This window comes from Pungitius pungitius, chromosome 6, assembly GCF_949316345.1.
Source record: "Pungitius pungitius chromosome 6, fPunPun2.1, whole genome shotgun sequence".
In the NCBI taxonomy this organism is placed as follows: Eukaryota; Metazoa; Chordata; class Actinopteri; order Perciformes; family Gasterosteidae; genus Pungitius; species Pungitius pungitius.
The window spans coordinates 19215803-19284330 of NC_084905.1; the positions used below are offsets into that span (position 1 = coordinate 19215803).

The 68528-nt window shown below is 44.5% G+C and overlaps 9 protein-coding genes and 1 long non-coding RNA gene across 15 annotated transcripts in view; all 10 read right to left on the reverse strand.

Annotated features, from left to right (window-relative positions):
• Positions 1–3166: 3166 nt before the first annotated feature.
• Positions 3167–9394, reverse strand: LOC119196567 (uncharacterized oxidoreductase YjmC-like). Its single transcript, XM_037452362.2, has 11 exons — positions 9255–9394; positions 6049–6197; positions 5746–5934; positions 5605–5666; positions 5421–5474; positions 5238–5336; positions 4926–5061; positions 4681–4799; positions 4079–4174; positions 3880–3990; positions 3167–3700 (listed from the first exon to the last, which is right to left on the reverse strand). Exons 1-11 carry the CDS (start codon positions 9260–9262, stop codon positions 3635–3637), a joined length of 1089 nt encoding a protein of 362 aa, XP_037308259.1. The 5' UTR covers positions 9263–9394; the 3' UTR covers positions 3167–3634.
• Positions 9395–12943: 3549 nt separating this feature from the next.
• On the reverse strand, positions 12944–14307 carry LOC119196572 (interferon-induced transmembrane protein 5-like). Its single transcript, XM_037452367.2, has 2 exons — positions 14104–14307; positions 12944–13165 (listed from the first exon to the last, which is right to left on the reverse strand). Exons 1-2 carry the CDS (start codon positions 14305–14307, stop codon positions 12944–12946), a joined length of 426 nt encoding a protein of 141 aa, XP_037308264.1.
• A 2343-nt stretch (positions 14308–16650) lies between these two features.
• LOC119195982 (interferon-induced transmembrane protein 1-like) lies at positions 16651–18349 on the reverse strand. Its single transcript, XM_037451340.2, has 2 exons — positions 18062–18349; positions 16651–17692 (listed from the first exon to the last, which is right to left on the reverse strand). Exons 1-2 carry the CDS (start codon positions 18281–18283, stop codon positions 17474–17476), a joined length of 441 nt encoding a protein of 146 aa, XP_037307237.2. The 5' UTR covers positions 18284–18349; the 3' UTR covers positions 16651–17473.
• A 2920-nt stretch (positions 18350–21269) lies between these two features.
• On the reverse strand, positions 21270–22818 carry LOC119196571 (interferon-induced transmembrane protein 1-like). The gene is made up of 2 exons (XM_037452366.2): positions 22571–22818; positions 21270–22171 (listed from the first exon to the last, which is right to left on the reverse strand). The coding sequence occupies exons 1-2, from the start codon at positions 22790–22792 to the stop codon at positions 21971–21973; spliced, it is 423 nt and encodes a 140-aa protein (XP_037308263.2). The 5' UTR covers positions 22793–22818; the 3' UTR covers positions 21270–21970.
• Positions 22819–34102: 11284 nt separating this feature from the next.
• LOC119196574 (dispanin subfamily A member 2b-like) lies at positions 34103–35148 on the reverse strand. Its single transcript, XM_062563056.1, has 2 exons — positions 34908–35148; positions 34103–34500 (listed from the first exon to the last, which is right to left on the reverse strand). Exons 1-2 carry the CDS (start codon positions 35136–35138, stop codon positions 34351–34353), a joined length of 381 nt encoding a protein of 126 aa, XP_062419040.1. The 5' UTR covers positions 35139–35148; the 3' UTR covers positions 34103–34350.
• Positions 35149–36172: 1024 nt separating this feature from the next.
• On the reverse strand, positions 36173–38277 carry LOC134131252 (uncharacterized). The gene is made up of 2 exons (XR_009956650.1): positions 38136–38277; positions 36173–37113 (listed from the first exon to the last, which is right to left on the reverse strand). It is a non-coding gene; the product is annotated as an uncharacterized LOC134131252 (long non-coding RNA).
• Positions 38278–41570: 3293 nt separating this feature from the next.
• LOC119196573 (dispanin subfamily A member 2b-like) lies at positions 41571–42303 on the reverse strand. Its single transcript, XM_062563000.1, has 2 exons — positions 42061–42303; positions 41571–41756 (listed from the first exon to the last, which is right to left on the reverse strand). The coding sequence occupies exons 1-2, from the start codon at positions 42280–42282 to the stop codon at positions 41571–41573; spliced, it is 408 nt and encodes a 135-aa protein (XP_062418984.1). The 5' UTR covers positions 42283–42303.
• Positions 42304–43047: 744 nt separating this feature from the next.
• Positions 43048–51209, reverse strand: cat (catalase). The gene is made up of 13 exons (XM_062563054.1): positions 51023–51209; positions 49656–49827; positions 49003–49113; positions 48555–48685; positions 48202–48306; positions 47913–48038; positions 47597–47788; positions 47189–47341; positions 46854–46992; positions 46196–46326; positions 45244–45351; positions 44172–44255; positions 43048–44028 (listed from the first exon to the last, which is right to left on the reverse strand). Exons 1-13 carry the CDS (start codon positions 51086–51088, stop codon positions 43963–43965), a joined length of 1584 nt encoding a protein of 527 aa, XP_062419038.1. The 5' UTR covers positions 51089–51209; the 3' UTR covers positions 43048–43962.
• A 2555-nt stretch (positions 51210–53764) lies between these two features.
• syt12 (synaptotagmin XII) lies at positions 53765–64945 on the reverse strand. 4 transcript variants are annotated; one of them, XM_037452360.2, is made up of 8 exons: positions 64874–64945; positions 59316–59376; positions 58546–58739; positions 57701–58111; positions 55391–55606; positions 54504–54624; positions 54261–54394; positions 53765–53958 (listed from the first exon to the last, which is right to left on the reverse strand). In XM_037452360.2, exons 2-8 carry the CDS (start codon positions 59359–59361, stop codon positions 53785–53787), a joined length of 1296 nt encoding a protein of 431 aa, XP_037308257.2. In that variant the 5' UTR covers positions 59362–59376; positions 64874–64945; the 3' UTR covers positions 53765–53784. The 4 variants fall into 4 exon arrangements, with proteins under 4 accessions (XP_037308257.2, XP_037308256.2, XP_037308255.2 ...); XM_037452359.2 differs by having other exon boundaries at positions 64612–64927; XM_037452358.2 differs by lacking the exon at positions 64874–64945 and having other exon boundaries at positions 59316–60253.
• A 2139-nt stretch (positions 64946–67084) lies between these two features.
• Positions 67085–68528, reverse strand: part of peak1 (pseudopodium-enriched atypical kinase 1) — a 55652-nt gene continuing 54208 nt past the window's right edge. For all 3 annotated transcript variants that reach the window (XM_037452348.2, XM_062563053.1, XM_037452347.2), the window contains one exon: positions 67085–68528. This exon is cut by the window's right edge and continues 1332 nt beyond it. In XM_037452348.2, coding sequence (XP_037308245.2) covers positions 68478–68528 — 51 coding nt within the window. In that variant the 3' untranslated portion in view covers positions 67085–68477.

Here is a 68528-nt window from a genome sequence, read left to right on the forward strand (position 1 = left end):
CACCATTGAGCAACTTTCCATTGCTTTTATGTAGACAATAGGGCTTGAAGTGCTCCTGTCAATGGACAATGGTTCATTGTTTGACTTACAGGGGAGGTGATCATTTCTTTATTGCTTTTTAGGAAAACCTCTATCAAGACCCTTTAGGTCTTTGTCTTGTTTTTAGGTGTCATATTTCAATGGTTACCGTTAACGAGGGAAAGCTCGCTGGCTTTTTAAAAAAAATACTTAAATTATACTACTCAAATCACTGTTAAATACATTGAATCATCACACACCGACTCCCAGGGTTTTTTCTTAAATGGAATCCTTCTAATTGATTTGCATTATTTATTCTAAAACCAGCACAACATGGGATTGTTTTCTCTTTGTTTTGATCTCTGTCTTGTGTCTTTTGTCGGAGACACCAATGATTAAGCGGTACGTTTGTGTTGCTCTTTCTGCTTTCTTCGTCAAAAAGTATGGCGAAAACAAACTTGGTGTATGCATCGTGACGGGGGGGGGGGGAGGGTAAGAAGCAACGCAATATTCCAGCACTCACAATGTACGTGTCTGTGGTTCGGTACCAAAACACTTGGCATGGCATTCTGGTTTTGGGTCAGCGCGATAAACACAGATCCTGGACCCCGGCGAAGGACACGAGGCCTGCAGAGACGCCTGCAGAGACGCATGCAGAGACGCCTGCAGAGACGCATGCAGAGGCGCATGCAGAGACGCATGCAGAGACACATGCAGAGACGCATGCAGAGGCGCATGCAGAGACGCATGCAGAGACGCCTGCAGAGACGCATGCAGAGACGCATGCAGAGGCGCATGCAGAGACGCATGCAGAGACACATGCAGAGACGCATGCATTCCGGTGCAGCTGGAGAGAACGAGACAGCAGATGCTCTGCTTTTATTTGTGCGCGTTCGCTCGATCACTCGGAGGTATGGCAGCCCGAGCAGGACAAAGAGCCAAGGACAAATATCTTGGCTTTGTGGGGACAACAGCTGGGGGGGAGGGAGGGAGGGAGGGAGGGGGGAGGGGGGGCAAACCAGGAAGTCCCTCCACTTCATTAAAGACCCAGCAGGAGAGCAGCAGAGCTTTTTCTCGCTCTCCTCCCACTCTCTCCATCACCGCCCTCCTGCCTCCCAACGCACGCCTCCCTCCACCTGAGGGACTTCAGTCCATCCGCAGAACCATGTCACCCAAGTCTCACTGATGAGATGAATCCCCAAATGGTCTCTGTTTTCTCTGGTGTCACATCTTTCCACGTTGAAGTGCATTACAGCGCTGCGATGCGGACAAACAAGGTGGATAATGACAACGCATTTCTACAGGTGTGATGCAGCACTTTTTGCTATTTTAGACACATCAACCCGGGACCTTTGAACATTTAGAAGTGTGTGTCTGGGATTCTCGGCTGAAGAGGGTGGCGTGGAGCTCCGTGAGTTCTAAGCTCTTCTGAGCTGATCCCCACACGGCGTGAAAGTGTCCACCAGTGGCCTCCACCAGCAGCCGCGGCAGCACTAATCTTCTGCACCGGCGGATCCTCGCTGCACTGCAGCTTCACTGCAGCTTCACTGCAGCTTCACAGCCACAGTCACTGATCACTGATCAGCTTCAACAGTGCGTCACTGCTCGCAATCACTTCAGAACTTGGTTTCGGTGTCGCTCTCCCCTGCCTAATTTAGTCTAATCTAGTCTCCTGCACATGTGGCTCGTACGCTCATCCCGAAGCAGCTTCAGGTGTCCAGAACCAGCACGGATCCACACACACACACACACGTCCTGCCTTTCCGGTGTCTCCCCTCCGTCAGTAGTAGCCGCTCACTTCATGATTTGCCCGTTTGGTGAGTGATGGAGTGATGGAGTGATGGACTGACCCCCCCCCCTCAGCACCACAAAGGAAAACACCTGCTTAATCCTAGACAGCGGCCCTGCTCTCGGGGGCCACGTCTAATCCGCGCAAGGGCACCGAGCCAAGGCCAGGACAGATTAGACCCCCCCCAAAAAAATCCATCTATCCATCCATGCACACACCTCCGAGTCTGCCCCATAAAGAGTGATTGAATCGGCCCCTTAATCCTTGGACTCGGGCGGAGCCCTCCAACCAGCACCCCCCCCCCCCCCCCCCCCCTCCAAGATCAGACCTAATCTCCCGTCATAAGCACTCGCAGACCTGGCCCGGACCGGCACTCATTTAGCCATCCCACCTCCTTTCCCCCCCTCCCTCGGCGGGGCTGAAAGACCATTGATTTGTTGATTTCTCCTCTTTTGTTTGCGGCCGGCCGAGTGTTAACGGGACATCCAGGGTCCGGGGCCCGGTGCCAGGACTTTTGGCATGGGGGAGATTAGGGTTCTGATCTGGGCATCTGTTGCTGGGCAGTGGCCCCCGGTGCCTTGCGGCTCCAGAAGAGGCCTTTCCTTCGTTATCAAATGTGCTGCTTCGGCCTAATGTATTTCACTCAGAAGAACCTGATACTGAATATTTGTTTTGCTCTCTGTACACACTCATATGTATATAAAAATCAATATCTATAATAGGAATTATAATCCAGCATGTGCACTGGTCTTTAAGGTGTGATGGTGATACTTAATGCTATAAAATATATTCGGGCATTATTCAATTAGAATTTTTTTCATCAACATCGCAAAATCAACAGAATATATATATATATATGAATTTCTAAAATAAAAAAGTTGCTGCTTAAATAAAAAAAACCAACAACATGTGTATAGAAATTCATAAAAGCGTTTATGACAGAGTGACGCAGCCAAAACAGAAGATTATTAACACTGTGTCTCCATCTAGTGGTGAGAAGTCAGACCTGCAAGATAAAGTGAACTTTATGGAACTGTTGAATTCAATATGAAAGTGCAAACTGTTTCATTGCACGAATCTACAGAATTTACTTGAGCATCGACTAGAAACAGTTACAAAACAAACCCATTACCTGCAAGTTATTACCTGATGTTTTGGAAACTACGGCGTTAAAAGATTTTCTTCCTCAGCCATTAAAAGAATGAAAAGTGGTGAGCACATGTATGTTCACTTTTTCAATAAAACCCTAAATAATAAATAGATAAATAATATCTGGTGTTGTCAATCACCGACTCAATAATAAACGAAGCATCAAAAAACATCACTACATGATCCTCTGAATTCAGACGACACGAGGCGTTTAAGATTAAAAACATTTTGGTTTATTAGGCTTTTATTGAATAAGGCACATTGGAATAGTGTTTCAAACATGAACTTTATAAACCAAATGTCTCATTTTAAAATGGTTAAAAAACATATTTGTGTGCATTACAACTGTAATAACAACAAGTCAAGTGTTAATAACAACTCAAAACCACTTTAGCTTAGCACCTCTCTTTGTTTACCCGCTCCCAGCTGGTCACACAACGAGTAAACACATTTTGCTATAAGAAATCCAGGATATTTGAAGTCATATCAACATAAACATTGGGTTCCAGTATCTTCAGACTGAAAAAAAGTAAGTCCCTTAAGAAAAGAAAACTTTAACAATGAATGAAATTAGATTGTCAACACATGCAATGTGTGCAAGGGCGCATTTGGAATTAGCTCCATGAGAACTTGAAGCCTTTAGTTGATGGCCGTAGAAGAGGATCCCGGCTGGACGCACTAGTTGGAGATGACCTTGTCACACGGCAGCAGAGGGGTCACGCCGACTCTCTTGGCACATTCGTTCTGCAGAAGTAGAATGCCATAATTATTCAACCCCCATTGGTTATTAGGTGTATTTGCAAAATGTGTTTAAATGAGCAATACATCCTCTTTGTAAAGAAAAAGTTATTTTTAAAAAGTTTCCTATGACAAGCTTGACACACATGGAAATGAATCTGTCCGGTGGGCACATTCATTCTCACCATGTAGTTGATGACATTGATGTGGTAGGGGATCCCTCCCATCTCCTCACACTTCTTCATGTTAATCCTCTCTGGATCTCCGGCGGTCAGAACCGGAGAGCCGGAGTCCGCCTGAGACAAACGACATCACGTTCCGATTCTTTTATATGAAAACAATCACACCGGCCATCGTCACTCGGGTCTTTATTGATCTACTCACAGGCTCCATCCCCCTGTGGATGGACAGGAGGTCCGACATCCTATCGCTGAACCCGGGGGCAAAGTTCTCCGGGTTGATCGCCACGAAACACTGACCCTGAAAGTACAAAACCGGCAGTGACCAACACTGCGAGGTGAGCCGAGGCCAACGGGGCCCCCGTCAGACTCATTGATCGCAACCCTATCGCTCAGATAACGGCGTCCGTCAAAGACGCGACGGCTGTTTGTGACAGAGAGTTTAATCCTTTCACCGGCTCCATGCTATCTAGTCCAGCGTTTGATTTAATCAGCAGCGTGGGGCCTCGTCAGTCACAAGCTCCAACTGCAGGGGTGTTTAGACGGTTTGACCAGAAGGAACGGAGCGGGTTGCATTTTTTCATTTGAACTGGACACGCTGAGAAAGTCCACAGTGAGCTACAGACAACATATTCATGTGTGCAAGTAGCAATTATTTCCCCCTTTGTACATGCAGATGCAGCTGTGCAGCAGGAAATCCTCTTCACCCCTTTTCTCATTCCACAAGTAATAAGACCCGAGGACCTATTCGTTTTTTATGATTGGGTTAATATGCTCTCTAAAAAAACAAATAAATGAGCAACGTACCAGGTTGGCCACGCGATCGGTTACTTTCCACGTGCGGACGTGTTTGCTGTACTGGGCCCCGGCCAAGATGCCACAGAACACCTCCACCATCATCCCCAGACCGAAGCCTTTGTAGCCTCCTGAGGACACAGCGGCGCAGACGCACAAACCCGGTGAGGCACACGCGATGCGAGCCCTCCCCTCACAGCGCATCGCCCCCTAAAAACACGACCAGCCTCCCCCCCCCCACCAACCACGCGTGTTACCTGTGGCTTCACTCCCGCCGATGGGCACCAGTCCTCCTCCGCTCAGGACCTCCTTGGGGTCGGTGGTCAGCTTGCCCCCAGCGTCACAGCCCCAGCCCTCGGGGATGGTGTCTCCACGTCGCTCGTGGAGCTCCACCTGTGCACGGGAAAACATGCTCCGTCTTTCAGGGGTTTCCCAAGGATTGTGCTTCTGAAGGTTTTCAGGGGGGGGGGGGCACGATGCTTTTATGTCAGATTCACTGACATTCGGTCTCCGGATATTGAGTTACTTCCTGCACGAAAAGGCATCCCAGATGTGTCACATGTGCTCACCTTCCCAAGTGCTACAGCGGATGTGGCCATATCCAGAACAAAGCTGTCTCCGTCTTTGGCCGGCGCCGCCACGCTGATGGGGTTGGTGCCCAGGGTGCACTGCAAAGAGCACAGAGTGAGACCCAGAGGTTCCGTGCGGAATGATCTATTCTGTTTGGTCTGCGGGGCGGATCACATTTTCACCTCTTTGCCGCGCGTGGGGACCACCAGCGGGGACGTGTTGGTGAACGACATGCCCTGTAAAGGTCACACTGTTAGACGCTGCGATGAACACCGTTTGAGGGAAGCAATACAGCACCTTGATCACTTAACACGTGGCCTTTCACACGAATAAATGAACAAAAAAAAGCAGTCGACTTTCACTCACAATCATGTTTTCCTTCAGAGCTTGCATCGCGTAGTACCCGGCGATGCCGTAATGGTTGGAGCCTGAGATAGCAAACATTCACAGTTCACTCCACTTTCATCTGCAGTCACCTTTCATAAGCGACTGGGATTGCGCGCTCACCGTGTGCCACCACCCAGCCGATGCCGGCCTCTTTGGCCTTCTTAATGGCCAGGTTCATGCAGAAGTTTCCCACCACAGGACCCAGGAGGTTCCGCCCGTCCACCAATGCCGTGGCGGCGCTCTCCTTCTCCACCACCGGCTCGCCGTCCTTGGCGCAGATTCCGGTCTGGACGTCCTTCACGTACATGTCTGGCGAGGGGCACAAGGGAGCAAATGATCGCCCCATTTGAATCGATGTGATTGAAGGTCAAAAAACGAAAGGAGGTCTCAGGAGTGCAGACCGCCCCAAGCGGCCCCACTGACCCATCCGGTTGAGTCCGTGGCTGTAGTGGCCGCGGTGGTCTCCCTCCACCAGCACCTCTGCCAGGCTGCGGGCGTGGTGCGGCTTGGTGCCCACGCTGGTCATGCACCGCTCGACGAAGCCCTGCACCTCCGACTTGCTAATCAGGCATCTGCAGGGAGCGAGAAGGTACGGTCCATCGGATCAGAGGTGCATTTCCATCGGGCGATTAGTCAGATCGTGGTGGCGAGAAGTGATAATGTTAAAATAAAAAGAGTGCTTTTTAATGCTGGACTTTGCACACTCAAGTGTTGAGAAACACCAACTTGTTGTTGCAAATCAAAAACGACGTTCAGAGCCAGAAGAAACAACAACAACTACTAAACCAACAGCACGCTGTCACAATGCTGTCAAAGCCAGGGCCAAAGTCTCTTTTTTGCCCCACATTTCATCGGATAGCACGACATCATTCCAAAGTCCACGGTTGCAACAGCGATTTCACAATCTGAAAACAAATAGCTGTTGTCAGTCCCACTAAAGCTATGTAGTAATTACGTTATCTTGTCGCTGCACACAGAGGAGGCCCCCCCCCCCACACATGCCGCAAGCAAAGCCGTTGACTTTACGAGGACATTTTGAGCTGTTTGAAAATAAGAAACGGCAGGACTTCACGTGAGAGATGTTTTGCCACGTCATGCACATTAAAAGGCACGGTCACATGCTCAAAGGCCCCTCGGGGGCCACTGCGATAATCGCTGTGTGTCTGTCCGGGAGGGGGGCGCGGACTACGGCACGGTGAGATGTTTGATTTCATGCCTTTTAAATGTCACGGAGCGGTTCTGATGAGATTCGTTCAAATGGGTCGAAAGTGAATGTCGCATGCTTTTCACTTAAAGACATGACCGAATAAAAAGCACACGCTCCGTTATTCAGACGCCGGATTCAAAGAGTTGACTCCAGTGGCGCAGTGAGGTCGCAGTGAGCTGCAGACATTCGAACCGGGTGATGAAGGACTTGCATTTCTAAAGGTCATAGAACAGACACGGCCATTGTGTTGTTCATCTGAAGATTTTCTAAGTGTAAAGTTCAGATGTTTTTTTCTTCGAGGGGTTTGGAAGCATGCATGTGATTTTCTCTGTAAATTCACAACTAAAAAACAACTAAGGATGTCTTCCAAACAACTCAGTTATCTGCTAAACGGTCCTCAAAAGCACTTTTCCAGATGTTGAACAATAGAGATTACGACACACATGACCAATGAAGAAGAGATTTATCTTTAGAGTCTGCAAAACTGAAACGGTTATGTTGTCTTCCTTCCTTCATTCTCTTGAACTTCCCTAGTTTCCTTCATTGTGCTTTGTGGTATTCGGTTGTTGCAGACCCGGGAGGTTTAGGAATGCTTGGTAAGTGACTCCATATTTGGTCTGCAGGGTCACTTGGATGGGCCTCATGTTTATTGGATTCTCAGTTCCTCCCCAGAAGAACAGTGTGTCCTGCTCAACAACAAAAAAAACCAATAACTGACACAGGTCGGCTGTTCTTCTGCACCTCGGAGAGTTTTGGGGCGGGGTGTATCGAGTTGTTGCAGAACGGAAAGTTTTGGAATGCTCGGTAAGTGAGTCCAGACTTGGTCCGTGGGGAACCTGTGAGGGCCTCATTTCCTCTACAGGAGAACAGTATGTTCTGCACTAAAGGCTGCAAAACCAAAAACTGTACTTGACACGAAGTAGGGCGGACTGTCCAACCTTTTGGTATATTATATGTTATATATGACAGGAGACAAACGACACACATAGATGCACGCGTAGATTACACGTCCAATTTAATTCCAAAAATGTCCAACCATTCCAATGCTTAGTAGTTATGGTGTAAGGAGCTGCAAATGAACACAAACTAATGCGTCATGAAGGGATATCAACGCGATTTACCGGCTTTCTTTGTTTTCATGTCAACAAAGTTAGTGCAGAAACCTAAAACTCGATGTGCACGAGGGAATAGGAACTATTTAATGAACAGATCTCCACCTGTTGACCTTCTCCTGCAGGCCCTCTTCCTCGAGGGGACCAATGCGGACCGTTTAACGGGCGCCACGGTCACGTACAGACGATATAAACTCTGTACGTGACAGAGGGGGGGGCGGGGGGGGGTGGAAATTAGAGCCGCCCAATCAGAGGTTTGATCTAACCTGCATGCCGGGCGTGTCCTTGGGAAGGACACTTGTCCCCCAGCTCCTGCCACCGGTGTATGAATACAGGTGTGAATGGGTGAAGTACTAAACCCGTCATACATTTCCCGGAGGAGTGAGGCGTCGGGAATGAGAGGAAAACCTTCACATGGGGAGTTTGACTTCCTGCGATTCGTCACCGTCGGTCAGAATGTCTCAAGGTCACACGGAGGGGCCCCTAGTGTTTGTTCACAGTCAGGGACGTTACCCGTGGCATTCCAAGCATGCACTAAAGAGCTGCTGTGGTCTATGCATGTACATATTTTAACTTAGAACAAGCATCGCCGCTCATAATCTGGCTTGGACTGAATTATCTTTAGACCGTATGAAGGTGAAAGGGGGGCCGGTGCTTCTTACACATGGTCCATGTTACAAGTTCACTGGGACGTGCACGTGTCTCAGAGGCGTGAACGCTCTCCATTACATGAAGAAAACAATGGAAGAAGAACCACATAACTGTACATTTTGGTGCTTTCATCAACTGCACGCAGATGAAATGGAATTTGAGAATCCATTAAAATGCGTGGAACCGATGGTGAGTGTTTATCGGACACTTCTTGCTCTACAAGGGAGGCCACTTGAAATCTCCACGCAAGCGGACGTGGTAGCGAACATCTGCACGACGTGCACATGAACAAAAAAGGTAAGTAAAGTATCGGAAATGTATTTCACGGCTCTTTTAAAAGTCAAAATTATGCACAGGAAACGAAAAATGAAATGTTCCCCTTTCTTCAGATGAGGAAATAAACAAATAAACGTGCTTTTCTGGTAGTGCGCACAGGAGGCGTTAATCCACAGAAACGCCTCTGAAATACGGGGTCAAACAACGCACCTTATTCCCAGCACAGTGACTTTTTAAGTGAACTGTGCGCTGTCAACTTTTGCTTAACTTCGCAAAAGTCACGGGTGACGTTTCACTTCTGCAAAAAAAACAAAACACGCGTCTCAGCACCCCCCTTCCCGCCCGCCCCCCCCCGCGGGCCAAGGGCCCAGGGGAGCACTCACCTGGTCATGGTGGCGGTTCCGCTGCTTCTGCTCCTGCTGTCGGATCAAACCTCCTCTTCGGAACCTCGACGCGGTAAAGAAAGAAAGTCGCTCGATGCTGTATCCATCACAAGTGCGTGGGCGTGTTGCGGGAGGGGGGGGGGGGGGGGGGGGGGGTGGGAGTTTCTTCTTGCACACGGCGTGACGACGCACGTGCCGGCCTCCCGGAGCGCACGTGTTCGCCCGCTGACTGATAATAACACGGTTATTGATTGATTTACTACAAACAAGGAAAACGGCTTCCTCATTTACCCGCTGCGCATCGATTCATAATAAATATCATTATAATGTAATGATTTACCAAAATAAAAGCTGCTTATTTCCAGGTCTGTGGTGCGCGTCGGGACCAGTGGGAGCACAGCTTCAAACTAAGGTGTAGTCAGTTATGTAAGTGACACGCGGTACAGAGGGTTGATTCAGCACATGAACACACAGTCCTTTTCACAAAGATTTACCTTTCAGGTAATTATATGCTTTTGGTTTCTCAGGCTTCTAAAATTCTGCTGCTGGCTCAGTTGGAGAAAGATAATGACTGAGCAGCAGTGGAAGACATGAAGCAATATTATAGTAATTACATAGACTTACTGTAAGTTGCTTTCTATGGCAAACTTCAGAATAAGGCTGTTGTTATTTACAACAGTATTTGCTATATTCACAAATAACGCATTTTACAAATGTATAATGCAATGCATATCTCCCTTAAAGTACAGTGTGTTAGTTCAGCTGTGCCAGATGAACACATGGACCTTCTCTCCCTCGCATGGCAGGAACAAGACGGTACGAACACAATCTCTCAGATTTGAGTCATTTGGCACCAAAGCAGTAGCAGTTCAGCATGTAGGGTTTGTTTTTTTTTGGATCATGTTTTGCTCAAACTTGCCTTTGAAAGGACTTGGAACCCCAACTCGGCAAACCGGTTTAACTACTACGCAGCCAGCCATTATCAAAAGAAAACACATTTCACTCATGTGAGACGGCATCGAGCCGCGAAGCAAGGAACGTCTCACACCTCCACAATCTTTCTCAGTGTCTCCATTCAAAGAAATCATCTCATTTAAATGGGTAGCAGCACATACCTCACACAAATGATACCAAACTACGTGCATCATGATTCACTGCACTCTTGTAATTATCAGCATATCTAAACTACAACTGTTTAAAGAAAGGGCCTTCAAGCAACCTTAGATACTAGGGTGAGGAAAGATTAAAATGTCTGTGTTCATGTGTTTGTTTGTGCATTGAATGTTTCAGTGGAAAAAACCCTGAATACATGTGTTTAAGTGTGCAGCTGTGTATGTTTCCAACACGCTGTTCTGCCCAGGTTGACATGAAATATGCTTTAGATATTTCTGGAACCTTTGCAGTACAATTCATGTATTTTTGGGGGACTTTTGGGCCTTTTTTGGCCTTTGCATTAATGCCGCATTTAGGTCTCTGTTTACCTTTTTTATAGGAAAAATGTGAAAATTCTTAAAATGAGACGTCCTAACTGAGTGCAACAACAAACGCTCTGGGTGGTTTCCCCTCCTGCACCATTGCACCATCTTGTGTGCAGTGTTGGTGATGAAGCAAAGAGTCAGCAGTGTGTTCGGTTCTGCGTGCTAAATTAGATGATGATACATGACGTTCCTCTAATTACTAAATTAGAGGAACGTCATGTAGCATTTTGGAGGATCTTCTGGCAGATTGACTATAACATTATTTGTTGTGTATTGCATTGTGTACTGAAATTAAGAAGTACTGTGTTTTGTTCAACGTGGACTATTTGTTAAATACCAATTAGTTTATTTAGAAATATTTAGTAATTAGTTTTTTCTCGTTGACCACCATTGCAACCTCACCACCAGGGGGCGCTTCATCCTACACACTGCACCTCAAAGGATTCAGTTTGTACGTGCGTTTAAAGTGTTTAAAATTATACATTTACTACCCTGCTGCCCAGAAATGTTGATTGTTCATATGTCATTAAGCTAATACGCATTGTGTTCCATCAAAATGGAACAAACAAGCCCTATTATTCATTTTTGATAAAACTCCTTTTCCTCTTTGACTTTACTTTTGGGTGAAACACGTTTTAAAGACGGTTGAAAAGGTTTGATGAACCTGATTCACGTCGTGTCAAGTGTGCGTGTTCCTCCTGCCTGTCTTCCCCTTGCCTCCGCTGTAGCGAGAAGCTCCTACAAAAAGAGCAGCGAGGAGTTGGCGCCTTCCTCCCTTCTGCTGCGCCAGCTCCAAAGCTCAAACATCTGGGAGCCTTTAAGCTCGGACCGCAGGAGGAAAAATAGCAAGTTGGAAAGCCGGAGGCTGTCATTTGGGTGCTTATATATAAAAGTTGCGAGCAAAGGAGGGGCTGCTAATACGATGGGAGGTCACCCCAAGTCATCAAAGACGTTGGGCCCCTGAGGAGCAGGAGGACAGACTTTAGTCGCTGCATTGCTCAATCGCATGGAAAGCCTTCCCCTAAACGTGCGCCGTGACATCTGCAATAAGGCGGTCACACTGAAAGCCGATAGGGAAATGGAAAGGATGTGGTGGGTCTGCCGGGCCTCACACGTCGCTGCTGCCTCCTCTGCATTGGTCAGCCTGGGGCGGGCGGCCCTGCCTTTTTGCGAACGAGGGCCACACTCAAACCCCCTAAATCGGGATGCTCTGTGTATATTTTGGTACGGCCGGCCGCAGGCTCACAGCTGGGATGGAAGAAAAAAAAAAAACGACGCCTTCGCCCCAAGGCCTCGGACCAGAATCCACGCCCAAAAGGATTTATTGTAAACGTGCTCATTAGTGGACGATGGATCTGAAAAAAAAAGAACCCGACCGTGAATTTGTGTGTTGATCTTTCTTTAAAGAAAGTGATTGTATGTGAGAAAGATTTGAAGCCAGTTTGTTATAATTAAGGCAATACTGAGACAGTTTATTTAGCTCCTTTACAAATGGTCAGCAATACGCTGATGGAAAATTAAAGCAAAACACAAAATACCACTAGGAATACATGTAAAATGACTAAAACAGATGTATGTTATCACAAGAGGTAAAAAGCTGCTGAAAAAAGATAAATAAGCGGCGAAGGGAGGTGAATGTTAAGACTCTCTGTTCTCTCTGCTCCTTCCACCCTGACTGGAGGTCATTTTAGCTGTCATCAAAACTACCGTTCAACCATAAATACAATAAATAACAACGAAAGGACCCAGAGCGGCTCCATCTCTCCGTACCTTTCCATTTCAGGTCTCTGACGACACACGTTTCTACTGAGGCTGAACGCCATCCTTTGCTCTCGCTCAGAGGTCCGGGTCAGAGTATTATGTTTCATCCTGCTCTTTTTTATCTCTGTGACCTGTTTCATGGGCCAGAATTTACGATACCGGCATTAGAACCGGTGACCTTCTTGTAATAAAAGACTCCTGCCACTCTCACCACTTTTATTAGTCGAGTGCTGAATGGATTTCAGCTGCTGTAGATTTCATTTTTTTTTCGCATTGAATTGGCTGAAAATGTGTCGGCCCTCATCTGCTGAATAGCCACACCCCTGTTTGTGAGGGTTGTTTCCACTTTGAGACCCAATGTGTGTTGATTTCTTTCCTCTCTCTCTCTCTCTTTTTTTTCTTCTTCTTCCATCGCCCCCCCCCCCCCCCCCCCCCCATTTGACCTTCCGTCTACCAGCTAAACAGCTTCATGAAGTTTTGGAAGCCGTCCTCCCCGAAAAAGTCGAAAGAGCCCTGGGAGGAGCCCAGGTGGACGAGCAGGAGGACGAGCAGGCCCACGGCCAGGAGGGGGATCAGCAGGTTCCAGCCGCCCGCCAGGATGTTGTACCACTTGGCCTTGTCTGAACACTCCTGGGCCAGCTGCAGGTTGCCCTGAGTCTTCTGGTCCCTGGCCTACATGGAGGCACACACACACACACACACACACACACACACACACACACACAGAGTTACATAAAGGGTAAAAATGCACTTTGTGTCTGAACCCGTTTTGTAGGGTAAACCGTGAGAGGACGAGGGCACCGGCATGTTATGACTTCTTCAGTCGAGTCTTTGTTTACAGCAGTTCACGCCAGCTTCTGCCATAGTTCCACTTTCTTCCCCCCCCCACCCCCCTCCCCCCCACACTGAGTGATTCGAGGGTTTGGTAGGTTAGGAGTAGGTTATGAAGTCCTTGAGCCGCCTCTAAGTGCATCCGTATTATTTTGGAAGTCTTTCTCGAGCGCTCTCTAATTTCGCCCATTGAGAAGACGCCAATTACACCGTTTTTAACCCCAGGGGGCGGGCCGGTCGCTGTCTATAATTTGAGCCTTTGATTCAGAGCTGCGCCCCAACGCCGACAGGCTGCAAACCCCCCTTTTTCCACTCAGGTCACGTCACGTCGTTTGTCCAAAACCCTGCTTTGCTCAGAGGAACCCTTTCAAGGATCTTTGTGTTGTCTTTGAGCAAGAAACTGTTTTTTTGTTTGTTTGTTTGTTTGTTCCTTTTTGGCTCCACAGCTCATTCCTGCGGCGAAAGCGGCGTGCCGCGTCTCTCCGGCCTGCAACAATAACAAGCTGCCCACTGTAATGAAACGGACCGTTTTCTGCTTGTTTTCATGGCTCCACTGACAATCTGGCACCTCGGAAAAACCTTTTGGAATCCAGTCAACATTTAATAAGTGTGGCCCCTGTAACGTGGGGCGTCTTGTCGTTCTTCTATCGTCTTCTTCCCTCTGACACCTCACTTTCTTTCTCGGGGGATTCATGAAAACGCAACTTAACTGCGTGACGCAAAACTTAAAACAAACAACATTTTAAAAAAAATAAAAAATAAAAGAAAGAGCACCTCACCTTGATGGAGTAGACGAGCGCCATGAACCCCAGGCAGCAGAAGTTCACGTACAAGGTGTTGCACAGCGACCACACCAGATAGTCGCGGGGAGGGCTGTTGCCGGCGTCCATGTTCACCACGGTGGAGCCGGCCGGCTTGCGGGCCGACTTGCAGTTGGTGAGCGGCGTGCAGTCCGAGGGGAAGTTGTACGAGTGGTTGTCCATGGTCAGCGTTCGGTTTTGGAAGATCCGCGTTTTTTTTCGAAGAAGGAAAAAAAAAAAAAAATGTCCAGAAGCCTGTGTGAGCTGCAGTGACCCCCCACCGCCCTCTCCTTCACGAGAGGCTTATAAAGGCCGGCTGAAGGGGGAGGCGACAGGAGGAGGACGCATGGGCAGGGTCCTTCAACATACACCAGGTCTGTCATTACGCGGTCAGGCCCGAGAGGGACTGAAATAGAGATACGGAGACGCAGAAAGCGGTGTGGGACAGAAGACAGAGACAGAGACAGCTCACAGAGACACGGGAGCAGTTTTGAAAGCCTCTTCCCCCAAATGACCCTCCTCCTCAGCTCCCCTGAAGGTCCTGGTGCTGGAGTTGGACGGAGGTATAGCAGAGGACAAGTGGAGGTCGGGTTCCGAGGCCTTAAAGGCGACGAGGAGAGTGGTCTCTTAGTCGGCTAAGAGGTGAAATTCCATCAAGCTTTTGTGTCCACAGTTACAAGAGATCTTCCGGTCTGGATTTTATTTGATCTTAAGCCTAAAAGGTCAGATAAATGTCCTTCCAGAAGAATAATGAATGATAAAAAAAAGCTTTCATCATATGAAACCATCGCATTTATTGATATTGGACACTATTATTAGTGGCAGCCCAGAATCTTTCTTTCTACAAGGCAGGAGAGGCTCGACGGGCATTTCAAATTTACTCTGTTATAAAAATAATTCATTATTCATAATCTCACAATTGTCCTCAGTCGGGGTGACTCCAGGAAGACGTTGGAGACTTAAACATCCAGGATGTGAAGAACGTGAGATTAAATGTCAGTGAGGAGTTTTTATTGTTCCATTTGGAGATACTTACTCTACTTACTTTAGAAACGTGTCATTTTAAAACACGGTGGGGAAAATGAGTATAAACTAAGGTTGAAAAAGAGCATTGATGCAGTGTCTTTGGAGAAGATCAAATTACGAGTTTATTATTAGAATGCTGAGAAGAGTCAAAATTCTTCAAATGAAGTAGAATTCTACCTGGTTTCATTCTTGGGAATCTAAAACACTCCTATTCCCACTTAAAACGTCTTGTATAAAATGAACAGAGAGTTGCTCAAACGATTTTCGGTTGTTAATTTAAAGATGGTTACTTTAAACACAATGTATCTCCCACTCGATTTGGAATTATTGACTTCCATTCAAAAGGCTAAATGCCTTCGAGAGTAAATAAATTAGGGGGACGTACCTGCAGCACAGTAGCACGTGCACACGTCTCTTCTTCTAGTTTTTGAAACGTGTGGCAAAGCGCGACGGAGCCAAATAGCACTCTTTCCCGGTGGAATCAAATGCCGATGTGTGTGTAAAGAATGTAAAAAAAAACAACAACACTTGCATTTTCACGCTATACACATATTTTGTTTTGCGAAAAACAAAGAAAAGCAAAACATAAGTGAAGAAGCAAAAGATAGCAGAGGATGGTTTCGATCCATCGACCTCTGGGTTATGGGCCCAGCACGCTTCCGCTGCGCCACTCTGCTACACGATCACGACCTTAACACAACCCATTATTATAGTAACATAACACTAAATTCGACGGCACGTGTTCCGGTTACGTCAAATTATTTTTTTTCATACATAGGGTTATTTGAAAAAACAAAGTCGTTTCTGGTTCGATGAAGCTTCTGTATTTATTTTTGTATTTAGAAAGACCAACGAGAAGTGACGATTGACGAGAGGAGCGGAGAATTCGATCAACATGAATCCTTACACTAGTTTTCACACTGACACAGTTCAAAGCATGTATTCATCTGCATATGACGGACCACAGCCTTCCCTTTACGGGTGTCTTAAGTGCACCTCTAGTTGTCTTAGTCAGTTTGTGTATTTGGTCACGTGTTGATGTTTGTCGTTATTCCTGCCACCCGGGCTACCGTAGGAATGACGTAACAGGGTGGTCCTTAGCACTTCCCGCTTCCGAGAAGTGTGTTTACTATATATATGTATTATATGGGCCTATATTAAATAAACTACTCATACTCATATATATATATATGAATTTAACTGTTGTTAATAAATTATTTAACGTCTAAATTAAATTAATAATTCATTTATAATTTATATATATAAATTAGATGTTAAATAATTTATTAACAACAGTTAAATTCATAAACATCACTATAAATTATATTTACGGCAGTTGGGATTAAAAGTGTAGTTATTAGCATATATATACAGTATATATATAATATAATATCGTTATAAATAACCATATATATATAGTTATTAGGCTTGAAAATATAAAAACACAGGAAAATACTCCCTTTAGACATCCTAAACCTCTCACACATATCACACAAAAGTTTTAAAACAATTTATTGAGAAAAACATTGAAGACTAAAGGTTACAAAGTGGGCCACGAGTGTAAATCACAAAACGTAAAGCATCGCTTGGCCAAATCATCTAGCCTTGGACATTGAAATTGTAATTGAATCTGTGATTCCTGTTAATGTTGGTGGCCAAGACGATCACCCCAACGACGCCTAAACTGATAAAAGCAAGGAAGGAGATGGCTAACAGCACTGTGGCCCAGATGTTGAGGCAGCGAGCCGTGGAGCCGTAGTGTCGGGCACCATTCATATCTCCGGGAAGTTGCGCAAGAACTAAACTGCCCCTGTAAGTATCGTTTCTCTTTCTGGTGTCTTTTGTTCCCCAAGTTTCCATTCGGGATTCATTTGGTTCCAAAGGAAAGTTGCGACACCTTATCACAAAGAAATCTCAACGGTCTCGCATCCAAACTCAAGTGCAGACAAATAGGGTGTGGTTATTTGGCACATTGGTCTATGGAGATTGCTAAATCTTTGCCATATGAAGACAACTTTAAATCTTTTTGTTAGCGGAAAAAATCTCACATACACATTTTAAAGTTATACACATATTTATTGAAGTTATCTTTTCTTTTCGAAACAATTGCTAAGGCAAATGTCTTGCTGACAAGAAATCAAAATCAAAAAACATTCTGGTATTACAATACAGATATTTATTAAGTAAACTTTCAGACTTTTGTAACAGAAACGGATGAAAAGAATCTGTTTTACCTCATATAAGCAACGAAAAAAACCTTGAAAGAGTTTCATAGTATGCAACGAGTAACAAAACCGAAAGCATCCGTTAGCCACAGCGTCATCTAGCCTCTGTAATTGACATTGTAATTGACATTGGATCTCTGATTCTCGTTAAAGCTGGTGATAATTCCGATCACGTGTGAGGCAATGACGATGCTTATGATGATGAGAATAAGCAGGGAGATGGATACCAGCACTGTGGCCCAGATGTTGAGGCAGCGAGCCGTGGAGCCGTAGTGTCGGGCACCATTCATATCTCCAGCCACCTTCCGGTCTCTGGCCTGGAAGGACCAAAGCACATGGATTTAAGAAGTGGATTCATAGTAATGCTCGAGCTCACGGGGCCGTAAACCACCATCACAGAGCCCAAGACCAGTCGTATAATGTCTGCTTAAACGACTTTCTCTCCCGAGAAAAGGTTTTCCATTTTAAAACTAAACCCATGATATATAAAATCTAACAGATTACTTGTCACCTTCGAGTGGTCTGCGTCATTCTCATCCTGGTCTAAATTAGTTTCATAATAAAGAAAATGCTTAAACTTTTATTTTAGACTTTCTTATTTCTTCAAAATAGAAAAACTACTTTTTAGAATATTCGTTTAGTTTTTTATAGGACATAGTAGAAGATTCCCCATGAAAGAGAGTCACCTTGATAGAGAAGATGAGAGCTGTTAGTCCGAGGCAGAAGGGATTGCAGTAGATCAAGTTGAAGATTGACCAGATGACGTGGTCCTTGGGGGCCTCCGGGGCCTCCGGGGCCATGTTCACTGAGGTGTACTGCACCCCACTCGGTCCTGCAGGCGGTCCAGGGTACCCCTCATTCCTCCCCTTCAATGCAACACTCCCAGTCTGGTAACACGGAGGATCCATCGCTGTCAGCTCCACTGTGGTTCTGAGTGCAGGTGGAAAGAAGGTGTGCAAGAAAAGCAACTCACCGGGACGTTGCGCAAGAACTAAACCGCCCCCGTAAGTATCGTTTCTCTTTCTGGAGTCTTTTCTTCACCAAGTTTCCATTCGGGATTCATTTGGATCCAAAGGAAAGTTGCGACACCTTATCACAAAGAAATCTCAACGGTCTGGCATCCGAACTCAAGTGCAGACAAATGCTGTGCTTGTAAGCACAATATTTGTTTGACATCAAAATCTTTATACTTGAAATAAACAATTTATTAAGTAAAGTAAAGTACAACAACTACATATCGGCAGAGGTCATGAGGACAGGAAATCTAAATCATTATCAGTCTGGCATGCAAATCTGACATGATGTTTTTTAAGACATACTTTACTGAAAATGTATCCTTGTTATTACAAATGTTAGGGTACTATAATGTGAATAATCAACCCAGTCTTACAGCATAATGTGTAATAGCTACGTTGGTCCACAAGACAAAACTGTCACAATTTTCGGTTTTACGTTTTTTGGCCTGTTCATTTACATTGCCTTGCAACCAGGTCACGTGACTATAGAGTTTACCTCAGCTAAAAAAAGAAAATGGCGGACTGTCGGCCTATTACCTGTGAAAAACACAATATTTTAGGAAAGCATCAGCATTTGTATGCATTTCGATGGCATTTCTAGTGAGAAGTATGGATTATATTTTCATCACCTTCGATCAAAGAATGTAGAAGACCTTCCGTTTATTAGTTTCTTCGAAGGTTTTAGTGTCTCTTTATGAAAGCGTGGGAATGCAACGCCTTTGACTGTGGACCGCATTTTTTTTTTTAAATGCACTTCTACTGGGTGCGTTACGGTAAAAAGGCACTAATCGCCAACCAAAACCAACACCAAGCACTCGAATCACATTATGACTTTCAATCATAAATTGCCATATTTGTATGAGTTCTGGGTCTGGCTCGATTCCATTGGTGTTTTTTGGACCGGGCCGAGGCACGTGGGGGCCGGTCAATAGGCCTATACAATTTTTTATTTTTTATTTTTTTGCTTTTGACTGGCCCATAAAGCAGGGACAGCGGCCCATTGGTTCATTTTCCATACTGACACTGGGCTGGCCCAATCATCACTTAGCAGGCTCCACCCCCCTCCCTCTCCGTGTGTCAGTCAGATGCATTCAGTGGCTCAGAGCCAGAAAGAAATCTGTTCATCAGGATGGAGAAACAAAAACACAAGAGCAAGGGGGGTGCGAAGAAATTGCGGGCCAAAGAAAAAAAAATCTAGAGGTTGATGCCTCAACATGTTCAAAAATAACCGACATGTTTAGTGCTGTTGCTTCAGTTGTCAAAACTACTACAGTACCTGACGACATGTTGCAGAAACATAGGGTTGCCAACTCTCCCAACCCCAAATCAGGGACTGACAGGGGCTGACGGGGGGTGCTAGCGGTCGACGGTGGGGGGGGGTCGACGGCCAGCCTCACTGCTCATATCCACAGATAGGACAACTCTCACCCGCGCGCACACTGGTCTGATGCGTCACAACTTCACAACAACCGGGAGTTCGGGGACATCCCGATTTATGGGCAAAATAGTATTTTTTTTCCTACTATGGAAGTCAATGGGGTCCATCAACTGTCTGATTGCCGACATTCTTTAAAATATCTTTCTTTGTGCTTAGCAGAATAAAAAAATCATACAGGTTTGAGACAACTTGATGGTGAGTAAATAATGACACAATTTTCATTTTTGGGTGAACTATCCCTTTAAAACAAAGTAACCTGTACTTGCAACCGTAAACTGGTCCATGGCACAGTAGTTCTCAGCTTTGTATGGGTTTTTGGGGAACGGAACAGTAGATATGCATGTCTACAGGGACCGCAAGGATAGTGTACTGGTTGGTGGTTTTGTCCGAACGATTGTGGTGGGCCGGTCTGAGCAAAAATGCCAGGGCCCTTTTTTTGTCCCAGTCCAGCCCTGCCTGGGTTTGATCGGCTGAGTCACTCTCAGGGGTTCAGAGGACACACACTGCGGTCAAGTGAGCCACGGCTTAAAAAAATAATGTCTATTCGTATTTTCCTTAAGGCGAGTTAACAAGTGTAAAGCAGAACTAGTGGTTAGTTCGATGGTGGATTGCGGAAACGGTACTGTTTTTACGGAGAAAAGCCACCGAGTTAAGCCCCGCCTCCTTTCATGCGCGAGTGTGTTTGTGTGTCTGATTCTAAAATAAATATCCTTTCAAATACCAATTACACGTGGTTTTATGTTTATGTCCTGATGCCCCTGGCTGTAGTTGATTTGACTAAGAAGGATCTATAAATACTGTGCGTCATTGCATGCGTGTATTATTTACATTTGACTAATGCTTTCGTTATTGCAATATGTTTTTAATTTTTTAGACACATTTCCTCAAAACGCTCCATTTTTGCCATGTTCATTTAGATTTTAACAAAAATATAATTTGTTTTTATAAAATTGTTAACTGTATAGCATTTCTCCCTTAATGATTAGAAGAGGAGTGAACCATACGTATATATATATATATATGTTAGGGAATTGAGATATACACATTTTGAATTAATTACAGTCAATGTTTTGGGGAGATAAGCTATGTATCATTTGTTTAGAAGTAAAAGCATTTCATGACCATGATTTTTTCCGACGCATTAGAGACCGTCTCCTTCATCTTGTTCCAGATGTTGTAAGTCAGTTTGCCCAAGTGTTGGGGCCTTGTCTATCAGAGCTCTTGATGGCAGCTGGTGGTCCTCCAGCAGGGGGCGCTGCGGGACTCTTTCCACTGCAGCCTTGTAGTGGTTCATGAAGGAGACTTCAGCTCTCAGCTGCTCCTCTGTGGCGCTGACTGTGGCTGAAAGAGCTGCTGTCTCTCTGCTCAGAGCCTGCATGTTAAAAATATGCAAATACAAGTTAATCTGAAGTTAACCCCTCGTCTTCCAGGTTCCCCTTTGGGTATGGGTACTTTGCTTGAAATCAGCACCATTGAAAATATAAAATAAAAAACACACATTATGGAAAAAAGGACAGCCAAAATGTTTTTATTACACACACATTTTAAAGTTATAAAGCAGACATTTTTATTTTATTTTGCTAAAACAAATGTCTTGCCAACAGGAAATCCAAATAAAAAAACATGTTCTGGCATTACAATACAGATAGTTATTAAGGAAACTTAAGTTGGTTTTAGACTTTTGTAACACCAAAGGGAAGTTGCGACACCTTATCACAAAGAAATCTCAACGGTCTGGCATCCAAACTTAAGTGCAGACAAATAGGGTGTGGTTATTTGGCACATTAGTCTATGGAGATTGCTAAATCTTTGCCATATGAAGACAACTAAAATCTTTTTGTTAGCGGAAAAAATCTCACATACACATTTTAAAGTTATACACATATTTATTGAAGTTATCTTTTCTTTTGGAAACAATTGCTAAGGCAAATGTCTTGCTGACAAGAAATCGAAATCAAAAAACATTCTGGTATTACAATACAGATATTTATTAAGGAAACTTTCAGACTTTTGTAACAGAAACGGATGAAAAGAATGTGTTTTACCTCATACAAGCAACAAAAAAAAAACTTTGAAAGGGTTACAATACAAAGTGTGCCACAAGTAACAAAATCGAAAGCATCCTTCAGCCACAGCGTCATCTAACCTCTGTAATTGTAATTGTATCCCGTAGTCCCCTGGCTGATAATTCTGCCCACATTTGAGGCAATGACGATGCTTATGATGATGAGAATAAGCAGGGAGATGGATACCAGCACTGTGCCCCAGATGTTGAGGCAGCGAGCGGTGGAGCCGTGGTGTCGGGCACCATTCATATCTCCAGCCACCTTCCGGTCTCTGGCCTGGAAGGACCAAAGCACATGGATTTAAGAAGTGGATTCATAGTAATGCTCGAGCTCACGGGGCCGTAAACCACCATCACAGAGCCCAAGACCAGTCGTATAATGTCTGCTTTCATTTTACTTTGGAAATGACACGACTTTCTCTGCTCTGTTTCCCGAGAAAAGGTTTTCCATTTTAAAAACTAAACCCATGATATATAAAATCTAACAGATTACTTGTCACCTTCGAGTGGTCTGCGTGATTTTCATTGTGGTCTAAATTAGTTTCATAATAAAGAAAATGCTTAAACTTTTATTTTAGACTTTCTTATTTCTTTAAAATAGAAAAAAAAACTTTTTCAAATATTCGTTTAGTTTTTTATAGGACATAGTAGAAGATCCCCCATGAAAGAGAGTCACCTTGATAGAGAAGATGAGAGCTGCTAGTCCGAGGCAGAAGGGATTGCAGTAGATCAAGTTGAAGATTGACCAGATGACGTGGTCCTTGGGGGCCTCCGGGGCCTCCGGGGCCATGTTCACTGAGGTGTACTGAACCGCCCTCAGTCCTGCAGACGGTCCAGGGTACCCCTCATTCCTCCCCTGCAATGCAACACTCTCAGTCGGGTAACACGGAGGGTCCATCGCTGTCAGCTCCACTGTGGTTCTGAGTGCAGGTCGCAGGAAGGTGTGCAAGAAAAGCAACTCACCGGGACGTTGCGCAAGAACTAAACTGCCCCCGTAAGTATCGTTTCTGGTGTCTTTTGTTCACCACGTTAATTTCAATTCAAAGGATGGTTTTAACACCACATAAAAAAGAAAAGTGTGGCGTCCTGCAGATCATATTATATATATATATTAAAAAAATTCAATATAATTTACATGTATTTAATAATACTAATTTGTACAACTTTTTATGACTATTCTATAGCTCATATAGTGGTACTCATATTATAGTACTCATACTACTCATACCAGTGGAGTACTATTACTCCACTGTTTGAAGTCTTAATCCCAAAATCAAATATTTACAAAGTATTTAATTAAACTACAATTACATATCGGCACAGGTCATAGTGGCAGCAACACCATTAACATTATCAGCAGTCTGCCACCTGAGTGTAGACAGCATTTCATGAGGTATTTTAATACATACGGAACCTTTGACGTACGAGGATTGTTTTCTTTGCAAAAAAACGAAATCTACGTAGACTTTTCTGCTGTGACGGGTTTTTTTTTTAATATACCATACTATCACATGTGGAATTCTTTTCTTCTGGGACTTTTATAAGGCATTTACTCAATGCCATGTTTTAAACTACAAACAAACTACTATGATTTATGACAAAAAATAAATGAAGACAAATGAAAGCTGCTTATGAACTTTGATCATAAGTTTATTCATTAATACAGGCACTCGACACGGTCCACAACATTAAAGTAACGTCAGTTACAGACAGTCAGACCTTTGATAGTTTACATCCTGTTCTGGATCTTTGTGGTCTCAAACTACACAAAATTGTATCTTTTAGCCAGAAATTAAAACACCACTACAAAGTTTGTCAGGATTTTGTAACATGCACTTAAACCAGATTAAATAATTATTTATTTTAGTCCAATTTAAGATCAGTACTCAATCAATGTATATTTACTGTAAGGTTACATGTTTGATCATTAGCGTTACTATTGATAGTCTCTTGCTGCATATGAAGACATGTTGAAAACAAGCACATCAAACTGTAAGTCATTCTTGTTCTTGTATTTGGTTGTTTTAGTCCACAAAAAGGCACTATTGTTGTAGTTCTAATGGAAATGAAGGCTCATCTTCAACAATGCTTTTTATCATCTGCATATCCCACTAGATACGTAAACAGAGAAAATAATAAAAGTAGAACAGGAACTGTTTTAACCAATGACAATCATCCAAATTATGAAAACTGATCATTGCTCGTGGTGGAATAAAGCAGTAAAATTAGCCCAGCCGTGAGATGACGATGCATTACATCAAGGTATTTTACAAATTTCAACCCAGACTGATGATTAATGTTGACAAGACATTTTGAATCGCTGGGTTTGTTTTCTTCTTCTGGCAAAGAAAAGAGTTGGTTCATAATAGCGTAGTGATACACACAAACCCTGAGTAATTAATGGACACAATTAGCACTTTTCATTGTAATCAACAGCAGTTGTTTGTGTTAAATGCAGCCAAACCACATTGCAAAAAAATGTATAATGATTGCAATTAGTCTTTATGTGCTATAAAGGTAGAAGTTAAAGTAATCACATCTTGGAGGGCGCGGCAATGGCCGAGGCTGCTGGACGGCTGTAGACATGCACACCTGTGTTCTGTGACAAAGTAGAAAAGGGAGAGAAATAAAAAACAAAGTTAACATGTCACATGAATGTTGGGGACATTGAGTCAAAGTAGCGACTGGATGGACAAATGGGGGGAAAAACACTGCGTTGGACCTTAGAGGAAACGTGTTTACCTTCTTCTCCTCCGCATTGTTCTGGTTCAGAAGGGCCTGAACCTGGTTTGCATAGTCCGCATGGACTGCCTTCAAGTTCTCAACCTGAATGAACAATCAGACCATCAGATTGGACAAAAGTCAGCTTACCATAAGCTGCAGATTATTTGATCACTTTTAGTTCTCCTCATTAGTTGCAATTGATGTCAACATCTGGATTTAGACCGACAGGGACCAGACAAAGCACACGGCTTTTGTTTTTGTGTTGAGAAGAAAAAAGAAGAAAAAAAATGATATATTGGTGTTATTGCTCAACTGATTATTGTAGAGAAATACTACACTAAAAACTTTTTTTTAAATGTATAACAAAGTTTTTCTAAGGCCTTTCAAGTATCGTGTTTAAAAAATAAAAAAAACCCACAAAACCAATTGTTCCTGTGCACAGGCACGCAGAGAAAGCCACATGCTGTTGTTTCGTGATAAAGCTTACCAGTGCAGGGGGGTATTGCACAAAAGTAGAATAAAGATGTCCAGGATAAGATAAAAAGTAGCAGCTTCACTTAGTGTGATCTGCTCGTCGCTGCTTAACCGGTTGAGAAGGGGGAGCCAAGTCAATCCAGGTGCACATAGCTGGGATAAGTGCGCGTCCACGGCTTTCTTTAATAGACCACGGTATCCATCACAGATTTACTGATGAAGAAATGGAGAATACGCACTCGGCATATTTCTCAAAATCAAACTGGTGACAGCAATAGTGACAAGTAATGGATGTTAATAAAAAGAAATCCTAAAACTTTTAGAGAACTGAACAGAATAACTGTTAAACACGTTTGTTTCGGATCAGAGCGGCAGCTGATTTAACACGTGAGACAGCAGGATTAATCTTAGCCAGACTGTTAGCCTGGTCTGGAGCAGGTAAATGAATCCAGGATAACCTGAATGTCCCGGCTTAAACCCTTATCCTGGTTTCGTGCAATAGCCCCGTGGATATGTGCCGTTATTTAAAGGTCAAATGAGGATGTAAATGTACATGACTGTAAAGTGAAAAAGAGTTTTATGAGTTTAGAGTTTAAAAAGGTCATTTTGGACTCACCATGCGTTTTTGGATGAAGAGCTGGGCTCCCTTCAGGGCCCCTGCCATGTTCTGGCAAAGTCTCTGGCGCTCCTCTTCGTTCAGGACCTCCGTGTAGAAGGTGCGAACCTGCAGCAAAGCACAAAGTAAGTCGACGACCTGGTCATACAGGGATGAAGAATGAAAAGAACATGAAGTAATACTCATAATAATGAGCGGGTTGAAACAGCATTTATTTGGATTTCTGTGTGTGATTCATGCTGACTGCTAAACTGTTATTAAACAGTAAGGCGGCGGAGCCAGTCACGATGGTAGATTGCGAGACGGACATTTGCTCCCGGATGTTCGAATTTACGCGCATCAACCTGATTTGCACTCTCGAATTTTGACAGTTATTTTCCGCCCAAGGAGACCAAGGAAAGAAAATACAGCTGAACGAATACAGTGGTAATTTAAATAGCGGTAAAAAAAAATAATACGCCAAACGCAATGTGTGGCGGCCGGTGTTGAATACGTGGCGGTGCGCCACAGATTAGTCTACGTGTGGGAAAGAAGCACTGCTGAGAGCAGAAACAGGAAACCAATGGCTGAATAGAAACTTAACAAAGAATGAAACTGAACTGCAAGATGGAAGCACTATGCAGAACATACAAGGCATCAATCCTCTAATGACTAAATCGACTGCAGTCTTCACAAACAAAGAACCGGGGTCACAATGTCGAAATAATAACCGGTTTGCATTTTGGTTTGAAGAAAAATGGAGGCCATTACTGGAGAGTACATTTTTATAATTAATTTTGCAGACTAGGTGAACACCATCTTTAGAGGAGTTTATATTGTTGTGAATCAAGTGCTTGCTTTGCAAACATTAACTGTGTAAAACTAAAGATATTACCATGAGCAAGTGGCCCTCCTTAGGAGGGGGGTGAATGTGTCATATGTAACGCACAAGAGTGCAAGGATATTGTTACCTGTGTAAAATTGTCTTCATCTGCGCTGTTGTAACGCCCCACATCTGGAGACACCTTGAACTTTGACTCCACAAACCGGGGCTGGTCCTCTGGGGCACTGAAGCTGTTCGGATAGTAGTTTGGAGCGCCACCTGGAGGCCAAACAGACCGCTGTCAATAGTTGCATTTCACAATTCAACCACAACGTGATGCTCGGTTACTGTTGTTTTTCAACATGTGATGCTGCAAATTATATTTAGCACGTTGACAGTTTTTAGCTCTTTAATGTAGCGTAGGTGACTGGGGTTTGAAATTGCAAAAATCAAATTAGGATTCTCCTCATGCAAAATCCATGTAACGTTAAATGAGTATCTTCCTGACATTACATTACATGTCATTTAGCTGACGCTTTTATCCAAAGCGACGTACAATAAGTGCATTTCCACATAGAGATATAAACTGACCATGGGTTTTCCGTTTTTTTCTAACTTTATTGAGAATCTGGCATTACGCAGCGACCTGCAAGTAGCGCGGCGTCTTAAATAAAGTGATGTGTGTCTTAATGCGAGGTTTTAGAAATGAACACAAAGGGATTTTTTTTTTAATTTGTTTAAGTCATATAGCATGCGTGTCGATACAGTGTTTCCCCTACCATTATAACAGCCACAGGACTCGACGGGCTGGCAGATCCCCTCCGGCTCCGTGGTTGTCTGAACCGGTGCGTGCTGTGAGAGCCACTCTGCGAGCATCCGAAAAGAAATGGCGTAAATACAAACAACCTGACGACCTGCATGCGTTTCAGTCGCTTCTCTCCTCTTTTTCTGCCTCCATCTCTGCCGCAAAAAGCGCTTTCTCCAGAATTGAGTCCTCATTTTCCAACCCCCCAAAAAACTATCTTCACTAACCTCCTCGAACCCCCCAGTCCTCCTCCCCCCTTCTTCCAGGAGACTTTGTCACCTACTTTAACAAAAAAATAGCTGACATACGCTCCTCCTTCTCCAACCCACCTCCTTCCAACTGTATCCCACAGACTTCACTTCTATCGCCCTCGCTTCCCTGTTTCACACCCCTGTCTCCTAACAAAGTTCTTACCTTGGTAACCTCTTTATAACCTTGGTAACCTCTAACCAAGCCGCCAACTCTCCTCCTATCTCCACCGTAACAACCTCCTTGACCCCCATCAGTCAGCCTTCAAGGCGGGCCATTCCACAGAAACGGCTCTCCTCGCTGTCTCGGAGCAACTCTACGCTGCTAGAGCCGCCTCTCTCTCCTCCGTCCTCATCCTTCTGGACCTTTCTGCAGCATTCGACACAGTAAACCACCAGATCCTTATCTCCGACCCTTCAGGAACTTGGTGTCACAGGTTCCGCGCTCTCTCTTCTCTCATCCTACCTTGACGGCCACACCTCTCGGGTAACTTGGGGAGGATCAGTGTCGGAACCTTGTCCTCTTACTACTGGAGTTCCTCAGGGCTCCGTCCTGGGTCCCCTCCTCTTCTCAATCTACACCAACTCTCTTGGCTCCGTCATTGGCTTGCATGGTTTTTCTACAGCTATGCCGACGACACCCAACTAATTCTCTCCTTCCCCAACTCGGACACTCAGGTGGCGGCACGGATCTGAGAGTGTCTCAGTAGTGTGTGTGAGAGTGTCTCAGTAGTTAAGTCCTAAACGGCCCCTCATACTAATCACCAACCAAAACCAAGCCCTTGAATCACATTATGACTTTTCAATCATAAATTGCCTTGTTTTTATGAGTTTTCAATGAAAGAATGCATAATTCCGTGGGATTTTCGAATGCTAAACGCTTAGCGCATGTGTGTGTCTCTTTCAAAACATCCCCTTCCTTTTCAGGCTCCTATTTCATGGGGGGGGCACTTTTGGTCTTCACCCTCGGAGGGGAGCGTCATTTCTCGTTTCCTCCTTTTACTGGCCGGGGAAGCTGGCGCTCTACCCCACGTGGGTCTGCTTCGATTCCATTGGTGTCTTTAGGAATGCGTGGGAATGCAATGGTTTTTTTTACCGTTGTTATGGTAGTTGCTATGGACACTGCTATTGCTGCTGGGCCACCTAGTTCAGTGGTTCTTCACCTGGGTTCAATTGGTTAAGTCACTTTCAGGGGTTCAGCCGACACACACTGCACAGACATACTGTCTTTTTTTTTTTTCCTTAAGGTGAGTTAACAAGTGTAAAGCAGAACTGGTGGTCAGTTAAATGGTGGATGGCGGAAACGGTACTGTTTTTATGGAGTTAAGCCCCGACCCCTTTCATGCGCGAGTGTGTTTGTGTGTCTGATTCTAAAATAAATATCCTTTCAAATACCAATTACACGTGGTTTTATGTTTATGTCCTGATGCCCCTAGCTGTAGTTGATTTGACTAAGAAGGATCTATAAATACTGTGCGTCATTGCATGCGTGTGTTATTTACATTTGACTAATGCTTTCGTTATTGCAATATGTTTTTAATTTTGTAGACACATTTCTCAACACTAAAAACTCTCAATTTTTGCCATGCTCATTTATATTTTAACAAAGATATCATTTGTTTACATGAAATTGTTAAATGTATAGCATTTCTCCCTTAATGATTAGAAGAGGAGTGCACCATACGTTAAAAAATGTTAAGAAATTGAGATATAAACATTTTAAATTAATTAGTCAATGTTTTGGGGAAATAAGCAATCTATCATCTGTTTAGAAGTAAAAGCGTTTCATGACCACATTTTCCGACGCATTAGAGACCGTCTCCTTCATCTTGTTCCAGATGTTGTAGGTCAGTTTGCCCAAGTGTTGGGGCCTTGTCTATCAGAGCTCTTGATGGCCAACCCAGTCTCCAAAAAAAGCGTGAAATGGCTACGTTGGTCCACCGTGATAAACGTAGTCATGTTACGTTTTCCCCCAAAATAACGTTACTATGTTACGTTTCTTTTGGCCCATTCATTTACATTGCTTTGCAAATAGGTCACGTGACTATCAAGTTTCCCGTTAGTGAAAAGAAAAACATGGCGGACGGTCAGCATAATCTCGGTGAAAAACACAATATTTTAAGAAAGCATCAGCATTTGTATGCATTTCGATGGCATTTCTAGCGAGAAGTATGCGTTATTCTTTCATAATCTTCTATCAGAGACTGTAGAAGACTTTCCGTTTATTCGTTTCTGCGAAGATTTGAGTGTCCCTTTGGGAAAGCGTGGCTACGCAACGCCTTTAACGGCGCATTATTAAAAAAACACTTCCAGTGGGGGCGTTACCGTAAAGAAGCGTTCAGCCTTAAAGCCACTAATCGCCAAACAAAACAAACTCAAAGCACTCGAATCACATTATGACTTTTTAAACATAAATTCCGTTATTTTTATGAGTTTTCAATGAAAGAATGCATCATTTCCGGGGGTAGGCATGCCCGGGACATGCCGAATTATGGGCAATTTTGATTTGTCCAGCTTTTTGACAGCTCCAGTCCCGACTTCCAATCACAGCCTCCTAAATCAATGACGCGCCTAAAACTCTCGGTTCGAACATTACGTCTTGTTTACATGGGAAAGGGGGGCGGGGCTTCGCCCTCAGAGCGGAGCGTCATTTCTCGCTCCACACGTCTCCTCTTTTTACTGGCCAGGAAAACGGGCGATCTATCCCACGTGGGTCTGGCTCCATTCCATTGGCTCTGACGAATCCATAGAGAGGCGGGACTTATAATTTGCCCGGCAAACGGAGAGATTTGAGCTGCATTGCTTGCACTGTGCGTGAAGTGGCCGTGAGGCCTCCACTAAAGTCTCTCTCTATTTGTTCTGCTTTACTCAATAAAAGTAAAACCTTTACAGATATACTGTCCACACACTAGGCTAACATAATAGAGACTTCCAGGCTTTGTCCTTTATGTTTTATGGGGATAAAGCCCCTGTAAGTAGTTTTTTCCCAAGCAAATCTGAGTTTCTTCTTTTTTTGTGTGTCCCATACAAATATCAAAATATATATACTGATTTTCACATCCAAACACACTCACTTATGTTCCCTTGAATCATGACAACAAGAAATTTCAAGATAAACCTTTTGCTTTCATAAATCATACAGTTTTAGTGTGTAAATGCCCAGCAGTGTACGGTCCGAGGGCCCCTATCGGGCCACTTGTTAGATGGGTTTGATGGGTTACCGACTAAAATATATGCCCCCACCCCCTAACTTGATTTAGGTCTGTTGCCTCAGGGTAACTTGTAAATATAATAAGTCAAACAAGCAATGTAAGCATTAAGAAAGTAGTGCATTTTGAGCACATTAACCACAAATGGATTCAAACATAAATTCAAAAATATTAAACAAAGAAATGAAATGACCAACACTGTATGTACAAAATCCACATACAAAACATGTAAACTTAAAGGGCTTGTTTGTGTCAAATTTTATGGCATACACATTCAACTGGCCTACAATAACCTGAAGAATGTCTTAAAATACTGAAGGGGGGGACATGATATCATTAGAAATGTTATGCCAGAGGGAGCACAGAATGTATTGTGGGGTGTTCAACAAGGAGGATTTTCAACCTCTACTATGTCTCCATCCTCATCTTGATCGACAGACTCACTGTCACTATCATCAGACATGCGTTATCCTAGTTTTAGTGTGTAAATGCAATTTCCAGCATGAGACCTAAAAAACGCCTACAGGAATAAAAGGGTTAAACCAGATACAACTTGCTTGTTTGACTTATTTGACTTATTATATTTACAAGTTTCCCTGAGGCAGTTAGGGGGTGGGGGCATAAATTTTAGTCAGTAACCCATCCAACCCATCTTAAAACTCAGTCGAAGGAGTCTAACGCCGGAGTCACAGGGTGCAACAAAACTCTGTAGTGAAAAAAGTGAAGGCCGAGGCATGCTGGGTGAGGTGCGATCCCGGCCCTTTTGGGACAGTGTTGTGCCTGAACGCGTTCATAAACTTGTTGATATTTTGGGCGAACGTGAACTGAACGTACTGTATTAATGCCCGATGAACGTCACTGTTCTCGTTCATTCTGGTGTCTATGAACGGCGCGTTCGTTCAGCTTAACATCGTTCAATGGGGTACCAGATTTCTATAGAAAACACACCATAAACGCGCATTAATAAGTGTAGCAAAAAGGCGGCGTATAATAATTTTAAAGAGTTTATGAAGTTACTGACAAGGTCGGTGAGGATGGGAGGAATCTGACCTTTCTTTGCAAACATTTGCACCTTAATGATTACTGTCCTGTTTTTCTTTTAATAATTCCTTATTTAAAAAAGACCATTTAAGCAGCATGTGTTTGAGAATGTAGTGTAGGGGTGAACTCTGCAACTGCTGCTAGTGTGGAGTGAATGACAGCAACATTAAAGCAACAAAGGGGAAATGCTGTCCCCTCAATGCTAATGTAAACCCTGGTTGGATAAGGATTCAAAATTGGATAAGAAGATTAAATCTGATGCATCGCTTCAGTTTTAAAACTGATAAAATAATTGCTGTCTGTGGTTCTGGGCTGTGGCAATAATTTAGAAAAAAAATAGCTCGCAGCAACGTATGGAAAAAAAGAACTGAACTAGTTCATTTTTTGGAACCGTGAACTTAGTTCAAATATTTTGAACTATGAACTGAACTAGTTCATTTTTAAAATGTGTGAACTAAACTTTGAACTAGTTAATGTAGAAAGTAAACTTTACCAACACTGGCTATAGGACCCCGGAAGATGATGAACTATGCCTGGGAAGGGCGAAGCCATGCCGGTACGAGCATGATGTGCAAATTAGTCGTCAGATCAAAGTATAGTAGTGATAGACTAATCGAACCATCTAACAAGTGGCCCGATAGGGGCCCCCGGACCGTACACTGCTGGGCATTTACACACTAAAACTGTCATATTTATGAAAGCAAAAGGTATATCTTGAAATTTCTTGTTGTCATGATAAAAGGGAACATAAGTGAGTGTGTTTGGATGTGAAAATCAGTATATATATTTTGATATTTGTATGGGACACACAAAAAAAGAAGAAACTCAGATTTGCTTGGGAAAAAACTACTTACAGGGGCTTTATCCCCATAAAACATAAAGGACGAAGCCTGGAAGTCTCCATTATGTTAGCCTAGTGTGTGGACAGTATATCTGTAAAGGTTTTACTTTTATTGAGTAAAGCAGAACAAATAGAGAGAGACTTTAGTGGAGGCCTCACGGCCACTTCACGCACAGTGCAAGCAATGCAGCTCAAATCTCTCCGTTTGCCGGGCAAATTATAAGTCCCGCCTCTCTATGGATTCGTCAGAGCCAATGGAATGGAGCCAGACCCACGTGGGATAGATCGCCCGTTTTCCTGGCCAGTAAAAAGAGGAGACGTGTGGAGCGAGAAATGACGCTCCGCTCTGAGGGCGAAGCCCCGCCCCCCTTTCCCATGTAAACAAGACGTAATGTTCGAACCGAGAGTTTTAGGCGCGTCATTGATTTAGGAGGCTGTGATTGGAAGTCGGGACTGGAGCTGTCAAAAAGCTGGACAAATCAAAATTGCCCATAATTCGGCATGTCCCGGGCATGCCTACCCCCGGAAATGATGCATTCTTTCATTGAAAACTCATAAAAATAACGGAATTTATGTTTAAAAAGTCATAATGTGATTCGAGTGCTTTGAGTTTGTTTTGTTTGGCGATTAGTGGCTTTAAGGCTGAACGCTTCTTTACGGTAACGCCCCCACTGGAAGTGTTTTTTTAATAATGCGCCGTTAAAGGCGTTGCGTAGCCACGCTTTCTCAAAGAGACACTCAAATCTTCGCAGAAACGAATAAACGGAAGGTCTTCTACAGTCTCTGATAGAAGATTATGAAAGAATAACGCATACTTCTCGCTAGAAATGCCATCGAAATGCATACAAATGCTGATGCTTTCTTAAAATATTGTGTTTTTCACCGAGATTATGCTGACCGTCCGCCATGTTTTTCTTTTCACTAACGGGAAACTTGATAGTCACGTGACCTATTTGCAAAGCAATGTAAATGAATGGGCCAAAAGAAACGTAACATAGTAACGTTATTTTGGGGGAAAACGTAACATGACTACGTTTATCACGGTGGACCAACGTAGCCATTTCACGCTTTTTTTGGAGACTGGGTTGTGATGGCAGCTGGTGGTCCTCCAGCAGGGGGCGCTGCGGGACTCTTTCCACTGCAGCCTTGTAGTGGTTCATGAAGGAGACTTCAGCTCTCAGCTGCTCCTCTGTGGCGCTGACTGTGTCTGAAAGAGCTGCTGTCTCTCTGCTCAGAGCCTGCATGTTAAAAATATGCAAATAGAAGTTAATCTGAAGTTAAGCCCTCGTCTTCCAGGTTCCCCTTTGGGTGTGAGTATTTTGCTTGAAATCAGCACCATTGAAAATATAAAATAAAAAAACACACATTATGGAAAAAAGGACAGCCAAAATGTTTTTATGAGCAGAAAGAATTTCACACACATTGTAAAGTTATAAAGCAGACATTTTTATTTTGTTTTGCTAAGACAGATGTCTTGCCGACAGGAAATCCAAATCAAAAAACATGTTCTGGCATTACAATACAGATTGTTATTAAGGAAACTTAAGTTGGTTTCAGACTTTTGTAACACAAACTGATAAAAATAATCTGTTTAACCTCATATAAGATACAAAAAAAAAACTTTGGAAGGGTTACAAAGTGTGCCACGAGTAACAAAACCGAAATCATCCTTCAGCCACAGCATCATCTAGCCCATTTAAATGTATCGCAGTCTAATGGTGGTTATTGTGATGAGAATAAGCAGGGAGGTGGATACCAGCACTGAGGCCGGAATGTTGAGCCAGCGAGCCGTGGAGCCGTAGTGTCGGGCACCTTTCATATCTCCAGCCACCTTCCGGTCTCTGGCCTGGAAGGACCAAAGCACATGGATTTAAGAAGTGGATTCATAGTAATGCTCGAGCTCACGGGGCCGTAAACCACCATCACAGAGCCCAAGACCAGTCGTTTAATGTCTGCTTTCATTTTACTTTGGAAATGACACGACTTTCTCTGCTCTGTTTCCCGAGAAAAAGTTTTGCATTTGAAAACTAAACCCATGATATATATATAAATCTAACAGATTAACATTACTGGTCACCTTCGACTGGTCTGCGTGATTTTCACCGTGGTCTAAATTAGTTTTATAATAAAGAAAATGCAAAAACGCTTATTTTACACTTTCTTATTTCTTTAAAATAGAAAAAAAAACTTTTTTTTCGAATATTCATTTAGTCTTTTATAGGACATATAAGATCCCTCATGAAAGAGAGTCACCTTGATAGAGAAGATGAGAGCTGCTAGTCCGAGGCAGCAGGGATTGCAGTGGACCAAGTTGAAGATTGACCAGATGACGTGGTCCTCAGGGGCCTCCAGGGCCTCCAGGGCCTCCGGGGCCATGTTCACTGAGGTGTACTGAACGGCCGTCAGTCCTGCAGACGGTCCAGGGTACCCCTCATTCCTCCCCTGCAATGCAACACTCCCAGTCTGGTAACACAAAGGATCCATCGCTGTCAGCTCCACTGTGGTTCTGAGTGCAGGTCGCAGGAAGGTGTGCAAGAAAAGCAACTCATCGGGACGTTGCGCAAGAACTGAACTGCCCCCACAAGTATTTTCTCTCTTTCTGGTGTCTTTTGTTCACCAAGTTAATTTAGATTCAAAGGATGGTTTTAACAACACATAAAAAGGAAAAGTATAGCGTCCTGCAGATCATTTTATATATTTAAAAAAAAAACTTTACTAATCAATATTATTTACATGTATTTAATACTAACTTTTACAACTTTTTATGCCAATACTATGGCCTTTCCTTGACATTCTTTAAATGGACTTTTCGTGATTTTGATCTTGACATACGATACTATTACTCATATTATAGTACTCATAACAGTGGAGTACTATTACTCCACTGTTTGTGGAAGTTATTTGTTTGACGTCTTAATCCTAATATCAAATATTTACAATGTATTGTTAATTTAAACTACAATTACATATCGGCACAGGTCATAGTGGCAGCAACACCATTAACATTATCAGCAGTTTGGCACCTGAGTGTAGACAGCATTTCATGAGGTCTTTTAATACATATGGAATTCTTTTCTTCTGGGACATTTACAAGCCATTTCATGTTTAATCTATTAAAACAAACTTCTATGATTTATGACAAAAAATAAATGAAGACAAATGAAAGCTGCTTATGAACTTTGATCATAAGTTTATTCATTAATACAGGCACTCGACACGGCCCACAACATTTTAAAGTAACATCAGTTACAGACAGTCAGACCTTTGATAGTTTACATCCTGTTCTGGATCTTTGTGGTCTCAAACTACACAAAATTGTATCTTTTAGCCTGAAATGAAAACACCACTACAAAGTTTGTCAGGATTTTGTAACATGCACTTAAACCAGATTTTATAATTATTTAGATTATTATAATTTGAGATCAGAACTTAAATCAATGTATATTTACTGTAAGGTTACATGTTTGATCATTAGCGTTTCTATTGATAGTCTCTTGCTGCATATGAAGACATGTTGAAAACAAGCACATCAAACTGTAAGTAATTCATAAGTAATTCTTCTTGTTTAAAAAAGGTCAAAATAACAGCATTTGGTTGTTTTAGTCCACAAAAAGGCACTATTGTTGTAGTTCTAATGGAAATGAAGGCTCATCTTCCACTAGATATGCAAACAGGGAAAATAATAAAAGTAGAACAGGAACTGTTTTACCAATGACAATCATCCAAATTATGAAAACTGATCATTGCTCGTGGTGGAATAAAGCAGTAAAATTAGCCCAGCCGTGAGATGACGATGCATTACATCAAGGTATTTTACTAATTTAAACCCAGACTGATGATTAATGTTGACAAGACATTTTGAATCGCTGGGTTTGTTTTCTTCTTCTGGCAAAGAAAAGAGTTGGTTCATAATAGCGTAGTGAAAAAAAAAAGATATATTGGTGTTATTGCTCAACTGATTATTGCATTGTAGAAAAATACTATACTTTTCTAAGGCCTTTCTAAGTCCTTAGCACAGGCACGCAGAGAAAGCCACATCCCTTTGTTTCGTGACGAAGCTTACCAGGGGGGTATTGCACAAAAGTAGAATAAAGATGTCCAGGATAAGATAAAAAGTAGCAGCTTCACTTAGTGTGATCTGCTCGTTGCTGCTTAACCGGTTGAGAAGGGGGAGCCAAGTCAATCCAGGTGCACATAGCTGGGATAAGTGCGCGTCCACGGCTTTCTTTAATAGACCACGGTATCCATCACAGATTTACTGATGAAGAAATGGAGAACACGCGCTGGGAATATTACTCAAAATCAACTTATATAAAATAAATTCTAACACATTCAGAGAACTGAACTGTTAAACACGTTTTTGGATGAAGAGCTGGGCTCCCTTCAGGGCCCCTGCCATGTTCTGGCAAAGTCTCTGGCGCTCCTCTTCGTTCAGGACCTCCGTGTAGAAGGTGCGAACCTGCAGCAAAGCACAAACACAACAACATGAAGTAATACTCATAATAATGAGCGGGTTGAAACAGCATTTATTTGGATTTCTGTGTGTGATTCATGCTGACTGCTAAACTGTTATAAAACAGTAAGGCGGCGGAGCCAGTCACGATGGTAGATTGCGAGACGGACATTTGCTCCCGGATGTTCGATTTACGCGCATCAACCTGATTTGCACTCTCGAATTTTGACAGTTATTTTCCGCCCAAGGAGACCAAGGAAAGAAAATGCAGCTGAACGAATACAGTGGTAATTTAAATAGCGGTAAAAAAAAATAATACACCAAACGCAATGTGTGGCGGCAGGTGTTGAATACGTGGCGGTGCGCCACAGATTAGTCTACGTGTGGGAAAGAAGCACTGCTGAGAGCAGAAACAGGAAACCAATGGCTGGATAGAAACTTAACAAAGAAAAAAACTGAACTGCAAGATGGAAGCACTATGCAGAACATACAAGGCATCAATCCTCTAATGACTAAATCTACTGCAGACTTCACAAACAAAGAACCAGGGTCACAATGTCGAAATAATAACCGGTTTGCATTTTGGTTTGAAGAAAAATGGAGGCTATTACTGGAGAGAGGGGAAATAATTGCACATTTTTTATAATTAATAATTGCTATTTTTGCAGACTAGGTGAACACCATCTTTAGAGGAGTTTCGGCGACTCCGTGTTACCGCCCACTCTGACTGCTAGGAACCTCAGCGTGACACTTGAATACCACGCTCTACAACATCAGGAGAATACGACCCCTTCTCACTCAGAATGCAGCGCAGGTACTAATTCTTGTCATCTCCCGCCTTGACTACTGTAACTGTCTCCTGGCAGGTCTCCCTGCTGCCGCCATTCGACCTCTGCAGCTCATCCAGAATGCAGCAGCTCGACTGGTCTTCAACCTTCCGAAATACTCCCACACCACACCGCTTCTCCGTTCTCTTCACTGGTTACCATCCCCCACGCATCCAGTTCAAAACATTGGTACCCACGTACCATGCTGTGAATGGATCAGGTCCAGTCTACATCCAGGACATGGTGAAACCCTCCATCCCAACCCGCACACTCCGCTCTGCATCTGCCAAGCGGCTTGTTCCTCCCTCTCTGAGAGAAAAGCACTCCGCGAGATGGCGGCTCTTTGCTGTCCTGGCTCCCAGATGGTGGAATGAGCTCTCCGATGACATCAGGACTGCAGAGAGCCTCTACATCTTCCGCCGAAAACTCAAGATGAGATTTGCTATAAAAACGTTTATTTTACACTTACTCTTTCTTTTATTTCTTTCAAAAAATGTGTCAATTAAAATTAAAACAGAAAAACTACTTTTATTTTTCAAAAATTATTTTATAGGACATAAAAGGTTCCCCATGAAAGAGAGTCACCTTGAAAGAGAAGATGAGAGCTGCTAATCAGAGGCAGCAGCAGAGATTGCCGTGGATCAAGTTGAAGATTGACCAGATGACGTGGTCCTTGACATTCCATCCCTTGAATATGGTAGTATTTATAAACTTGGACGGGCGAGCCCGGACTTCAAGGCATATGAAGGAAGGGCGTATGACTGGCGCATTGCGCTGTTCAAAATCAGCGCTCTTTGCTTCCGCCTTCCGGTGTAACTGAGATGCTCTCACGTTGTATAGTGAGATGCTCTCATGTTGTATAGTGAGATGCTCTCACGTTGTATAGTGAGATGCTCTCATGTTGTATAGTGAGATGCTCTCACGTTGTATAGTGAGATGCTCTCACGCACACTAGTGAGATGGCATGAGTGTCTCAGTAGTGTGTGTGAGAGTGTCTCAGTAGTGTGTGTGAGAGTGTCTAGTAGTGTGCGTGAGAGTGTCTCAATAGTGTGTGTGAGAGTGTCTCAGTAGTGTGTGTGAGAGTGTCTAGTAGTGTGCGTGAGAGTGTCTCAATAGTGTGCGTGAGAGTGTCTCAGTAGTGTGTGTGAGAGTGTCTAGTAGTGTGCGTGAGAGTGTCTCAATAGTGTGTGTGAGATTGTCTCAATAGTGTGTGTGAGAGTGTCTCAGTAGTGTGTGAGAGTGTCTAGTAGTGTGTGTGAGAGTGTCTAGTAGTGTGCGTGAGAGTGTCTAGTAGTGTGCGTGAGAGTGTCTAGTAGTGTGTGTGAGAGTGTCTCAGTAGTGTGTGTGAGAGTGTCTAGTAGTGTGTGTGAGAGTGTCTAGTAGTGTGCGTGAGAGTGTCTAGTAGTGTGCGTGAGAGTGTCTAGTAGTGTGTGTGAGAGTGTCTAGTAGTGTGCGTGAGAGTGTCTAGTAGTGTGTGTGAGAGTGTCTCAGTAGTGTGCGTGAGAGTGTCTAGTAGTGTGTGTGAGAGTGTCTCAGTAGTGTGTGTGAGAGTGTCTAGTAGTGTGCGTGAGAGTGTCTCAATAGTGTGTGTGAGATTGTCTCAATAGTGTGTGTGAGAGTGTCTCAGTAGTGTGTGAGAGTGTCTAGTAGTGTGTGTGAGAGTGTCTAGTAGTGTGCGTGAGAGTGTCTAGTAGTGTGCGTGAGAGTGTCTAGTAGTGTGTGTGAGAGTGTCTCAGTAGTGTGTGTGAGAGTGTCTAGTAGTGTGTGTGAGAGTGTCTAGTAGTGTGCGTGAGAGTGTCTAGTAGTGTGCGTGAGAGTGTCTAGTAGTGTGTGTGAGAGTGTCTAGTAGTGTGCGTGAGAGTGTCTAGTAGTGTGTGTGAGAGTGTCTAGTAGTGTGCGTGAGAGTGTCTAGTAGTGTGTGTGAGAGTGTCTCAGTAGTGTGTGTGAGAGTGTCTAGTAGTGTGCGTGAGAGTGTCTAGTAGTGTGCGTGAGAGTGTCTAGTAGTGTGTGTGAGAGTGTCTCAATAGTGTGTGTGAGAGTGTCTAGTAGTGTGCGTGAGAGTGTCTCAATAGTGTGTGTGAGAGTGTTGAGTGTTTCTATGAGGGGCCGTTCAAGACATTATTCATTCTGGTACTCTCACATACACATATTCTCACTCTTATATACATACAGTATATTCTCCTTATACACACATACATTCTTCTCTTACAGACATATATTTTCTTTACACATACATACATTTGTTTGTGAGAGTGAGAATATATGTATGTGAAAGGAGAATGTATGTATATAAGAGTGAGAATATATGTATGTGAAAGGAGAATGTATGTATATAAGAGTGAGAATATATGTATGTGAAAGGAGAATGTATGTATATAAGAGTGAGAATATATGTATGTGAAAGGAGAATGTATGTATATAAGAGTGAGAATATATGTATGTGAGAGTACCAGAATGAATAATGTCTTGAACGGCCCCTCATACTAATCGCCAACCAAAACCAACACCAACACCAAGCCCTCGAATCACATTATGACTTTTCAATCATAAATTGCCTTGTTTTCAATGCAAGAATTCATAATTCCGGGGGATTTTCGAATGTTAAACACTTAGCGCATGTGTGTGTCTCTTTCAAAACATCTCCTTCCTTTTCAGACTCCTATTTCATGGGGAGTGTGGGGGGGCACTTTTGGTCTTCACCCTCGGATCGGAGCGTCATTTCTCGCTCTATACAATTGTTAACTGTATAGCATTTCTCCCTTAATGATTAGAAGAGGAGTGAACCATACGTATATATATATATATTATATATAAAATGTTAGGAAATTGAGATATAAACATTTTAAATTAATTACAGTCAATGTTTTGGGGAAATAAGCAATCTATCATCTGTTTAGAAGTAAAAGCGTTTCATGACCACATTTTCTCGACGCATTAGAGACCGTCTCCTTCATCTTGTTCCAGACGCCGTAGGTCAGTTTGCCCAAGTGTTGGGGCCTTGTCTATCAGAGCTCTTGATGGCAGCTGGTGGTCCTCCAGCAGGGGGCGCTGCGGGACTCTTTCCACTGCAGCCTTGTAGTGGTTCATGAAGGAGACTTCAGCTCTCAGCTGCTCCTCTGTGGCGCTGACTGTGTCTGAAAGAGCTGCTGTCTCTCTGCTCAGAGCCCTGCATGTTAAAAATATGCAAATAGAAGTTAATCTGAAGTTAACCCCTCGTCTTCCAGGTTCCCCTTTGGGTGTGAGTATTTTGCTTGAAATCAGCACCATTGAAAATAATTAATAAAAAAACACACATTATGGAAAAAAGGAAAATCATGCCTGACTGAAGACAGCAAAAATGTTTTTATGAGCAGAAAGAATTTCACACACATTGTAAAGTTATAAAGCAGGCATTTTTATTTTAGTTTGCTAAGACAAATGTCTTGCCGACAGGAAATCCAAATCAAAAAAACATATTCTGGCATTACAATACAGATTGTTATTAAGGAAACTTAAGTTGGTTTTAGACTTTTGTAACACAAACTGATGAAAATAATCTGTTTAACCTCATATAAGATACAAAAAAAAAACTTTGAAAGGGTTACAAAGTGTGCCACGAGTAACAAAACCGAAAGCATCCTTCAGCCACAGCATCATCTAGCCTCTGTAATTGTAATCGTAATCGTAATGGTATACCGTATTCCTGATGGGAATGACAATTATAATGATGAGAATAAGCAGGGAGATGGATACCAGCACTGTGCCCCAGATGTTGAGGCAGCGAGCGGTGGAGCCGTGGTGTCGGGCACCATTCATATCTCCAGCCACCTTCCGGTCTCTGGCCTGGAAGGACCAAAGCACATGGATTTAAGAAGTGGATTCATAGTAATGCTCGAGCTCACGGGGCCGTAAACCACCATCACAGAGCCCAAGACCAGTCGTATAATGTCTGCTTTCATTTTACTTTGGAAATGACTTCGAGTGGTCTGCGTGATTCTCATCGTGGTCTAAATTAGTTTCATAATAAAGAAAATGCAAAAACATTTTTTTTACACTTTATTTCTTTAAAATAGAAAAAACTACTTTTTTTCGAATATTCATTTACTTTTTTATAGGACATAGAAGATTCCCCATGAAAGAGAGTCACCTTGATAGAGAAGATGAGAGCTGCTAGTCCGAGGCAGAAGGGATTGCAGTGGATCAAGTTGAAGATTGACCAGATGACGTGGTCCTTGGGGGCCTCTGGGGCCTCCGGGGCCATGTTCACTGAGGTGTACTGAACCGCCCTCAGTCCTGCAGACGGTCCAGGGTACCCCTCATTCCTCCCCTGCAATGCAACACTCCCAGTCTGGTAACACAGAGGATCCATCGCTGTCAGCTCCACTGTGGTTCTGAGTGCAGGTCGCAGGAAGGTGTGCAAGAAAAGCAACTCACCGGGAAGTTGCGCAAGAACTGAACTGCCCCCACAAGTATTTTCTCTCCTTCTTCAAAGGATGGTTTTAACACCACATAAAAAAAGAAAAGTGTAGCGTCCTGCAGATCATATTTTATATATATATATATATACAGTATATATATATAAAAAAAAAAACTTTACTAATCAATAATATTTAAAAGTATTTAATATTAACTTTTACAACTTTTTATGCCAATTCTATGGCCTTTTCTTGACATTCTTTAAAAGGACTTTTCGTGATTTTGTTATGACATACAATACTATTACTCATATTATAGTACTCATACTACTCATACCAGTGGAGTACTATTACTCCACTGTTTGACGTCTTAATCCCAATATCAAATATTTACGATGTAAGGTTAATTTAAACTACAATTACATATCGGCACAGGTCATAGTGGCAGCAACACCAACAACATTATCAGCAGTGTAGACAGCATTTCATGAGGTCTTTTAATACATACGGAACCTTTGACGTACGAGGATTGTTTTCTTTGCAAAAAAACAAAATCTATGTAGACTTTTCTTTTTTTTATATACCATACGATCACATATGGAATTATTTTCTTCTTCTTTTAGAAGGCATTTCATCAATTCCATGTTTTAATGTCTAATCTTTTAAAACAAACTACTATGATTTATGACAAAAAATAAATGAAGACAAATGAAAGCTGCTTATGAACTTTGATCATAAGTTTATTCATTAATACAGGCACTCGACACGGTCCACAACATTAAAGTAACATCAGTTACAGACAGTCAGACCTTTGATAGTTTACATCCTGTTCTGGATCTTTGTGGTCTCAAACTACACAAAATTGTATCTTTTAGCCTGAAATTAAAACACCACAACAAAGTTTGTCAGGATTTTGTAACATGCACCAGATTTGATAGTTATTTAGATTATTATAATTTGAGATCAGAACTCAATGTATATTTACTGTAAGGTTACATGTTTGATCATTAGGGTTACTTATTGATAGTCTCTTGCTGCATATGAAGACATGTTGAAAACAAGCACATCAAACTGTAAGTCATTCATAAGTAATTCTTCTTGTTTACAAAAGGTCAAAATAACAGTAATTGGTTGTTTTAGTCCACAAAAAGGCACTATTGTTGTAGTTCTAATGGAAATGAAGGCTCATCTTCATCCTTGCTTTTTATCATCTTTATATCCCACTAGATATGCAAACAGAAAATAATAAAAGTAGAACAGGAACTGTTTTACCAATGACAATCATCCAAGTTATGAAAACTGATCATTGCTGGTGGTGGAATAAAGTAGTAAAATTAGCCCAGCCGTGAGATGACGATGCATTACATCAAGGTATTTTACAAATTTAAACCCAGACTGATGATTAATGTTGACAAGACATTTTGAATCGCTGGGTTTGTTTTCTTCTGGCAAAGAAAAGAGTTGGTTCATAATAGCGTTGTGATACACACAAACCCTGAGTAATTAATGGACACAATTAGCACTTTTCATTGTAATCAACAGCAGTTGTTTGTGTTAAATGCAGCCAAACCACATTGCAAAAATGTGTATAATGATTGTAATTAGTCTTTATGTGCTATAAAGGTAGAAGTTAATCACATCTTGGAGGGCGCGGCAATGGCCGAGGCTGCTGGACGGCTGTAGACATGCACACCTGTGTTCTGTGACAATGTAGAAAAGGGAGAGAAATAAAAAACAAAGTTAACATGTCACATGGATGTTGGGGACATTGAGTCCAAGTAGCGACCGGATGGACAAATGGGGGGAAAAACACTGCGTTGGACCTTAGAGGAAACGTGTTTACCTTCTTCTCCACCGCATTGTTCTGGTTCAGAAGGGCCTGAACCTGGTTTGCATAGTCCGCATGGACTGCCTTCAAGTTCTCAACCTGAATGAACAATCAGACCATTAGATTGGACAAAAGTCAGCTTACCATAAGCTGCAGATTATTTGATCACTTTTAGTTCTTCTCATTAGTTGCAATTGATGTCAACATCTGGATTTAGACCGACAGGGACCAGACAAAGCACACGGCTTTTGTTTTTGTGTTGAGAAGAAAAAAGAAGAAAAAAAATGATATATTGGTGTTATTGCTCAACTGATTATTGTAGAGAAATACTACACTAAAAACTTTTTTTTAAATGTATAACAAAGTTTTTCTAAGGCCTTTCAAGTATCGTGTTTAAAAAATAAAAAAAAACCACAAAACCAATTGTTCCTGTGCACAGGCACGCAGAGAAAGCCACATGCTGTTGTTTCGTGATAAAGCTTACCAGTGCAGGGGGGTATTGCACAAAAGTAGAATAAAGATGTCCAGGATAAGATAAAAAGTAGCAGCTTCACTTAGTGTGATCTGCTCGTCGCTGCTTAACCGGTTGAGAAGGGGGAGCCAAGTCAATCCAGGTGCACATAGCTGGGATAAGTGCGCGTCCACGGCTTTCTTTAATAGACCACGGTATCCATCACAGATTTACTGATGAAGAAATGGAGAATACGCACTCGGCATATTTCTCAAAATCAAACTGGTGACAGCAATAGTGACAAGTAATGGATGTTAATAAAAAGAAATCCTAAAACTTTTAGAGAACTGAACAGAATAACTGTTAAACACGTTTGTTTCGGATCAGAGCGGCAGCTGATTTAACACGTGAGACAGCAGGATTAATCTTAGCCAGACTGTTAGCCTGGTCTGGAGCAGGTAAATGAATCCAGGATAACCTGAATGTCCCGGCTTAAACCCTTATCCTGGTTTCGTGCAATAGCCCCGTGGATATGTGCCGTTATTTAAAGGTCAAATGAGGATGTGAATGTACATGACTGTAAAGTGAAAAAGAGTTTTATGAGTTTAGAGTTTAAAAAGGTCATTTTGGACTCACCATGCGTTTTTGGATGAAGAGCTGGGCTCCCTTCAGGGCCCCTGCCATGTTCTGGCAAAGTCTCTGGCGCTCCTCTTCGTTCAGGACCTCCGTGTAGAAGGTGCGAACCTGCAGCAAAGCACAAAGTAAGTCGACGACCTGGTCATACAGGGATGAAGAATGAAAAGAACATGAAGTAATACTCATAATAATGAGCGGGTTGAAACAGCATTTATTTGGATTTCTGTGTGTGATTCATGCTGACTGCTAAACTGTTATTAAACAGTAAGGCGGCGGAGCCAGTCACGATGGTAGATTGCGAGACGGACATTTGCTCCCGGATGTTTGATTTACGCGCATCAACCTGATTTGCACTCTCGAATTTTGACAGTTATTTTCCGCCCAAGGAGACCAAGGAAAGAAAATGCAGCTGAACGAATACAGTGGTAATTTAAATAGCGGTAAAAAAAAATAATACACTAAACGCAATGTGTGGCGGCCGGTGTTGAATATGTGGCGGTGCGCCACAGATTAGTCTACGTGTGGGAAAGAAGCACTGCTGAGAGCAGAAACAGGAAACCAATGGCTGAATAGAAACTTAACAAAGAATGAAACTGAACTGCAAGATGGAAGCACTATGCAGAACATACAAGGCATCAATCCTCTAATGACTAAATCGACTGCAGACTTCACAAACAAAGAACCGGGGTCACAATGTCGAAATAATAACCGGTTTGCATTTTGGTTTGAAGAAAAATAGAGGCCATTACTGGAGAGTACATTTTTATAATTAATTTTGCAGACTAGGTGAACACCATCTTTAGAGGAGTTTATATTGTTGTGAATCAAGTGCTTGCTTTGCAAACATTAACTGTGTAAAACTAAAGATATTACCATGAGCAAGTGGCCCTCCTTAGGAGGGGGGGGATGAATGTGTCATATGTAACGCACAAGAGTGCAAGGCTATTGTTACCTGTGTAAAATTGTCTTCATCTGCGCTGTTGTAACGCCTCACATCTGGAGACACCTTGAACTTGGACTCCACAAACCGGGGCTGGTCCTCTGGGGCACTGAAGCTGTTAGGATAGTAGTTTGGAGCGCCACCTGGAGGCCAAACAGACCGCTGTTCATAGTTGCATTTCACAAATACTGAAGTAACTGAGAAGGAAAAAGATTTACTTATTATGAGTAAATCTGATCAGGGAATTCAACCACGACGTGATGCTCAGTTACTGTTGTTTTTAAACATGTGATGCTGCAAATGATATTTAGCCAACTACCAGCGGGATGTTTGAAATTGCATAAATCAAATTAGGATTCTCCTCATGCAAAGTCCGCGTAACGTTAAATGAGTATCTTCATGACCATGGGTTTGCCGTTTTTTTCTAACTGTATTGAGAATCTGGCACAACACAGCGACAGTAGCGCAGCGTCTAAAAATAAAGTGACGTGTGCCTTGATGCGAGGCTTTAGAAATGAACACAAAGGGATTTTTATATATATAGCATGCGTGTCGATACAGCGTTTCCCCTACCATTATAACAGCCACAGGTCCTGCCTACAAATACCTTTCTCTCCGTCCTTGTTACATAATGTAACTGCACAAACACACAAGCCGGACTACGACTTACCCTGGTTGTCAAACATGCACATTGGACCATCCCGCTGGTAGTTGGTCACACGGGTCCTGAAGGGGCAGTTCACGGGGATCTGCAGGTAGTTGGCTCCGAGCCGGTGGCGGTGTGTATCTGGGTAGGAGAAGAGACGACCCTAGACAAATCAAAAGACACACAACACATAGCATGGTCACACCACGGGTGAAACAAGTTGTCAATTCTTACTAGAAAAATGTGCTGGTCCACGCAGTTGCTGTTTTAATCTCATACGTCATATGAAGGCAGATTTAAGGCACAGCAGCTTTATTAATCCATTTGAGTTGAATCCAGTTCAATGTGTGTGGTGGTACCTGCAGCATCTTGTCGGGGCTGGCCTCAATGCCTGGTGGCATGTTGCTGGGGTCGAAGGCCAGCTGCTCCACCTCTGCAAAGTAGTTGACTGGGTTCCTGTTGAGTACCAGCTTTCCCACAGGTATCAAAGGGTATTCTTTGTGGGACCAAACCTGAACGAGAAAGCTCAATTAGCTGAAAAAAAGGACAGCAGCACAAAGCTGGAAAAAACATTCAGGAAAGTGTTGGATATCAGCGCACTTAATCTCAATGTTTTCTAAATATGCAAATATTAACATTATGAGTAACGAAAAAAATCCAACAGATATTGACAGATTGTAGGTATCCCACAACAGGTTAGAAGGTGACAGCATCTGAAGGCATTTTACGGACTGTAGGACTCGACATTAAGCCGCAGCTCGTTCTACCTTGGTTAGATCGAAGGGGTTGAACTCAAACTTCTCAGCTTGCTCGAAGGTCATGACCTGGATAAAGAACGTCCAGGATGGGAAGTTGCCATTGGCAATGGCGTTAAACAGGTCTCCGATGGCATAATCTGGGTTGGTGGATGCCAGGCGGTCGGCCTCCTCTACTGACAGATTCTTTATTCCTTGATCAGTCTAAAAAAAACAATTTAAAAAGAGGAAAACATGACGTATGACTTGCTGTAACTAAGCAATCCCAGAATTGCTGGAGGTGGATCTTGAATCTTAAATGTGGGTTAAGCCCAGGCCCAAAACACACCTTGAAGTGAAACTTGCAGTACAAAGGCTCTCCACCAGCGTTGACCATTTTGAAGGTGTGGGAGCCGTAGCCGTTCATGTGGCGGAAGCCATCGGGCAGACCTCGATCGCTGAACAAGAACGACACCTGCAAAAGATTAAGGACAACTACCGTTGATGAAAACCATCAAAAGATCAGTTCAGGTCAAGATATAAATCAGGGAAATAATGCAGGAGCAACTGTAAACTGAAACACTACAGTACTGGAGAATAATTTAATATATATATGCACACATATTTGATCAAACTACCTGATGCAGACTCTCAGGCCTCAGGCTCCAGAAGTCCCACACCATGTCAGGGTCTTTCATGTGGGTTTGAGGATTACGCTTCTGTGAGTGGATGAAGGACGGGAACTGCAAAGGGGAAAAATGGGCAGGCAACATTAAACACTTTATTCATGTAAACAAAGGAACTTCCATGTGCATGTGATCATCCTTGTGCCTCCATACGCTGTACAGGTTTGTTGAAGTATATTCAACTTTTTCACGACTGATGATACTAAATCTATAATAGGTCTACATTTACTTGGGTGTGGGAGTCTTCACATCTGGTCTCAAGTTACGACCATCGATGGCTTCTACGCCGTCGTACACTCACTCACCAGCATGCTGTCCCGGATGAAGAAAATGGGCGTGTTGTTTCCAGTCAGGTCCCAGTTGCCCTCCTCAGAGTAAAACTTGACTGCGAAGCCCCGGGGGTCTCGCACCGTGTCTGCGGATCCTGATTCGCCAGCTGAAATGGAAAGATAACATGTTAGTTCGATTATGCATCGAGTCGACCCAAAAAAATAACTGGGATCCATTTATCTTTTAAACAAAAATGCAAATCAAGTGATTATTTTAGACAGTTGCTTGGACAAAAGTAATATTTCACTATTAATCAAAGTTATTCATACCTAGCCACACACACACACACACACACACACACTATTATTTCTTTCACAATAAGTTTACGTTAGGAGCCCACATCATGTGTGAGGACATGAAGCAAAATGTTAAACTCATCCCATCCTTGTTTTTGAACAATCTGTGGGACGTGGTCCTCCTCACCCACGGTGGAGAAGCGGATAGCGATGGGCGTGGTCTTGCCGACGTGTTCAAACACCTTGGCCTTGCAGAAGCGAGTGATGTCGTGAGTCACCTCAAAGTAGCCAAACGCCCCTGCATCATGACGAAAATAGAACAGACTCAGAATTTACTACCTTCAAACTAAATTGTAGTTGACCTTGATGTGAAAAGCGTGCAAATATTAGCATGGGTCAATCCACAAACAAGAATGACCCTTAACAGTTATTTTCCTCCATTAGTTTTATTGACTATTACAGGTTAAAGTACAGTACAAGTTCCAAATTTGGACACATTTCTTTATTCAATGAGTAAGAGTGTCCAAATGTTTAACTTTTACTGTATGTAGATTAGTAAAAGAGTTGTTTTTTAAAATTAGTAAACACACTATTGTGCTCTCAATTGGTTTGAAAATTACACTACATATAAGAAAATATAATTTAAAAAGTCAAAAAGGTGAAAACTTCTGAGTTAACAGAACTTCAATCACAAGGTAGTGAACAAACTTCAAACAAAAATGTATCTACAAAACGAACAAACAACATTATTTGTGCAACAATTAGGAGAAAACCTCTGCATTGCCAGATCAGACTTAGCAAACACACAGGGGACCCACAGGGGACTTGTGCAATACCCACCTCCCCCTTTGGCGTGCACCACCCTCTCTGGGATTCGCTCCCGGTCAAAGTGGGCCATCTCGTCTGTGAAGACCACATCTTGCACCAGCAGAGGCCCCCTGAGTCCTGCAGTCTGCAGGTTCAGCTTATCTCCGATGGGATGGCCGGCCCCGGTGGTCAGTGTGTCGGGCCTCTGTTGCAAACAGAATTCGCTTTAAAAAAAAATGACACATTAGCTGATGGATGATGTGCATCTTAGGCTGTAAACTGTAAACAAAGTTCTAATTATTTGCATACGTCACTATCTGAATTTGAAAACATATTGCAAACAAATCACTACATATTTTTTATGAAGCACAGTGCCAAAAGGTGACGACTTTGAAAGGTCTCATTTAGTCTGAAACAGAAAACAAAAAAGATATTTAATTCAGATGCATAGAAAATGCAAAAAGACCTTACATTAAGGAATCCATAACTAGCCTTTATTTTATAGCTAACAGAAGAAAATTCAGAGTTGTAAATGCATTTATTTCAACTTTCCCATCTCTGAAACCAAGTAATTGTTTAATCTCCAATTCAATAAGTGTATAAACAGAATGAATTGCCACATTTCCAAAAGATTAGGATATGAAAAGGAAATAACTGCATGCACATTTCTGCAGGTGTGAAGCTGATTCTTGTAATATTACCCTAAGAAAATCAAACTGGGTCAATGAGCTTAGATTACGTGATCTACCAATACTGAACTGGGCCTTCTTTATTTTCACAGCTGTAAATCATTTTCGAAGGTGCACTTTGCTCACAGTTGCATAAATGGTTTAAAAAAAACATGCAGACTGGAAACTCGCACAGCTGCTAAAACAGCATAAAAAACAACAACAACAACAACAACACCACTACGGAGTACAACATCCAAACTAATATGAAGAACAATTAGGGTTGTTATAGGTGATAGCCGGATGTAGCTCTGGTAAGTTCTCGTTATATAACTCACAGGGGGGGGAAGTTCAACCATAAACATGCCTCTGGACAATGACCCAGTCACTTGATATCTTTTTCATGACATTCAAGAGTTTCTCATTTTGCGTGAAGTGTCCCGACAGTTGGCGCTGCTTTACGTCATTGTTTTACTCCTTTATTCCGTCTGCTTTAGCGTTTAACGCTAGCAAACAAATGATGGCAGGTTTTCGCATCGAGCCTTTAGGGTAGAACAACGACTATGAAAACACCCCCAAACAGCCCTCACCGCGGGGCTTCTTCCGTGGAACCGGGCGCCAGCTCGAGGTCTCGCTGGTTAACCGTTAACGCGACGTTACCGTAAAGTTACCGCGAGCTCGGCCGCTCGCTCCCCCCGAGACAGGCGGCGCTAAGCGGCAAACAAAACAGACCTGACGTGCCCGGTTCTCCTTCCACGTCTTCATTTGATCCGTAGCTTTGTCCCTGCTGTCCGCCATCTCGACGAGTGCCGGGGGGGGGGGTCACTGGACGTTTGGCGTTAAGTTTGACCTCGAAGGGTCTTGAGACGTTGGTTCGCTGCAGGAATTTAACAGTGAGGTTTGACAAATTCTACCTCGAGATTCGCTCGCTGTGGCCCCGCCCCCCTGTCTGGCACCCCGCCCCCCTGTCTGGCACCCCGGCCCTGTGATTGGCTGAAAACAGGGGACTGACGTCTTTTTGACAGTGTGGGCATTGTCCTTACGCAACGTGCAAAAGTAGTGAATTCCCTACTTAATACATGCAATCAAGTATGGAATGCCGTTTTAGTCAAAATTAAATAAATGAACAAATACACGGTAATGCATAATGACACTGCATTTCATAATAAATAAATGAATAAAAACACGGTAATGCATAATGACACTGCATTTCATAATAAATAAATGAATAAAAACACGGTAATGCATAATGACACTGCATTTCATAATAAATAAATGAATAAAAACACGGTAATGCATAATGACACTGCATTTCATAATAAATAAATGAATAAAAACACGGTAATGCATAATGGCACCGTAATGCATAATGACCCAGTATTTCATTTCACGTTCTTATATGCAAATCAGGGGGCGTGGCTATCTATCACATTCAGAACAGACGACAGATTACAGTTTTAAAAGAAACTAGAACAAAGTAGTCCATTCACACACATGGCAAGTCTTTCCCTGGAGTTCCCATATGACATTCCCAATATCTATTATGTGTCTTATCTCAGGTATACTATCAATAGGAAAGACCAAAATACAGTGGCGGGGTTAGGGCATCTAGCAGTATTTATTTTGTTTAATATATATATTTTTTATCTTACTCTTAAAAAATCCTAACAAACTATAACAGTCCCCTTGAGATAACCTTCACAGTCAAAGACATGCATTTCTCGACTATTTCCTTCGAACAAGACCAAAATGTATCCACTGTTGAATTGCTTTTATTTCAAACAGCATTCACACAATACACTGTATTCTTGAGGCACATCCACATCAAGTGCTAAATAACTTCATGCATGGTCAAATGAAGGCTACAGCTTGGTTGAATCAAATGCAAATGCTGATTGTAAATGATAATATTGCTTCATTATTTGGCACAGTAGGAAATATTGTCCACAGGTGTGTTGTATTGGAGGAGTGAGGAATGCAGTCAGAACATGAGCAGCAATGCCGTCTACGTTCTGCCTGGTTAAAACAAAAATCACAACAGTGAACAAGGCTGATGATGCTTCTAAATTTAGCAGTGTTTCACGTCATAATTCACATTTAAAAGTACAATAAAATAGCACTATTGCACAATGTTGTAAAGAACATCTCGGACGGAGACAAGGACACCTTGACATTCTGATTTTTGGCAAGACCCAAGTCACATTATCTTCATTTTCATCAGCAGCAGAATTACCATTCAGACTTCAGGCTGCAAAGTGGCTCTTATTGGATTCCACCATGAACACGAGAAGTCTGCAGGTGTAATAATGAGGAAAAACCCAAATGACAAACAACAACAAATCAGAATATCAAGGTGTTTCCTCCGAGACCAAATGAACTGAAAACCCATTGGAGGGGTTGGTACACTTCACACTGCAAGTTAAGATCCCAGAGGTGTTTGGATGATAATTAATTGACCAGCAGCAGTATTAGTGTTAAATATAGTGTTGTATAAACAAACCTGCAGCCTGACGTAAAGTTCCAACACAAGGAACAACGCGATTTGCACCCGGAATTAAGAGGAAAGAAATGACAATAAGAAGACGGTTCTAGTGCACTATTTACACTGTTAAATATGCTTGTGCAATGGGTACGGCATTAATAATGTTAAAAATAGAACGACGTAACATGATATTTATATGCTGATTATATCTGAGTCGGCCACCCTGTAACAACTGCTACAAATTACAATTATTTCACCTGGATAAGAGTCCCTGGATTTTTTTTTTTTTCAAAAGCACAATAAATACTAAACATACCAAAACCCTTTAATATTCAATCAATATGTCAATCTCGCTGTTAACGAATGCAACAAGCACGTCCAATTGAGCTGACTCGGCTACCAAATCAATCAAGTGGGTGCAATCAAAGACAAACGAGGGTCTTCCTCACAGAGAAGTTCCACCCCTCCGTCCTCCAGACAGCTATAGCAGGCTACCATGCAGAGGGGGGGGAGGGGTACTTTGTTAATTAATTAGATTAATAAAAGTCCAGACTGAAACATTTTCAGCGTGGGACTTTTTTTGGGGGGGGGGGGGGTAATTTGGGATGTGCGCTGCTCCAATCCTCCCTCGTGATGCAACCCGAGCTAAAGCCAAACACGACAAGATCCAAGTGTATAATTGATCAACGGGTCAATAAAAACATCGCGTTCAGAGTCAAACACAGGCTTTACGGATCCCCCCCCCTTCCCACATGAAGATAAGGTGTTTACTCCAATGTGTTATTCTCCAGCAGATCGACACACGCCCCCCCCCCCCCCCCCCCCCACGTAGCGTGGTGCCGACAGCTCTTATCTCCCTAAAACAGGTGGCGAGCGTGGCACCGGAACGAGGGGCGGAGGTGCAGGTGGAGGGAACGTGACTATGCAAGTTTCCCCCCCCCCCCCCCCCCTCCAAACATGTCGGTACAGAGAGAGGAGAGCCGGAGGGGGGGGGGGGGTGGGGGGGAGGGCGCTAGATCCTGCGTATGGGGTGCCACATGGACACGGGCTTCCTCAGAGTGGCCAGCATCTGGTTCCAGTGGGTGATCCCCATGCCGCTGGCCTCGGGGCCGATGATCACGTGACCCAGGTTCTCGCCCCGGCCGTCGTCCGTGGCCTCCGCCACCGTCACCCGCAGCGAGAGTTCCTGCAAGCGTGGACACAACGTGGTTACACGAGCCAGAGGGGATGTTTTAACAACCACTTGATTGACCTCAGAGGACAAACCGTGAAGACTTGGGTCCCTTGACTTTTCTTGTGAGGTTTAAATTTGTGTTTTCGAGTGATTTTCTGCTGTTATAATCAAATAACTACTATCACCAGCCCCGGTTTAATATTCAGCTACTGCTATCTCATTTCTATCTTATCTTTTTCCTTGACCCCATGAACCCCATGTGGAATAAAAGTGTCCTTTTTTTTAATCTTTGTCGCCCCGTTCCAACGTGTCACCTGCAGGACGAGGGACGGCACGGAGAAGATCATGGCTTCGTTGAAGATGGGGTTGGTGTCGTCCCGCTTGGTGGAAGTCTTCTTCTTGCTGATCTTCCGGCCGTCTTGCAGTAGATACACTTTGACGAAAGGATCTGACAACGACAGCCAGCGAATGACATCACAACCGCGTTTGAATCTCACTTTCAGAACTTAAGCGGTGCTTTGAATGAAGGTTTAGTAAAATAAAGAAGGGTTCCCGACCTGCAGTGTTCTTGCTGTTGGTCCACACCAGGTTCTTGCACTTGGCCACAACAACCGTGAGGCGCTCCGCTGTCGGCAGATAGCTGAGCGACAGCAGGATCTCCCCGACCGCATCCACAGCCTGCGGATTCACACACACACACACACACACAGAGAGTCACGAATGTGCCGGTCCGGTCGACCCAATGGAGCACGACCTCTTCAACAGCGAAGCAGCCGCTGAGCAGGAGTCTGGCTTGTGCAGCTACTGGGGATCAGACTCAGTCAGATATACACGTTTTATTTCAGCATTCATTTGTAAGTATTGATTAACTTGACTTCATTCTATTGGGACACTTGAGGCTCTACGGCCATGGATGCTGTTTCTGGTGTAAACACTGTGAGAAAGAGTCATTCACTGTGGTTTGTGGTCATCGTATCGATTGATTATTTTCACCGGTAAGGGTGCAAAATCATAATTCCAGTAATTCCCCGTTGTATATAAAGTAATCCACATTTTTCAATATATGACGTGTAGTTCTGCCGACTGTCCAGCAGAGGCTCTCAGACAGCGCTGCAAACGCGCCTACATTTCCATCATTGACTCGCACGTCATAGTCTCCAGCAGGTCTGTGGTACCCTGATCAGCTGCATGTCTGCAACTACTTTCAGCTGCATGCACCGCCGCATGCTTTTTTTCCGGTTGAATTTCATTAGTGTTCAGCCCGGGGGGGGGGGGCGAGACACTGTAGGTCGCATTTATTTGATCACACACCTCCGCTGTGGTCTTTGTAGACACCTGGAGGAGATCTACACTCTACCGAGGGCACACTTTTCAGTCTCTTTTTGGCACTTCATCGCATGGCATTGAATTGTGCCCCGTAGAACCTGACTGGATCATAACCGACCTTGTTGACGTCCTGGAGGTAGAGCCAGGCGTTGAACGGGCGGATCGTCAGGTCCAGGTCTGACAGCTTGAGGTCTGCGACCCCAGCGCTGATGTTTCTCTCGTCGGCGTCGATGCCGAAAGCTGCGCAGCGCAGGCTGTACTCCTCCAGCAGGGCCGCGTCCATGGGGATGGAGAAGTGCTCGTCAAAAAGCACGGTGTAAGCGTTGGTCTGGATCTGTGGGAGGATTCATTCGTTTGTTTATTTTGGGCCGGAGCTGTATGAGTCCATTTGGATCCATTGGCTTACGTTCTGTTTCAAATCCCTCATGCATGCATCAATATGCACTTTGCTAATGTCCAATCCGATTTAATCAAATGCAAACTATCAACATTCTTTTGAAAGAGAGGCAGGACCAGTAAAAATATACACACAGTGAACCTCACACCTGCACTGAGCTCAATACCAGCAACAAACCAAACACACAGCAGACTCTGCAGGTTATCTTCTTCACGCTCTTCTGATGGACAGTTAAGAGCATGCAGTTCATTCACAGAGTCATCGTGGAAACAAATACATAAGTAAATAAAACAACAGTTTCTTTGTGCTTTTCATCGTCCGGCCTTCAAAACCAAAGTTGATTCCGATCCCGAGTTGCTATTCATTTTTCATCTTTATGTCCTTGGGCGGGCCAGAACCGGAGTTACAATGAAAAAAAGCAGAACGTGAAGGCGGTTTGTTTCGCGGCCAGCGACTGAGCGAGGACAGCAGCCGCCACGGGGACCACATGATCGCACCACGTGACGCGTCCAGGCCGGCATGCACACAGGCGAGGGTGTGCAAGGCGGTCGGAAGTTACCAGGCAACTGATTGGGAAAGGGAGAGCGGCTCTAATAATAGCTCCTTTTTCGCACCAGTTGTTTTTCTTCAAGGGTCAAATATGTCGGCGACATTACTTTTAATACCAACAAGTGGTCAGCAGCAGTCACATTACAACAAAGCAATTATCATTTCACATCCCGGGGGAATGCGGATCGGCACCGGATCAAATCGAGCTGATGAACATCACTAAAGTCCTACATCCAACATGAAGGTACAAAGCAGGCCGTATCTCTCCAAAAGACCTGCGCAGCACGAGTCGCTCTGCACTGCCGGGCTCATTGCGCAGAGATAACAATGGCGATGTGTGTGGTGAAAATGAGGCACATAAATGTGTGTGTGTGTGTGTGTGTGTCTGGCACGCACATTATCAGAGGCGCAACAAAGGCAAGAAATGGCAGATCAATGGAGTGAAGAAGAACATATCAGGGTGCAGAATGTAATGAAAGGGGGAGTGACGGACGGGTGATGGGCAAAAAAAAAACAGAAACAGTGACAACAGAGAGGAGACAGCGAGAGAGGAAGCAAAGGCAAACAGAGAGGGAGGAGGAGGAGGAAGGAGAGAGACCATTAAGGCGAGAGAAGCCAACGTCAGCATTTCTTCCTTCTTCACCACCCTTCCACGTGAAGAGGAGGGAGCCGCTGCTTCCAGTCCAGCCGGGTCGCATTAACGCTACGACACATACTAGAGAAGCAGGTGTGTGTGTGTGTGTGGGGGGGGGGGGGTCAGCTGGCAGCGTCTCTCTGAGAGCAGGAGGCGAGCGGCCGGTGGAGCAGACGGAGGAGCTGGGCCTCCACCGCGGATGCAAGCCTGTCGTGGTGTTGTCTTAGAATAGAACTACTCGTGGATTTTAGGAGACGGATTTCTCTCTGCGATTAGCATTCTGAATTATTCTTACTTTTGGTAAATAATAAGACGCAAGCACAGGATTCTAAAAGGAACAATTCATGTACTGAGTTAAAATAAGACATAAGTAAATGCAAATACTATAATATAGAATATGTACTTTAATACGGTGTATTCTGCATTTTCATATGGCCTAAGCCCTGTGATTAAATTTCACCCACATTTATTTTATTTTGAGTTAACATTACGGTCGTTTCAAATCGCATCATCGTAAAAAACAGCCTAATGCGTATGATCATAATTGACATTTAGCATTCAGACATGTATCCCAGTAAAGCTTTGGACTGTTGCACTTGCAACCTGCATTGATATGCATGTGTGTACTGTTAAAACACTGCAGGGTCCCTTTAGGTGATGAAAAACAATTTGAATGGAATTATCAGACCATGAGATGGTTGGAAGTGCCATTTAAAGAAAGCATTTTTTTTTACGTTGACTATTTCACGCTCAAGGCCAAAGAAAACCAAGCCGTGGCGACTCCGCTTGTTTTCCTTTTTTCAGCCGAACATTGTGGTGCAAGCAGCAGAAGACAGAAGCTTCCTCACCCTGGTGACTCCCACGCTGATCTCGTCGGGCCCCAGGGAGACTCGCACGAAGCAGCCGGGGAAGTCTCCCTCCTCCCTCTCCAGCAGGTCTTTGCCCTGGTGCAGGGCGATGTGGAGCAGCCCCGGGCCCTGGCCCTGGCCCGGATGCCTGGGCGGCTCGAACTCCAGCGTCACCTCCAGCTGGCCCACCGTGAAGTCGTGGCCGAAGTTGTTGGCGATGGAGGAGATGGAGCTGAGCGAGTCGGTGGAGACGGAGCGGTTGAGCTGGGCCGCGCCGGTCGGGTCCAGCTCCCGGCTCATCAGCTCCAGGTGGCCCAGGTCGCGCAGGCAGTCCGGGGTGTCGCCCAGGGCCAGGCTGGGCTTGCGGCTGGAGGTGGTGGAGGTCCGCCGGTGGTTGTTGGCGGCCACCCGCTGCGGCGAGGAGTTAAACGACGACGTCAGTCACACAGATTCATCAGCATTCCATTGAAGTCATGTTACTCCTTTGAACTCCGTTTTTGGTCCCCACCAACTATCGAGGGGGAACTTTAACAGCTCGATGCTCCGCACCCTCAGGTAGTTGCTAGTGGATTTCATGACACTTTGTGGACGAGTGGAGCGTAAGCCAAGGACCAACCCATAACCATTTGGAGCAGGTTGTCCACGCTCTCCTCTTATAGTTCTTATAGCTGCCAATCAAACCGTACTCGCCTAAGCAGCGGGTGAGATCTGGAAACAACAAGAACTTGTCCAATGATCAAGATGAAGGGATTGGGGGACTAGCCTCTCCCCTTCCTGTCTTTTAGGGATATATATATATATATATATATATATATATTTATATTGTGAGTAGCGTGTCGAGGTACCTTTTGTCTGACTTCTGAGAACGAGGTTCCATATTTTTCTTGCAGATACCGATAGTCAAAGTTGGGGAAGGGGGACGGCGCGGGGAATGTCCCGGATTTCCACAACTTCCAGATGTTGATCCCGGCGACGCACAGCAGCACGAAGAAGCCCACCAGGTAGATGCCCACCTCCCAGCCGGGTGGGTTACGCACCACTGGGACACAGGCAGACAAAACAAGCGCTTCGAGCGACGCGTAGTTCCACCTCAACATCTGTTTGATTACATTTTAAGCGTCTTAACAAGCTCACAATCACGGAGCACGAGCAGCCTGTTTCAAGATGACTTTCAAGATGTGGAAAGTTTTATGTAAGTGAAATAATAGTTTGAGATGCTGCTGTTAAAAAAAAAGCACCTTTTTAGAGCGGGATTATGAGCCCGTGAGCCCGAGATCTCATGATGAATTCCTTCATGGGGGACTTTGACAGGTTCATCACTTCTGTTTTTTTTTTTTTTTTTTAAAGCAACAGATAAGCCAATTACAGGGGAAGTCAAAATGTGTTGCAACATTGATGGCCGTCAGCCGAAGACGAGGCCGGACGAGTCGTAAGGGAAAGCCGAGCACGAAAGTGACATCACGTGACCAGAAGAAACACAAACGCGACAGAAATCCAAACGGTCTCATTTCTCATCCTCTGAAATCTACACTCAAATACGTTTACAGCAGCACGGATACGTTCGCACCCATTAAACCCACCGAAAGGAAATAAATGCAGGAACGGTGGCACTCACCACTCAGACGGTAGCCCGATACGTCCTCACTCAGCGCCGAGGACATGGTGCTGCAGCCAGCCTGCAGAGGGGGAAACATCCAACAGAGGAGAGCTACACAATGGAGTTCAGTTTAAATGTCACTTGGGCTCCTCATCCAGAACAATATTTGGGTTATTTCTCATCTATAATGCATTGAATACTCAGCGGGAGGGGGGGGGGGGGGAATTAACAACGTTTAGCCTGAGTATAATTCAATAAGCTTAAACAGCGATTAAGACTTTTGAAGGCTCGTCGTCCCTGTTAATCCTTCGGCCTGGTCGTGAATCAGAGGGAGACGCGGCTAAGTCAACTGGGTCGGCGCCGCGGGGGCGAGGTGTTCCGTGGGTGTACCGTCGGGGGGCCCACTGCCGCCCCCGGGTTCCTTCACAGTAACGCGCATGCAGAGAAGGAGAGTCTCCGAGCTGCAGGTGTTCATGCCAACAAACAGACTTCTCCCACTGATGAGCAATCCTTCAAGAGGGTGGGGGGTGGGGGTGGGGGGGGAAACGTCATCTGCGGAGGTGTTCGGTTTGGTGTAAAACTCTGCAGAATTGGGACCCGTACAGTTGGCACATAAAGGTTTGTTTATCTTTAGGCATTTAAAACGAGGTCAAGGTGACTCAGAGGGGTCGAGAGTTTTGTTCAGCACAGACTTTGAGGTACCAGAGGTATTTATTTTAAATTCCACACCTCCTCGTTCCTTTAGAAACCTGCCAGCTGCGTTACCCACAATGCCTTTCAAACGCTGACAATTTGGTCAGAGATTTATTATTTGTGTTTCATTGTTTTTCTTTAAAAAAAAAAAGCAGCCGGGGTGACCAAAGAGAGACACATTTTCTGCTCTTTCTCTGCAAACAGCAAAAAAAAAATGATGACGTGTGGCTCCTTCCTCCGCCCAGCCTCACCTCCCCCTCAACCCCCCCCCCTCCACCCCCCTGCTGGAATTTCCCCATATCTCAGTGACTCGGGGGAAATGGGAGCATTACACTAATGATACAGAAAAGGCTGGAGACTCAATTCTGCTGAGCGGTCTGCTTGCCACGGCCGATTAAAGTGTCTGACGCAATGCAGGGCCGGCTGACGGATGCTCATGTGCCATTAGTGAAGGAATGGGAATCTCCAGCAGAGTGGGGAGCACCCCAACCCCCCCCCCCCCCCCCCGCCCCTCGGAGAGGAGGAACGATGGAGGAAAGAACGAGAGAGAGGACTTGGGTAAGTAACCACCAGGCCGCTCTGGCGCCTCCTCTTAACCTTTCGACGGAGGACAACTTCGTCTCGCTGCTTGTCGTGACCCCGTCACGACCCCGTGACGGGGTCAGACGCGTCTCAGGTGGGATGGGGAGGGGCCAGAAGCCCCGCAGGAGGGAGAACAGACGAGCCGACGGTCGCGTTAAGGGGGAAAACGGGCAGATCGTCGGTGTGCCTCATGAGCGGATGAAAAGGATGCTCTCTGATTGGACAGCAGCAATGAGCAGAGCAGTCGTACTGCGTCCACGTTTCCCTCGATGCCGTCAGACGCCTTTCCGGTCTGAGACGTTCCTTCCCGGGCTGACGGCTCGCTGACGGACAGCCGCGAAGGGAACGGCGAGCGTCTTGAGGAGTCTTCCTCCAAGCCCACGCCATCGAGAGCCTTCTCCTTCGCACTCCGCATCCCTCACGAAGCCTGAAACGGGCGCACGCAGCATTAAAACGTCGCCCGAGGGACGTTTTAATTGTGCCGCAGCCGTGTGTGATGAGCGTTTAATGCGAGTCGTTCCCTGTCATGTTTGTGAAATAGAATTTTCCGGATCGGTCATGAGGCTTTTGAGGAAGAATAAAACCAAAAAAAGAGGCTGATGGCGAGACGGTGGGTTTCATTTCCTATAAACTGTCATAAAAATCAAACTAAACATAGTATAATAAGGATCAACAAATGGTCTGGTAACAGTCTCTGACAACCTGTGGAGGTTTTCTCTTTCAAACACTTTCCCACCAACAGTTTAGGCCGGAATTTCTGTCACCTAAAATGTCGCTTTCCCCTCAGTTAGGAAGTGAATAAAGGGAGTATTTGTAAAACGTTTTGGATAAATAGTCTGTCTAAATGCAGCTACTTCCGGTTGAAGCTCTTTCACTTAATGTTTTTGTCAAATTGGGATATTTTATCATCGCAGAAAATGACACAGCAACGACATTTTCAATTTGCAATTCTGATTGTTTATTGGAACCAAACCGAGAATCTGGTTCCGTGCACAGCGAGAAACGTCGACTGAAGGAGGAGGAGACGAGGGTCTGTGTTAAAAAAAGCATTCAGAAGAGCCGGGTAAGAGAGCTGCCCCCCCCCCCCCCCACACACACACACACACCCGCCCCTCCAACCAGCCATCAATCAACGTTGCTTTTAATCTCGCCCAACGACTCCTAATCAAATGAACCGCCTCGCTGCCGCACTCAGTGTGACGGGCGGATGCAACGAGGCTCTCTCTCCCTCTCTCTCTCTCCCTCTCTCTCTCTCTCTCTCTCTCTCCCTCTCTCTCTCTCTCCCTCTCCCTCCCTCTCTCCCTCTCCCTCTCTCTCCCTCTCCCTCCCTCTCTCCCTCTCCCTCTCTCTCCCTCCCTCTCTCTCTCTCCCTCTCCATCCCCTCTGGAGCAACACACCACAAATACCTCTGAAGTCAACGTGGCAGCCATCAAACTAACAGTTTGACTGTTACCAATCAACTGAAAAGGCGCCTTTCAGTTGTGATTTTCCAGGAGGGGGCTCGATTGTGATTTCACACGCGCGGCCGTGTCCCAATCCGACCTCAACTAGAGTGTCTCCCTCCCATTTCCACACGTGTACCGGACAAGGAGAGCATCAAGCGCCACAAACGCTGCCTGTCAGGCTCGATTTAAGCCTCATTGACTCTGAGTCATGTGACGGTGGGAGGACGCTTAGATTCTCCCAAAGTGGGGGCACGAGGGCTGATTTGAAGCCAAGCCACAGCTGTATTGATTAGGTATTAAGCAGCTGCAGTCACATCCAAAGGTATTTGGGCAGTAACGCAGGTTTTAATGCTTCCACTCTCCGTTTTGTGGGGGGGGGGGTTAAATATGCCCACAAATCACAGACGGGACGGAACCATTGGAACCAAAGTGACATTTGATTCGGATCCCGCTCCAAACAGGTATCAAAACCGGATCAAAACGCGATGCCTGGGACAGACGTGGTCAGGCGGTAAAAGCATCAACGACCCCCCCCCCCCCCTCCCCCCACCACCACCACCACCACCACCAGAAGCTGGAGAAGCTGCTTAAAAACCTTCAGTGTGTTCCCCCCTCCAGGAACCTCTCCAGCTGGGCACATGACCCACTTTGACCCTCTGTGCCACGTAGGGGTGAAACGAACGAGTAAAGACATGTCCCCCCCCCCTTAGAGAAAACCAACATAAACAACCCTGCCTAATGCTTCTCCTCTTGGAGCCTCCACCTCCACCTCCACAAATGTGATTGGTCTGGGGATTCTGGTGTTTTTTGGCTGGGTTTTCTGGGTGGCGGCGCCGGGCGGCAGCGAGCCGCTCGGACCACACGCGGGCCCCCCCACCAAGCCGAGGCCCACTCGGGGGAAACACTGATGCTGCGATGCATCGGTGTCGAATCTAACTGCTCTCACCTCAAGGACACTTTACTTTCGAGGGGTGAGGAAGGTGCTGTCGGGTGTGTGTGTGTGTGTGTGTGTGTGTGTGTGTGTGTGTGTGTGTGTGTGTGTGTGGGGGGCAGGGAAAGCCCACGACAGAGAGCGAGAGTCGGCGTTAAACGAATGGCTGAGATGATTGCGAGTGCTGTTGGAGGAATTGAATTGTGAGCAGGTCGTATTTCAGGCCGACCCGAGGAGGAGGAGGAGGAGAAAGTCCCAGCGACTCTCTCTCTCACACACACACACACACACACACACACACACACACACACACACACACACACACACACGCTGTTCTACCTCTACTGCCAAGCCACGCACACAGGCATCCGGCATCATTAGAAAGCTGCCGGGAACAAGCTTGAAAGGTCAGAGAGCTATTTGAGCGTTGGGGGTCACGTTAAAATAAAAAAACTTCCGGGTGAGAGATTCGGAATGTCAAAAGCCGAGCTGGATGGTTCTTCTTTCTTTTTCTTTTTTTTTTTTAAGTCTACGTTCTTCTTTTGGCTTCTGAATGTGCTTCATCATTATAAATCACAGCTTGCAGAGGCAGAACGTTGACTCCCACACGTCTCTGAACCGTTAATTCAAGCGAAAAGCTTTCCTGGTATAAACGGGACACTCTGCAAAAAGAAGCCCAGAACACACACACACACACATATATATATATATATATCTGTCAACTTTAGTTTTCAAGCAACCCAATCACATGTGCGAGCCTTAAAGACCAGCAAACCTTCTGATAATTCCAGCCGATCTTCTCCGCCTCCTTTTATGGGAACAACACAATGTGACATCTTCATTCTCCCAGAGAGACACTGATTCCAAACCCTGTGACCAGTGGGACCACTTGAAAAGCAAAGCGCCGTCTGTGTCCCCTTAGTAACAGGTGGCGAGCTGCAACCGTGACAAATAGTGATCTGTCTTAATAAGTCGGTTCAAATGCTGAGGGTTTGTGATCCAAGGTTTATTTCATCTATTTTTGCCCCCCAAAAAATGAATCGTTAGTCCATAATCTTTTATCTGCTAAGTAGCTGGATCAGCTGCACTGGGATCAGAGCTGATAATTCTGTTATAGTCTGTGTTTTAAATGTAATCGATTTGAGTAAATAGGTTTTCTGAGGGAACGTCACAAAATCTTAATCTAATTATCTGCCCCCCCCCCCCCCCATTTGCAGGGGCGTAAAAAGCAAAATAATAGAAATGTGATGTTTGGGAATCCGACCTGACTCACAGGGCCGGCCCCTCTGACCCGGTTTGACATGTAATTCAATTGCAACTCTACAGATGAACAGCAGCCCTCAAAAAGCCCGAAGCCGACTGCTCCAGATGTGAACTTGTTCGAGGCCCACAGGTTTCAGCCGGAGTGGAGCAGACTGATGCCGGACGAAGCATCACTTCTCGTTCCTCCGAGCCGGCCCGTGCGCGTCCATGTTCGGGTGGACATGGAAGCCCGAAGCCGCCACACAGCGCGCAGCTAAAGCCCGACGCTCAGAAACGAGCATCGTGTGCGTCAACGAAGACAACAACAATAACAACAACAATAACAACAACAACCAGACACGCGAGTCCCGCCGTGGTTCGTGCACAGCGGACACGACCAGTGCGAGCACGCATTTCTTACCCGGAGTTTTCTTTTGGTGCAATAGGGAGGAAGGAGCAGGAGGAGGAGGAGGAGGAGGAGGAGGGGGGGGGGGTAGAGCAACTCCACCGCTCTCCCTTCTTCAGGCGCCTCTCTCCATCCAAAGGCACCGGGGCCGGTCCGGTGTACGTGTCCCGGGGAGGGGAAACGGCGTTTCAGCGCATCCAGCCGCCAGGAGGAGGAAGATGAGCAAATGATGACGATGATGATGAGGAGGAGGAGGAGGAAGGCGACGAGGATTTACCTTCCACTCGGAGGGGATCGGCTGCCTGCGCTGCCGCTCGCTGGAGTCTGGAAAGCTGCTGCTAGAGGCATCTCTCTGCTGCACGAGCCGCAGCTCCCCCCCCCCGTCTCCCCCACCCGTCTCCCCCTACCAACCCCCCCACCACCGACCGACTGCAGAGAGACGAGAGTCCCACCCCCTGCAGCGCAACTTGCCAGCAATACGACCACCGCCTCCTCCTCCTCCGATGCTCCGCGGGGGGGCTCGGGAGAATACCTGGCGCGTGCACGGCGCGCGCACGGTCGGACGGACGCACGCATTCCGGCGTTTCGCAACGGGTGGTTGCGAAACTTTTTCCTTCTTCGTCGTCCCTCCTCAAACTTAAACCACTCCAACGGATGATTGGTCAGAAATAAACTCTTCACCAGCCGGGTCGGCGGGATGATTCACAGCGGGGTCACAGAACCGTGTTTACCGGCCCGTTTGGACTCTCGTCTCCTCCACCTGAACATACGGTCCTCCCAAAGTGTGTCAACACATCATGTGACGTTTTAAGCTGTCTGGCATCTATACTATTTCTTATAATAATATAATAGATTTATTATTGTTACCTGCTCTTCTACAGCCCCCCCCCCCTCCCCCCTTCCCCGGCCTTGCCTGGCCTGCAGTGACCTCATCCAACTCTTTTATTGATTAAGCATCAGGCTACAGGTAAATACCCCAGTGGAGCCGGATCCTGACTGATGGGCGTAATGATTACTGGCACCAGAACACCGCACGGCCCAAAGCACGCACACTTTGATCCGAGCGCGGTGTGTGAACGCATCATCTGTGCCAACGCACGGGTTCATTTATCCACACAACACCAATGAAACAGTCGGCTCATAACCGCAGGAGAATGGTGCATTCTGGGTCTTCTTTTTCCTTCTGAATGACTCCACCTGGTGGTGGAGCTGCTGTAGTGATGCGGGATGTTATTTGAAGCCAAGGTTTGTATTCAAAGGTCAATAATATGTTTTACGTAGACACAGGTTTTAGTTTGCCTCTGGATTTAACCGGTCAATAATCTGCAGTGAAGAAATGTTGCTTCGAGACCCAACAGAAACGTACGAAACTAGATCCCCCTCAAACACTCCTGATCGCAGGTTTCTTTTGTGGTTCCGGACCTCAGAGAAGATTAATGTTTCCAGTTTTAGTATAGTCACTGTAAATAATTAAACGCTCATTATCTGGTGACATTTCGTATTTTGCCAAAATCCGTAGCATCCATCCAGGTTCAACACGACTGGAAACAAAGGTCTGAACTATTCATCATCTACGCAAGTCCTTGGAAGAGACTATAAAAGGACTGAAATGCTATAAATCACTTGCAATCAGTCAATAAGTCATTACCTACTGGGGGTGGGGGGGGGGGTAAATCAAGCGCATGTCAGCAGCAATAACACAATGGCAAAGTTTTTGTATAAAAACATATATTTATTGTTCTGTTACTGTTGGATAACTTGATCAACAATAAACGGTGGCAGGCCATGAGACAAACTGTACACATATTAATAGAAGCCTCAGAGAGCTTCTGCTTTATTCTGTTCAGTGGGAGTTGATGCAGAGAGAGAGAGGGGGAGAGAGGGGGAGAGGGGGGGAGAGGGGGGGGGGGGGAGAAAGGGAGAGAGGGGGGCCCCACAGTTGATGAGCTTGGCTTTAATGGTGCGTTCAGAAGTCATCCTTCAAAGTGGCTCATCTCCCTGACAGATAACTTTACAAGAGAGGGGTAAAAATACTGCACATGGTTCTGTACATCAATTCTAACCGCAAGCTGCTTGAAGAATAACATCTTTTTCCTGTATCTTTTGTTTAGGACGGCAAACCCCCCCCCCCCGACCCTCCCCAGAAACGAGCGGCGTCTAGGAACGTCCACTAAAGCTCTTCTAAACGTATCAATGATATTTAGACTCTCTAAAGACAGAAATAGAGGTGCTCCGTACTCGACAAAATAGTGTGTGGGTTAAAATAGATCATTAAAATAGACAATAGATATATATTCGTATTTAAAAAGGCTTGAATCTGCAGATCCAAGGACAGCCCCCAGTGCCGTCCACACACATTCCTCAGCACACACCGCCTTCAATGCAGCAACATCTCACACCTGCTTCTCTTCTTTTTTGTTGTTTTCACTCCGTTCAGTCTTACTGTACGTCTGCAGCAAAATGGATCACAGTATCCCCCCCCCCCCCCCCCCCTCCTCCTCCTCCGCCTCCTCAAACAGAACGTGCACTTGAGAATGCAGAGGCTCCTTGTGCAGAGTCAGCAGGAAGGCGTCTGTCAAGCCTTCACACGTCCAGCTGCTCCTCAGTGACAGTGGACCCCGCGTCCCGGGGAAACGGGGGGGGGGGGGGGGGGGGGGCTCGATGACACGGAGGAGCCCCAGTGGCCCCCCGAGGGGTTTTTACACGTTGGGGCCGAGTGGTTCAGCTGGACGATGAGCGCGTCTCAGAAGCGCACGACTGTTCGGGTTTCAGTCCAGGCAAACTTTTACATTCCAACCGCTGCGTGAAACAAACAGAATCCTCCGGCTCCTCCGGCCCCTCCGGCCCCTCCGGCTCCTCTGGCTCGATGGACGAGGAGGAACCTCCGTGCGGTCCCTGAAGGTCCACCGAGCCGATGAGAATCAGTTTATGTGCCACAAAAAAACAACAACGGAAGAGCGGCGTAGTAAATACGACGGGATGCAACAAGCAACATTCATTGCACATTCTCCCTCCAGAAACCAACATCCAGGGCAGGTGTTCAACTTCAAAAGCGTCTAAAACATCTGGAAAAGGGGTCAACTTGAGGGCTTTTGAATTTCAAACCATAAAAGACTCATTTCACAGAGTCTCAGCTGTCATGTAGTTCTTGTAACCATGTCTGACTGCATTCTGTAATAAACTATAGTACACAATTCTGGTAAAAAAAAAGAAAAGAAAAGTGGAAACTTTGTGGCAGATCTTTAGTTTCAGTGGTCAAACATATTTCACGTTTAAAATATATATATATGTACACACACATTTTTATATCTCACTTATTATCTCAATGTATGGATAGTTTCTTTCGAACTTTCTTTTTCTCTCCCATTGCCTTCATTAATGATCTCCCTTCATTTTCACACATCTTTATCTTTACAGGAGTTTGGACACACTTTCTCACTCGGTAGTTAAATCTCCATTTCTTTCTAAAACATCCTTTTATTTTGAATTTTTTACACTAAAATAATAATCCAAGACCAATTCCATTGGACAGTGGCTCAAGTAAACCCCAGAGACAGCTACCATGCAACGGTATCTAATTTGTAGCTTGCAAATTCCGCAACCCCCCCCCAACCCAAAAATCATGAACATGTTAAATCGCTTTGATATTTAACATCTAAAAAACAGATGAAGTGAACAATGAATCTCCAGCCTCGCTCTGTATGGATCGTTCTGGGTGAAGCCCTGTGGCTGCTGCAATAACAAAGCTCACTATTAGCTTACATCACACATTAGTGTCAGCAGATGGACCACACAGGGGGGGTGAGAGGTGGGTGGGTGGGTGGGGGGGGGGGGGGGGGGGGTTGGATCTGTTTCCATAGTAACAGATAGCCGGAGGGAACTCAGAGCGGCTGTGACTCAGTCAGGTGGAGGGCGTGTGTTTGGTGCGTTTG

Bases quoted from the DNA above. Each gene is read 5' to 3' on its own strand.
- LOC119196567 (XM_037452362.2), bottom strand. The intron at 3,991-4,078 runs GTGAGTAGATCA...CGTTTGTCTCAG, and splicing joins TCCACAGGGGGATGGAGCCT to GCGGACTCCGGCTCTCCGGT. The intron at 3,701-3,879 runs GTGAGAATGAAT...CTACTTCTGCAG, and splicing joins TCAATGTCATCAACTACATG to AACGAATGTGCCAAGAGAGT.
- LOC119196572 (XM_037452367.2), bottom strand. From the start codon at position 14,307: ATGGACAACCACTCGTACAACTTCCCCTCGGACTGCACGCCGCTCACC. The intron at 13,166-14,103 runs GTGAGGTGCTCT...GCCTCCATGTAG, and splicing joins CGCTCGTCTACTCCATCAAG to GCCAGGGACCAGAAGACTCA.
- LOC119195982 (XM_037451340.2), bottom strand. From the start codon at position 18,283: ATGGATCCTCCGTGTTACCAGACTGGGAGTGTTGCATTGAAGGGGAGG. The intron at 17,693-18,061 runs GTGACTCTCTTT...TGGTCCTTCCAG, and splicing joins CTCTCATCTTCTCTATCAAG to GCCAGAGACCGGAAGGTGGC.
- LOC119196571 (XM_037452366.2), bottom strand. From the start codon at position 22,792: ATGGACCCTCCGTGTTACCCGACTGAGAGTGTTGCATTGCAGGGGAGG. The intron at 22,172-22,570 runs GTGACTCTCTTT...TGGTCCTTCCAG, and splicing joins CTCTCATCTTCTCTATCAAG to GCCAGAGACCGGAAGGTGGC.
- LOC119196574 (XM_062563056.1), bottom strand. From the start codon at position 35,138: ATGGATCCTTTGTGTTACCAGACTGGGAGTGTTGCATTGCAGGGGAGG. The intron at 34,501-34,907 runs GTGACTCTCTTT...TGGTCCTTCCAG, and splicing joins CTCTCATCTTCTCTATCAAG to GCCAGAGACCGGAAGGTGGC.
- LOC119196573 (XM_062563000.1), bottom strand. From the start codon at position 42,282: ATGGATCCTCTGTGTTACCAGACTGGGAGTGTTGCATTGCAGGGGAGG. The intron at 41,757-42,060 runs GTGACTCTCTTT...TGGTCCTTCCAG, and splicing joins CTCTCATCTTCTCTATCAAG to GCCAGAGACCGGAAGGTGGC.
- cat (XM_062563054.1), bottom strand. From the start codon at position 51,088: ATGGCGGACAGCAGGGACAAAGCTACGGATCAAATGAAGACGTGGAAG. The intron at 48,307-48,554 runs GTGAGTGAGTGT...TCCCCTTTGCAG, and splicing joins TCATCCGGGACAGCATGCTG to TTCCCGTCCTTCATCCACTC. The intron at 46,327-46,853 runs GTAAGTCGTAGT...TTTGGCCTCCAG, and splicing joins GTGCATGTTTGACAACCAGG to GTGGCGCTCCAAACTACTAT.
- syt12 (XM_037452358.2), bottom strand. From the start codon at position 59,394: ATGTTTCCCCCTCTGCAGGCTGGCTGCAGCACCATGTCCTCGGCGCTG. The intron at 54,395-54,503 runs GTCGGGAACCCT...TGTCGTTGTCAG, and splicing joins CAACAGCAAGAACACTGCAG to ATCCTTTCGTCAAAGTGTAT. The intron at 53,959-54,260 runs GTGACACGTTGG...CCACGCTTGCAG, and splicing joins TGCCGTCCCTCGTCCTGCAG to GAACTCTCGCTGCGGGTGAC.